This window comes from Coenobita brevimanus, chromosome 23 (genome assembly GCF_032717465.1).
Source record: "Coenobita brevimanus isolate Jiangsu-jjx chromosome 23, ASM3271746v2, whole genome shotgun sequence".
Lineage (NCBI taxonomy): Eukaryota > Metazoa > Arthropoda > Malacostraca > Decapoda > Coenobitidae > Coenobita > Coenobita brevimanus.
Genome location: NC_136976.1, coordinates 65,366,595 through 65,438,683, shown reverse-complemented (window position 1 = coordinate 65,438,683; position 72,089 = coordinate 65,366,595). Strand labels below are relative to the sequence as shown.

The 72,089-nt window shown below is 42.2% G+C and overlaps 1 protein-coding gene across 1 annotated transcript; it reads left to right on the top strand.

The window, feature by feature from the left end:
• Window positions 1–32,572: 32,572 nt before the first annotated feature.
• LOC145392875 (serine/threonine-protein kinase Sgk2-like) lies at window positions 32,573–67,155 on the top strand. Its single transcript, XM_080267158.1, has 13 exons — window positions 32,573–33,088; window positions 57,295–57,390; window positions 57,626–57,729; window positions 59,125–59,271; window positions 60,672–60,782; window positions 61,425–61,530; window positions 61,986–62,153; window positions 63,029–63,127; window positions 64,502–64,672; window positions 65,079–65,252; window positions 66,195–66,335; window positions 66,590–66,712; window positions 67,114–67,155. Exons 1-13 carry the CDS (start codon window positions 32,573–32,575, stop codon window positions 67,153–67,155), a joined length of 1,998 nt encoding a protein of 665 aa, XP_080123284.1.
• The last annotated feature ends 4,934 nt before the right edge of the window (window positions 67,156–72,089 follow it).

Sequence of the window (72,089 nt, the reverse complement as noted above, 5' to 3'; positions counted from 1 at the left end):
TTTATTTGTCTTTTGCTCCGACTACTGAACAGATTAAATGGCGACAACCGACCTTTTTTTTTTCTTAAATAAAGGCCTTTACAGTAGGACTGAATAGGTTAATGAAGGCAATGTCCAACTCCTCCAGCTTGAAGACTCTCTTTCTGTCTCTCTCAAAGTGTAGAGGGAATAAGAAAACATCAAACAATATTGTACGTCACGGGAATCAAGGGGTTCAAATGCATTCCAGAATCAAAAGGTCTTATTATAAGTGGCATCGGAGGGTTCGTGGCACCATTCCCTAAGCGATTTATTTTGTATATTGCTCTTACCATTCTCTTGTATGTTATTTATATCGTTTTATTAAGGACACAGTTTGCATCAGCGACCTACTAAAGGAAACTGAAGTGCAATGTGTAGAATAAGCCGCAAAGGAATAGACGTTACAATGTCTCCTGTGCCACTAATAATACGGGCTTTACTCTGATGCACATCATTGTTCCATCGTGTTGGCTGGGGTGATCACTGGAAAAAGAGCACTCAGCTTCATTAGGACACGCTCTGAGCGAGACGCATCTCACTGACATACCTAATGTACGTGACAGTAGGACAAGAAAAGCCCAGAATTAAGAAAATAATAATAATAATAATAATAATAATAATAATAATAAAATAAAAAAGTTGTCTTCTGTTAACTTTTATGCCAATGTACAGGACAGGACAACAAGCACCAGACATCGATTCTGGCCTTACCCATTTAACCTAGACCTATAACCCATTGTTCTGGAAACAGGATGTATACGTTTACCAATGGCTAATCTTAAACCCTTCCACCATGCCTGACCCAGACTGAATCAAAACCATTTGAGTTAAAGGGCCAAATCTTTAACATGCCCTGTGACTTCTACCTCTGACCGGAACTGTTCTGAAAATCCAATTACCTCATTCATTCCTGTCCTTCAACCCTTCCACGAAGTCTTGTAAAAATCGTATCAATCTGAGATGACTTTGCCCTTGACTTTTATGACCCTTTTCAACCAATAATCAATTACCTGTTCCTCTAATGATACTCAAAAACTGCGCCAAATTTGGTGCAATTCCACCCCATAGATTTTCCACAACCTTATTAACAGGCAGGATGACAGTGGAAAACAAACCGAAAAAGCACGTAAGTCCCTGGCGTTTTCGCACGCGGGTCTAAATACAAGAAAACATAGAAGTACTGTGTAACAATTAGGCTAGCACCATAGTGTTCAGTGAAAAATGTCCCACATTCCTATGGAGTTATCGACCAATCTTCAAAATTCTAGGCTCCATGCTAGTCTACTTTTTTTTTTTTTTTAATGAAAGAGGAAGAAAAAATAAATAAATCGTTGTCGCAGCACGTATGGGGTAGAGTCGTTCCGCTGACTGTCAAATTATGAAAGGGATGCAGTGTGTCATATTATGCATGTCCATATAGTCTTCCATCTAGCTGCTTCCTTCATCGTCAGTTTGTGGTTATTGTTGTTGTTGTTGTTATCATTATTACCGTATATTATTATCACTATCATCACCCGCCTCTTTTGTCCCTGGCTGTACATTTCCTTGCTCAACCCCGTACCTGTACGTCCACAAAGCCCCCTGCCACGTGCTCAGCCAGTGATCAGGCTCATTGTTGATTAGGTGTTTGCGAGGCGGTGTTATCGTGCCAGCAACACAACTGCCTAGGGTGTGGGTGTTACGAGACCACCGTGACTGAGCATAACAATAACGCTACACACTCGACCACACTCACTTGTCACGGCCTGGTACCAGATCTTACGCTAATCTGTACCTTATTACACCACACCAGACATTACGCCAGGCGCCACACCACACACTATAATTATCACAGAGGAGAATATATAGTAAACATTTCTTGCATAATACTACGCTTCACCACACCACACCAGGCTACACTTCAAAACATTACATTACACTTCATTACACTACACTACACAACTCTGCAGTATATCACAGTCACTCGTCACAGCCTGGTACCAATTCTTACGCTGATCTGCACCTAATTATTTCATACCAGACATTACACCACCCACCATATCACACAATGCAGATATCGTACCACAAAAGAGGCCACAGGGTAAACATCTCAATACACCACAACCGCACCCAACCACAAACTATATGTACCACACACGATGTTATAGAGTAAGCAGCTCCCAAACCACACTCCACCATACTGCAGCGCACAACACATCACATTTGTCACACCTTGGTACACCAATTCCTGCATTAGTCTCTATTGCATCACACCAGACATTACAGCAGATGCCACACCACACACTGCTATCCACCACATTCATCAGTAACTCTTACACTACATCATACTACATCATACTACATCACACACACTTGTCCAAGACTGATACCACTCTAACAACGATCTATGCAAAATCACAACACACAAGACATCTGACATACCGTAACCTTATACACCACACCACACCACAAACACGAGAAATACATATCCATATGCCACACCACACCACACACACATCTCACGGCCTGGTACAGTTCCAAGCTTCTGTACATAATCTCGATCTTATTACACCACACCTGACTTTCGTTACGGCACATCAGAAGTTACGTTCCACCACACACTACATTACAAACCATACCGCACATCGCAGTTCAGACTCGACTATACGCTCAATCGTAACTTGCTATACACGCTATAAAACAAACCTCCAGTACTGTGATGAGTCGTCGGTCGTAGCAGAAAATAAACCACATACACAACTGGCAAGAGCTACGTAAACCCACCCTCGGCTGCTGGGGTACTGAGTGCTTTCAAATTAACATACGATTTTGTCCAATTGAGAACATTCCTACTAAAAGCTTAAAATATGAAAAAAAAAAAAAAAAAAATCTCGAGTAACCTTTTCTCTGCTATGGGTACACCAAGAAACTGCATTAATGTTAACGCCAAGCTTTTTTTTTTTTTTTTTTTTTTTTTTTTTTTTAGCTGGGGAAATTCTGGCAGCCACACAATGCACAGTCCACAATGTCTGGGTTTGTGCCTAGGCTAACACACACATACACACACACACACACACACACACACACACACACACCATCATATCATACTCCCCCCACAAAACCTACACCAGATACCATACCTGCACTAGACACAGACCTCACACCACACAACACATCACATACCAGTCACCAAACGCTACATAAAAGAGAAAGGACAGCACAACACATGACACCACACTAAGACAGACATCACACCATACATTACATACAACACCACACACCAGAACACACTAACACAGACATCACACCATACACTACATACAACACCACACACCAGAACACACTAAAACAGACATCACACCATACACTACATACAACACCACACACCAGAACACACTAAAACAGACATCACACCATACACTACATACAACACCACACACCAGAACACACTAAAACAGACATCACACCATACACTACATACAACACCACACACCAGAACACACTAAAACAGACATCACACCATACATTACATACAACACCACACACCAGAACACACTAAAACAGACATCACACCATACACTACATACAACACCACACACCAGAACACACTAAAACAGACATCACACCATACACTACATACAACACCACACACCAGAACACACTAAAACAGACATCACACCATACACTACATACAACACCACACACCAGAACACACTAACACAGACATCACACCATACACTACATACAACACCACACACCAGAACACACTAAAACAGACATCACACCATACATTACATACAACACCACACACCAGAATACACTGCACACTACACCACATAAAGTACACAATACATCCACTTAACCACACTCCAGCACAATAATACACCAACGTCAAACTGCACTATACATACCAAACACCATACTACACACACACACACACACACACACACACACACACACACACCATACTACACCATATTACATGCACTTGATACAACACTGCACCATATAATATTAATGCACCGTACAAAAAACAACACACTACCGTACACCACATAAGCACCGCACATTACACCAAAGAAGCACCACACACCACACAAAACACATAACACCAAGCATCACATACTACACTACACACATCACCTATATTTCACCGTGCACCAATCTCACACACACACACACACACACACACACACACACACACACACACACACACACACACACACACACACACACACAAAACATCACACTACATCACAACACCACACCACACACTTCACCATACCACACACTACACCACACCACACCACCACACAACACCCCACACAGTAGCCCGTAGCCAATTTAACAAATGCTACAGGCTCGGCGCTTATGGGGGGAGTGGAGCCATACCCTAGAGACTTTATATTACAAATTTCAACACGAATTTTACCAAAGAAAAATACACAGAACTATACAGATAATTAAAATACACAGAAATACACAGATAACTAAAATACACAGAAATACACAGATAACTAAAATACACAGAACTATACAGATAATTAAAATACACAGAAATATAGTTAATTCAAATACACAGGACTCTACTTAAAATACACAAACTATACATAACTAGAGAGGCACCCAGTGGAGTGCGTCTCTCTGACAAGGGCAACGTAATTTCCAAACCACTCTTCATAATGGGTTAGGTTTTCTCATCACTGATTAGGGTTTCACAAAAAAATGTTTTCCGGATCCAGAATCTGTAATACATTCCGGATCGGTCCCAAATGTTAAACGACTGTTCCCTGGGTCATGGGTTATCTATCCATCCATATACAGTACCTAGGCTGCTTTCCCCACCAGGATGGGGTGTAGCCGAGACGGGACGACACACTACCAATTTACACACACACACACACGCACACACACATTTACTCGCATCGTAGCCCCAAGGGGAGGTAAGGGTGTCATAAATGCATCATACTAGATGGTGTACTTCCTGGCGCTAACAAGGTGATTGGAGTGAATGGCTGCCTTGTTAACTGTTGTACACAGATCATTAAAATACACAGAACTAAACAGATAAATAAAATACCGTACACAGAACTATACAGATAATTACAATAGCTACTTGGTCTAAATAAATAAAAAAATCGAATTATTTCATTACTCAGGATGTTTAAGCCTTTTAGCCCGATGCTGTATTTTGTGCTCTATTCTTGCTGCCTCCAGACGATTTTCCTTGGCTTGGGAGAAGTTTTTTCGTGCTGCAGGGGGTTGATATAGCCTTCACTGACACCTTAAATACATCAGATCTTCCCTAAACTGAATCTAGTCGTCTGGAGGTAGCAAGAATAGAACAGAAAGAAAAAGTCATTTGAATAAAGGAAAATAAAAGCGTCTGGAATTCTGTTCTTAAACCTAAACCCTTCACTACGACAGGCGGTTCCAAAGATGAATAAAATCGTCTGACGGGAGACATCATATGTACAGGGTGATCAAAAAGCCCCTGTACACTTGAACATTATGCTGTGCTACCGGTAAGTGAAAACAGAAGAAAAAATATATCCAGAATTTATTTTAAACCAAAATATAATTCTAACATTTTTCACAGAAACAACAAATTTAACTTTATCTAACCATATAAAATGCCTATATTTAATTATTATAGCAATTAGTATTATAAACCATATTCCTGTCTAGCAATATAAAAGTGCACATGGTCTTTTTGATAACCCTTTATAACAACCACGTCACCGTACAGGGGGGGTGAATGAAAAGTTATAACTCTATCATCCTTAAGCTGAATAATATCGTCGGCCATTGTCAACATTAAAAAAGAGGGGGTTCTGCTGAATAAAATAGTCTGCCTGAAAAAAAGAAATGAAGTCATGAAGAGGTGTTAAGGACTTCACTGGCGATAAGAAGAGGAAGCAGTTATAAAGGTTTCCAGATAAAGGTTTCTGATAAGGCTGCTTACACACACACACACACACACACACACACACACACACACACACACACACACACACACACACTTGCTCTTCCTGTGCTATAAAATTTGAAACAGAAGGAATTATTCTGAAAAACTCTACTGTGCTCTGTCAGTAACCTTATTAACTCCTCATCATCGGGAAAATTCTAGTACTGTAACCCAGCTAACGGCAGACGATTTTGAGTGAGCCACGAGAATCTTACTCTTAATATACGATTTTTAAACGTGAAATGAGTCGACCACCTCAAATGACATATTACATAACGAGGTAGACAGTCTTTTTATGATACTGACTTCCGTGAATCCCTATCTTCAGCCTGGACGGTTTTCCAGAAGATGATTTTCTTAAAACTAACAAAGATAAACTGACAGTGGCATTTCCCCGTAAAAATCTACATCACAAGTGCACTGGATAACTTGTACTATGTAACAGGCATATCATAATCTTTATGTTACATCCTGTAAATTTCATATACCAGGTATCTAGTAAAAATGACTCAGAATAAACAGTCGTAAATAGCAGGATGTAGGCCTATTGACAATGAAGAAATTCTGGACTATGATAAACCATTCATTAGTAACTGCGAATGGAACCTTTAAAACCGACTGGGTGGAAAGCAGATTCGGAGGTGATGGCAGGGGTCAGGCAATGCTTGGCGATCAATCTGTTTGGAATGTTACAGTGACGCGTGACCCTTACTGACCGTCAATTAATTTCTGACACCAGTGTAGCAGGCGATAACTACTTGACTTGTCCTGTACCCCTGGTGCTGTAAACATATCAGCCGCACGGAGCATCGATGAGAAATATGGACTGACTGGAGGTGTGTTTCAGCAACACAAAGCAGGCCAGCATACCAATGGTGTAGCCAGGTCTGATGGGATGGGGATGGGGGGGCAAGATGGGGCCATGCCCTATTTTGGGGGCTTAATGCTACATACTGTCCAAACATTAATTATGGGAGGACAGTATGGGGCCGAGGTTCTGACGAGGGAGGGGGGCCCCTCCCAGTAGCTATGCCACTGCAGCATACCCTCTATCATTTTTCTCTACAGTAACCGTCTACACCAAACTACATGCATGTTCACATCACACTTAAAAAAAAAAAAAAACGCGTCTTGACATTGCCTTGGCGTCTAGGGGGCTTTCCCCCTCCTTCGTGTACAATTAGTAATCCAGTCATACTGGCAGCGTCGAAGCGAGTTCAGCAAAAAATGATTCGGCAACGTCGACCCTTCGCTCGGGAACAGATGGAACAATTCGGCTAATCACCCCCCCAAAAAAAAAAAAAATAATAATAATCAGAAAAGCCGTGTTTTGACATTAAACCATCCTATACCTAACCAACTTAGGCCTAACTTAACGTTAACCTACCATAATACCTTATTTGTTTGGGGGGATGACCAAGGTGCGACGTACCAAGTCTTTTCTCGAGGCACCAGATCACACACTGACAATGACTGGATGACCAATCATACCCGGGAAAAAAAAAAAAAAAAAATCGCGTCCGGGAGAGTAGGGTGCTTATACTGTAAATGTCCCTGTAGCGTACCCCTCCATGTATTCATGCTATTCTTATCAATTCCTTTACTCACCGGCAGTCACCAGGCGGCCTCGTCACATCGTCCCTGACGCAGACAGGGTTAACCACCTATAAGATTCTTGGTATGAAAGATTAAGCCTGATTCAGCTCCCCGACTAGGCGGGATTAGCCGTCTAATACATCCTTACAAGCACAAAGGTAAAGCCTGATTAGTCCTGTGGGCCAACTCTGGTGGTTGGGTAATTAAGCTCAATATAAGCACAGGGACCCACACCAAGTCAGCTTACGGTACTTCACAATCACACACGCACACTGGTATTCGCCCATCACAGCACTACCTACCCTGTACCATACTGCTCGTTGTAACTTATCATCATTATATAGACACTACTGCCCCAGTACTGAGTGTTTAAGTTGTCCTGTGTGGTAGGACCAGTAGAAGTATCAGGTGCACCCCCACCAATAACCCTTCACTATTTTTCTCGTACATCTTAGCATTTCTTCTACTATACTTACGTATATATCTCCCAATTACTTAACTCCTCCCACACCTTTCTTAGTACCTTCTACTCCCAAAACCCAGAGTGATCACAATATTTTTAATGTAATTTTCCTATACTTTACTCTCCCCAACGAGCCATCCATCCTCTCGCAGTGATCACGTGAGAAGTCCTGAACTACTCTGACACTTTCAATTAGTTTTGTGTGTGTGTGTGTGTGTGTGTGTGTGTGTGTGTGTGTGTGTGTGTGTGTGTGTGTTCGCAGTCTTTCTAACTTCATCCCTCTTGAACACCATCATTCTTCCTCTATACATCACATTTTCCTCACTGAGACTAAGCTGTCTGTGGCAACTGCAAACCCTTCCCTGTACCCTCCTACTTCATACTCATTCAAAAGCCAAAGAGCGTTGTGTGTACGTACGCAAAAACCTATCTTCCTCTCATGTTCCTGAATCTGAATTCTCTAAATTCTCTGCACTGTGGCATAGGCTCATTCGCCGACTAAATATATCTTTGTATTCTACTGATAGCCAAAATGGAGTGAATAATGTCATTGCATTGAAGGGGTTCCTGTATCCATTGTACCACCACCAACACCAACAACCATCCAAACACTGTACGTAAGCGGTTTATATTGGCATACAGGAGTCAGTGCCGGATGTCACCAACACCAGCAGTTTGTTGGTTACTAGGCAATAGGGAAAATAACGAGCCCATATAATGTTTAGTTCAAAAAGTTGGCATATGTCTGGCTGATTTTTTAAGGGGAAGTTAGATTCATTCTCTCTCTCTCTCTCTCTCTCTCTCTCTCTCTCTCTCTCTCTCTCTCTCTCTCTCTCTCACCACTTCCTTTTTAATTCTACATTCCCATCGGGGCGCCTATCTTAACCCTTTCATGTGACACCTACTGCATTCTCTGTTCTTCTCTGAGTACTCCTAACTTTAGTTCCTGATTCATAAGGCTGGACAGAAAGGCAATGTTGGTTGTTGGCAGCTTTCTCTTCCTTGTCACTCACTGTCCGCATTTTTTTTTTTTTTTTTCTCTAAACTGGGCAAAACACTAAACGTTACTTTTCCTGTGCCAAAAGGAATCAAATACCGGAAGTCTGCAATCATACTCCCTTCAAGAGCGTCAAACAAATGACAAAGATAAAGAATCGTTTATTTCGAGTTGCTTATCCAGTGTGTTCTTCAGTCCGGAACAAAATTTTCCTATTCCACTGCGTCTACTTTTTACTACGGCATGTCCGCCACTTTCTTCTCTGACATCATATCAGAGACTCATCTAATCGGTACATAAATACAGCTATTAAGTTTCGATCTGGCTAAGAATATTAGCCAGCAAAGTGAGAAGCGATATTTTGTTCGAACTTTGTCCCCTACTGTACTTACTGGTCCTGATGTGGCGAACAGAACTACTGCAGGTACAAATCAGAACAAAGGATTTGGGCCTATTTATACAACACTAGTACGTCAACGGCATAGGGTAAAACTACAGAAGGGGTGGAGATAAAATGCCTGTCTATGGCAAAGTGATGGTACATAATGATACTGTAAATATAAGAGTTCGTTGCCTGATACTGAGAACAAAGAGACGCATAGACTGGTGGGAGGGGATATACAGGATAAAGAAAACGATCACGACTTAGTGGGGAACGCGAGGTAGAACTACGATATCTGCCGCTTGTTGACTCCCGCATGTATGCATATAACACGTATTATGAGCGTATGTGAACGTTTGTATGCATAAGTACTGTGTTGAATATGTACGTTTTTCTGCTGTATTTGTGTACTTTTTCAAGTAGTATTATTTCCTTACTGTGTTTTGTAACTGGAATCTCCATTATCATTTGTGCTCACGTATGCGTCACTGCATGCCTTTGCTCTTATGTACCCTTCTTGTTTCGCCTTCAGCAACGTTCATCAGTGTTGGGACTTGTACTCAACGCAAAGTAAAGATTTAAAAACAATAAGAATTTCTGTCATAACTGGGATAAAACTAGCACTTTATTCAATGTTGGTTGATCTTCCTCGGCTACATCGTCCCCCTTAGAGTTCTTAGGTTGAAGGAAGGAAATAAAGATGGACAATAAAGCTCCGGATCGATTCAGAGGCAACTTCTATGAACTGATAAACTGTTCCAGTGTGTTGTTATACCCGTGTGCTGTCATATCTTGCTTCTACCACACCTTTATTCAGTTTAGGAGAAGCTTTTTGAAATGAAGTTGTTAGAGACTGAATTTACCTCTTCCTACTTGGGGGTCTTCTAAGCTGAAAGATGTGTCTGGTATTGGCAATATTAAATTAAATGTGAAGTTTTTATTCAGACATTATTTTACTGTCGGGGTTAAAATCTACTCTTCATTACTCCCTTCTTTGAAGACTCCCTTCTTTATTAGCGGTCTCTCTTAAGCTGAATAAAATCAACCGGTAGTAGAAAAAATAAATTAATAAATACCTCTGTACTGAAGGGGTTACATTTCTACCAACCTGCTGAAGTTAAACGGACTGGAGCACAACTACAACACAGCGCTGGGGTAAGCGTATACGCTGTAAGGAAGCTTGTTGTAGGGAGGCTTGTTAGGTAGTTGCTGTACAAGTTAAAGGTGGGGTAGCAAGAAATGGGTGGGATGCGAGGAGTGGGGTATGGGCAGGACGGGTGATGACGGTGGTGGGTAGTGCAGCTGCGAGGGAGACGATGGTGTTGTAGGAGAGGTGGCGCTGATGTTGGGGGTGGTATGAAATGGCAGGGGTGGGTGGTGAAGAGGTGGGTTGGTGGGACGGGGTGGGAGTGATATAACAAGTGAAAATGAGTACTGTCTGTTGGTCAGCATAGGTATGGCGATGGTTTATTTCACACCTTCCTCCAAACGCTTTACTCTCATATACCTTCCTTCCCATGACACAGGTAAAACGTATGACATTGTACAGAGGTGAGCAATCCACTGATACCGTGTTTTTTTTTTTTTTTCAATGCTTGTCACCTACTTTCAAACCAATTTTATTTAGCTTAGGAAAGGCAACTCGTGAATTTGGGGTACGCAAGGTTAAAATTAATTGTTTGAAAATTCTACCCTAAGGTAAATAGTCTTGAGGCAGCGAGAATAAAACATGTCATCGGAGTGAAGAGTTAAATATATTATGCAACGTCAAGAGTGTAACGGACTCTACGATAACGGAATTTTTACGCAACACTTTTACTGTGGACTATGACGTTGACGGTGACGCTGGTGTACACGTCACGCCATGGTGAAGAGTGACGTCAAGAAAGGAAGTGACACCACAGAAGAGTGACGGGCGACATTAACTACTTAACTATCATGGTTTATCTTATCCTTCCTAACAGGACATTTTATCCAGCTGGGGGGAGATTTCTCATAATGTGAGAACAATCAGCTCTATTAATACCGCCACATGATTCCATTTTCCATGACTATGACCAAAGACACTAGAATATTCTGAATATGATGAAAATCTTGAAAGAGGGAATGCGCTCTATTGGCAAAGGTATGCGCGCTCTGATGCTTGTCTTACATGATACATTGCAACGAATACACAGAACCGGGTCAGTGAGCAAGAAACAGTACGAACAACAAAGAAGTCCTAAACTGCGGCTGGAACAAATCTAAGTGCTGAAAATAAATAAATAAATAAATAAATAAATCGGTAGTTAGCTAACAAGGAGCTTCCAGAGACTGCAGTGCCAGCCCCCAACAACTTGTGTGACTTTGTATTGTAGCCATTACACCCACTGTTCTTAAATTATAATTAATTCGTCGTTACCTGACCACCAGTACTCGTACTTCCTCAAAGTTTGGTCCAAATCGGATCAAAACTGTTCGAGTTGACCCTGCCTGTGGCCTTGACCTTTGACCTGTTCTCAAAATCCAACCTCCTCCTCTTTGGCTGGCTGCACCCCTTCAACATAGTGTGGTCCGAATCCAACTGAACTTGTCCGATTTAAAGAATCAAACTTTTGACCTTGGCTGACCATTAACTTTCACATAACTGGGTTTAAATGGAATGCAACTTGTCTGAATTACAGGGTCGAAACTCTGATCATGACCTCCAACCTTGGCCTTGGACTGTTTTAAAAAATACAGTCGCTTCATCCTTGTCTTACTCTCAACCCTTCCACCAAGTCTGGTCTAGAGTGGACTAAAACTTTAAACTGACCTTGCCGTGTGACCTTGACCTTTGACATACTGTTCTAAAAAAAAAAACAGGAGTAAACCTCCAGGAAGACCCTTAACTTTTCCACCAAGTTTGGTCAGTCATATAAAAGCTTATGAGTTATTTGTGTGTGTGTGTGTGTGTGTGTGTGTGTGTGTGAGAGAGAGAGAGAGAGAGAGAGAGAGAGAGAGAGAGAGAGAGAGAGAGAGAGAGAGAGAGAGAGAGAGAGAGAGAGAGAGAGAGAGAGAGACGCATGCAACCACAACCAGTACGGTACCCTTCCATGCATTTTCGCACGCGCAGGTGCAATTAACTGACAGCTAAACGACAGAAGTCTTAAAACACCAAAACAAAATTAATCCAAAATCTAAATGCTTTACCACGAGAGGTCTCCCCTACCAGTGAAGCGTCTGGTGATGGCTGACAATGAAACACGACGCTAAATTACTCAATAACCTTGGTTCAACGAAATAAAGGAGGCCAAATTACTTAACAAGCTATGTTTCTGAGACTGTTTTTCATCCTTTCATTACAAGAGGTCTCTAGAGATTAACCGATTACCCATTCAGTCCGGTGGCGCACTTATTACTTCCAGACGATTTTATTCAGCTAAGGAGACCATACAAAGGTTAATGAAGAGAAGTGAAGAGGTTAAGGAAGGCTATATCCAACTCGTATAACCCGAAACGTCTCCAAACTGAAATTTGGGAAGTACTCTGATTAAAAAGGAAATAGGTCATCGTAGCGTTGGGGAAAAAATCGTCTGGCGGAATATGAATATGAAAAAGAAGTCTGTTGTGAAGCAGCTGAATAACAACAATAAAGGACTAGCATCTAAAACCCCAGCAACTAATGAACCGCTTACATACCAGTACAAAAAAAAAGTTTATCCTAAGTAGATAAAAACAAACCCACAAAAACCAAATCTAAACAAATCACCACAACACAAAAATGCCACCACGAAATAATCCCATTCGCTAAAGCAGAATATCACAGACTGGAACCAATTGCAGTTCAGTATATAACTCAATCCATGGAAAAATATACACAAACACAACCTAACATAAAATAGCACAAATATTCCCAAAAATAAGCACCCAGAAAAAACAAAAATCCCAGCCGTAAGAGTACAAGAATCTCGCACACTGATAATGAAATTGCGCTGCCCCAAGCTTGCACTAGCAGGCTACACGACGGTTGCACAGAAGACCCTAACAACATTTAGTCGGCAATTGCAAACTTTTAGAATGTCCTCTCGGGAATATTTTGAAAGTTTTCTTGTCGGTGAAGAGAGCCGACCCCTCACTGGGAGAGCCAAGCCTACCTTCCTTCCTTCACGGTACGCAGATGCAACCTACAGTACTATGTGTATGTGAGTGAGAGAGGGAACTAGTTTGTATCGCGCAATTACTTTATTAATAATTTTGGTGCTTAACATATGTGAGGAACTAGTTGGTATTGCGCATTTATATTGCTCTTTCTTGTTTTATTTTTATGTGGGAGTAGGAATTTTAGCCAGGAATTTACTTGCATTAATTTCGGTCTTTACCCCATGTGAGGGAACTAATTAAAAACGCTAATTTATTTTCATTCTGGTGTATAGCCTATGAGTAACTGGTCAGAATTGTGCCTTTTACTAATTTTTTGCGTTTTACAGTGTTTAGCCTATATAAGGGATGTAATTTGTAATGAGTAGCCTATTTATTTCTACTTATTTAATAGTTTCCCCATGTGAAGAAAAAAGTTTGTAATGTGTATTTATTTTTATGCATTCTGGCGTTTAAGGGCACATGAAGGAAATAAATCGGCCACCTAACTTGTCGTGGATTTTCGCCTTTTTTCCTGCTTATTTCCCGTAGCTGAGTGACAGAATTATACAATACTACGACTCTGCATGCTTTCCACAGGATTTCTTCGTGACTAATACCATATTCTGGTGTTTAGCTTTTTGTGACAGTTAAACATTCAAGATTGAGAAATGGCAATTTTAACCCCCAAGTTGAGGTGCTCATAGCATAGTTTGTACTGCGCATTATTTCAAACTCGTTTCGGTGTTTAAACCTTTCGCTTTAATCATGCTTATTTTCACGGTCACTTGACTCCAGACGCTTTTATGCTAGCCTAAGAATCGATACTAATCTCTACAATGCTCCTACTGGGATGGTAAAAAGGTCTTCGATTCGAGTTAACTCTGAATAATGAGAGAAACCCTACGTAAACAATGGACTAAGGCCGAGGCTGCTAATCTGTATCACGTTCCACCCCCCGATTCCTATGTTAAAACACTTCTTGTAATAGTAGCCTACCTACTCGGCATGGTTCAGTGGTGTATGTGAGATGAGATTTTTTTTTTTTCTTTTACTTTCTTTTCCTATTCCTTTTTATTTATTTATTTATTTTTTTTGTCGGGTGTTTTTCAGTCGATTTTTTTTGGACAGATTATAGTAGTTAAAATTATGTTACATGTTACTAACGGAAACTCGGTCAAAATTAAGATTACCGACAATACATCCTGAAAAAATAATAATAATAATAATAATATGCAAAACAAGTCGCCAAAATGAAGGTATGAGAGAGGCTCCTAAGTTCACGAGATTTGGCCCTAGGTTTGAACAAAGCACTACCGGTACTTGAATATTTCATCTCAATACGTTAAATGAAGTTTGCTAATTATCAAAACAAAATAAAACAGAAAATATATAGCTGATGATGTAAAAATATTCCTAGTAATGTAAACATCTGCGGTACGTTAGTAAACACGACTCTCTTTTCTCCTGATCGTTATTTCCATACCGTTTTTGGACACAGTCTCCTATGTCACATTCTCCGCTGAAGAAAATTGTGTCGTTGGCTGAATAGGGCAATAAAGCTGCACTCACCACAAATGACATAATGGCACCGTACTATATAATTCGTTCACATTAGCTTGACCCAAATTTTCGTTCTTTTGTAACTTAATTCACGCAACTCAACGGCAGAAAAGGAAATGGCTGTGGCCCGGCATCACTTTCACAGCATTTCCTCGTGACGAATGGCATATTCTTGTGTTAATCTATTGCTACAAGTCATCATTTACGACAGATATGGCAATTTTTGGCCAAGTTAAAGTGAAATGAGTACCGTATAGCAGCGACCAATATTAACATCCTCAGGTTCCATTTCTCACTCTCGGTTAAAAATAATCGTCTGGTGTTAGCTGGAAGAGAAGACCGGTGCTAGAGTTGCCACGACAATGAGAGGGTTAATAGTACCAGTTTTAGTCCCTTCAGGTTCCCATGACTCACTCTTGGCTGCATAAGGTCATCTGGGGTTAACATGAATCAAGCAATAACCAGACAAGACGCGACCATGGCACAGTAAGCATGCACTGATAATATTGACGATATTATTTCATCTCATATATGGTTTGGGATATCTGAGCTCCATTAGTGCACTTGTAGATTATATGACCGTTTGTCTTTTTATTATTATTTTTTTTTTTCTTGAATATACCGTAGAAATCAACAAAACGATATATACTCTAATTTTGTACCTACGTTAATATACAGAAATGTCTCTCTCACTGATTGTGCGCTGTTGAAGTGAATACCTTGGAATAAAACATAACAGTGCAATACAGGGTAACTGGAAACTACATGTCACGAGATTACGCTGCTGTAGGTGCTGCGTTATCTGATCAGAGCTGTTACCTTGAGATGCTACGGTGGTCAGCAGGTGTCTCCCTTATCACCGTACCCATCTACTTATCAAGACGCTGAGTGCCCTGAAGGAAAAAGTGGCAGTGTTTTCGGCCACATTATTAACTCTATAAGTCCTAGGTTTTTTCTCTCGACTGAATACAATCCCGACGTTAAAGTATAATGGCGAAGTGTACTTATACTATACAAAGGGTTATTCGGTATTTTTTATTTACTTATTAATTTATTTGAAGACTGAACGATATCATTCTCTTCCGTTAAACGCGATCTTATGGTGTTAGTTTCAATCAAATACCCGAGTGCACCAAACAGAAAAAAAATGAAACTGTGTGTGTGTGTGTGTGTGTGTGTGTGTGTGTGTGTGTGTGTGTGTGTGTGTGTGTGTGTGTGTGTGTGTGAACGTGTATGCATACCCCAAATTTCTGACCGTCATTTATATAAACACCTGTGATTGTTAGATGTGATCAGCCTGCATATCCCATCAGAGTGAAGTGTGCAACGATACCAAAAAAAAAAAAAAGTCAGACATATTCTATCAGACATATTCTACCATCAACAAACGCTTCGGAATTTACTGTAAAAAAAAAAAGGGGGAGGATCCTGTCCACCTCTTCCCGCCCTAAGTTATGATAAAGCCACCCTTGGAATCCCGGCACAAGTTTCCATAAGAGTAAACAGGTGTATTTATGGGTAACTAATTAATTGGCAGGTGTATTGCCACTAATCAATTAAATGGTGGTATACTTATGAATCCACCAGTATTGTATGTAATTCCCCTTCAATACTAAATGAGTCTCTTAAACTCAACATTATTATTTAACTGCATCTAACAGACTAAAACACACACACACACACACACACACACACACACACACACACACACACCACCTGACTGAAAAAGGTAAAACTTTGCCCTTTCTCATCTGAACAAAATCGCCTGGTGTTAATCTGACTGAAATACCAGTTCCACTAAGAAACCTTCACCTGGTATTTACTGAGATTTTCACTGCCATACTCTCTGCCCTCTAACTTGGCTCAGATTTTTTTTTTTTTTAACCTTTTGCAGCTTATTTCAAGTTGTTAAATGGGAGAAATAGACAATACTATGCCTCAATACCCTTTCCATAGCACTTCTTCATGACCAGCTGCGGATTGTACTGATATTCTCTTGTAACAACTCTTTCAACTGAACAAAATCGTCTGGTGTAAGTACGAATAAAACTACCCAAATGCATAACAAAACAGCAACAGGGTTATCTCCATCAATCCAAAAACTTAATCTATCAAGGCAGATCAAGGCAGGCTGAAAAATCGCACAGAAAAGGAGACAGAGAGACAGAAATAAACAGACAGAATAACAGACTGAGATAAAAAAATAAAATAAAATAAATAAACGCAGATACAATGCAGAAAGTGATCCGCAGATAGAGTGACAGATAAACCTAGACAGCAAATCACAGACAGATAGACAGGCAAAAAAAGAAAAAAAAAAGACAGCAGACCATACCACTACCTTGTTACCAGGGGAGCTCTCTCTCTCTCTAATTATCGTATCGTATCTATTCATCTGCCTATCTATATCTTCCAACCTATTTGTATCTATCTACCTAATCTATCTATCTAGCTATATCTTCCTACCGATTAGTATCTATCCATCTAATGTCTATCTACCCATCTATCTGGCTGGCTGGATGGCTATCTTTTAGGGTATGGTAAAATAGATTAACCTCTCTCTCTCTCTCTCTCTCAAAAAGTGTAGCCGTTATCGCCCTGTCTTACCACCTTATCTCCATATCAAATCCACATCACGTGAACCTTGAGTAACATCCTTCCTTATCAAGAGCCCCATCACGTGACCGCCAACCCATTACCATCAACAGTATCACCCGAACAAACACATGGATAAAAATAGAAACTCGACTGGGCAATTACCAACAGGATGAGGGCAATGATTTTTAACCCCTTCAGCCCGTGGTCGTCAGGTTGGCTTCATTCTTGCTCCTGGTAGACGATTTTCTTGAGCTCAGTGGTAGTCTCCTCGTAGCTAAGGGGTTGATGGAGGCTGTAACCAACCCCTCCCATCGTCAAACACTCTCCTGAACTACAACAAATAGTCTGAGTATGGCAAGGATAAACCAGATAAAACGTCATTGGATTGAAAGGGTTCGGGAAAATGCGGTTACCTATCACATCTGAGAACAACAGCGTGCACAGTGCAACACCCGCGCCCATCAGTCTGACCTTGTCCTGTGACCGGGACCTCTCACCAATTATTCTCAAAGTCTCTTTGTCCTTATCTGACCCTCAACGCTTGAGCCTAGTTTGGTCCAAATCGGACGCAAACTGAGTTGTTCGTGCTTTGTGACCTTGACCTCTGACCCACCGTACTCTAATCACTTCATCCTTGTCTTAACCATGACGCTTCCACCAAAGTTGGCCCAAATCAGAGTAAAACTGAATTATACTGTTCGTGCACACACACACACACACACACACACACACACACACACATATATATATATATATATATATATATATATATATATATACACACACACACACACATAAACAAACGACCTTTCCAATACAGACTGGGCAATAATTCTTCAACTACTGAGCCTGAAGACCTCTTTTTCCCTTTAGGCTGTCCTTACTACCTCCAGGCGATTTTATTCTGTTTGTAGATTACCGGAATGGCAGGAGCTAGATATAGGTTTTATTATGCCGTACACTAAAAAAGGTCCTTCCTAAGTTTAATAAAAATCCCTAAGTTTAATAAAAATCCCTCTGAGACAGGAATAACAACGTCCTCGAGTAAATGGGGTTAATCTGGGGGATGAAGGAAGACTACATAGAAGAGTGCAGGGTGGTGCTTGCATAAAGTGGAGAAATATAAAGCTATGTACTCACACAAAGTCACTAGGCATGTGTGTGTAGGCTGAGACAGGAATAACAACGTCCTCGAGTAAATGGGGTTAATCTGGGGGATGAAGGAAGACTACATAGAAGAGTGCAGGGTGGTGCTTGCATAAAGTGGAGAAATATAAAGCTATGTACTTACACAGACACTAGGCATGTGTGTGTAGGCTATGTGTATGTATGCGAGATAAGGGTACCATCTATTTCATTATAATTACTAACCATACCGGGATATCGGGGTTCATGGCATTTAATCACACAACTGCTGCTGTTGTGTAGTTTATGTAACAGAACTATGAAAAATACATAAAAACACGAAATACACACATATATGTACAATTACCAGTATGTAAACCTATCAAACGTACGAAACAAAAACTTCGATATGTATGGCACAAATTTCCATGATTCCATCTATCCATCTATATCTGTCTGTATAGTTATAGATAGACAGGGACATATACTTGCAATCAGCAGCATCTCTTACAAGCATTTACAAAACTGCACAAATATATACAGCAATGATCAGTATATAATAATGCACATTAAACACAAAATTATCAGCATACAAAACCAAGTCGCCGCTGTAATTTCACAAAACTGCAACAGCCTCATTAGGTCTGACGCCACACAATCATTTTTCAGGCCATATCTACCTAATTTGCCCCGCTTATTATATACGTGTTTGAGCACAAAGTTGACATAATCAGGCCTGGATTAAGATATGGATCAGGGCTTATATAGTTAATGATGCCGCCTCACCAACGGCACACTCTACACGCTTTTTTTTTTTTTTTTTACCTCAGTCAGGAATGGTGTTAGAAATGCCGTATTCTAGGTGGTGTAGGAGGCTTCGTAACACATCTTCCTAATTATTTTTCATTATTATATCATTTTTTATCCATTTGTACGTTACTGGGGAAAACTCTCGATACCGGTATTTGAAAAATTAAATTTACATCAAGCTGTAATATGCACAGTAAATCGCTACGAAAAAGGCGCTGCGAAACCTGCAATGCCGTGAAGAATACATAGGCAACAGTACGACCCAGGCTCGTATTCTCGTAAAATGAAGAAGCTCACTAACACCTCTTCCTAAACGATTTATTTTGCCTGTTAAGAACTTACTGCCCTCCTCTATGCTACAATCCTTCAAACATCACCATACTCAGCATAAATAACGTACAAAAGGATACTAATCAGTCACATCCAAAAATAAATCGCTACGGAAGAGGTGTTGGGGGGCCTCCTTACCTGAAGAGAACACGGATCACAGCCTCTCACGACCTCCCTGCCACATACAGCTGTCAACAAAGGCCTTTACTTCGCCGCGTGTTTCAGCGTCTCATGAAAAGGGACGACTTTGGACGAGAAACTATTAAAACTTATCTGGTATATATTATTTTGATCTGCTATAAATTGTTCTGCTCAAAAACTCAAATTTCGGTCTATTACACAGGCCTATGGAAGAAGACAAAAAACATGGTGAAAAAAGAGCAATCATGAGCATCACCTGGAAATTACCTGTAAAGCCTGGATATACACAGCTCAAAAACCTATCAACTTCGCCCTATAGAACACTTTTTATTTTTATTTATTTATTTATTTTTTATCATGAGGCGGCACTGTTCTAATGTGTGGGGATTTTGGACCTAAGATTATAAAAGGAAAGAAGCAATAAAATGCTTTTGTTAATATTTCTGGAATGCTTAGTACAGAATCAAAACTACAGTAGGTATATTTACGTATCCGAACGCGCGCGCGCACACACACATACTCTCTCTCTCTCTCTCTCTCTCTTGGTGCACTTTTCTTCCTGTATACTTGCGAGGTACACGTATAGACATTGTTCATCGTTGCTCATGTACTTTTACTCAGCACATTATACTCAATCAGTGCCTTGTAAAGTATCCTGAACAGTACAGCAAACAACGTACAGTAAAACTCTTATCCTCTGGTCAGACTCTCGGACGAAGTTGGTTTTCTCTGTCCCTGTTTACTCGGCAGAACATTTTGAGAAGGGACTTAGCCAAAATTAACTCTCTGACATAAGGACCTACATGTGGTCGATAGGCATTAACCTAAGCTTTTTCTTCAGAACTCAAATACGATATAAACTGTTTTAGTTGACTTTCCCCCAGTGACCTTGACCTCTGATCTTGCCCAATTACCTTGACTAACTGGCAAAATCTAAGCTCTATCCTTGATTTAATCTGGACGCTTCAACGGTTTAGTTTACATCGGATAAAAATTGTTTACGTTGAGCATCATGTGACCTTGACCTTTGACCTATTGGTCTAAAGAACAAGAGATCAACCCATTGGGTGAACCTTAACAATTCTACAAAGTTTGATCCAGGTCATACCAAAAGTGTTTCAGTTATATGTTCACACCGTCACAAACGGTCGAAAGTTGATCTTGCCCCATGACACTGGCCTTTGTTCTTTTCAGAATCCCTTCGATCTTGCCTTACCTTTAACCCTTCCACCAAGTTTTGTTCAAATCAGATAAAAATAGCTAACCTTTCCCTGTGACCTTGGTATCTGACCTTTCCCTGTGACCTTGACCTTCGATTGATGGGTCTCAAAATCGAACCCTTATCATCGACCACTCCACAAAGTTTCGTCGAAATCGGATGACAGCTGGTGAAGCTGACTGCCATGTTACTCTGACCTTTGACCTGTTTTATATATATATATATATATATATATATATATATATATATATATATATATATATATACTTTTTTTTTTTAATAAAGATTTTACTCCTTGGCCGACCTCCAAGATTTCCACCAAGTTTGGTTATAATAAGATCAAAACTTCGAGTTATTTTGCCAACAAATCCACCCACGGACTGAACTCTGACCTTGACCTTTGACTTCATTTTTGCCTTGCCATCAACCCTTTGTCCACAATTTGACCGAAATTGGATAAAAACTGTATAAACTGGATTTGCCAGGCCAACGTCAAACGTAGCCGCGTGACCTTGACCTCTGACCTATTGTTATCTCAATAAAGTTAATATACGGCTTGTCCCTCCACCCTCCCACCAAGTTGAGTTAAAATCGGGTAAAAACTATTTATTTTGTCACACACACACACACACACACACACACACACTCTCTCTCTCTCTCTCTCTCTCTCTCTCTCTCTCTCTCTCTCACCGGGTGTAATAAAGTGAACGAGGGTATGTTGTGATGCAAACACCGCTCCACAAATTACCCGGGCAAATGTTACATGCCGGCCAGCCTATTCCAATAATCTTTCATGGCGGGAGATTAGATACAGCCAGCAAATGATTTGGGTCATTTTAGGCTAACATGAGTCAAAGGTCAAGGCTACAGGGGTCAATCGAAACGTTACAAAATAATGGAGAATTCTTGTGGCATAGCTAGTCCTGTTTAAATTATTTTCACATATATTTTGGAGCGAAGGAACTGGTTTCGTACGTACTGAAACATTTATACTTATCAGTATTTCCAACTTATTTAATATTACTGCTACTGACCATGCTACCTGTAGCATGCTTTCCACCTGAGACATCATTTTCAGGCCAATCTTGCTTCTACAAAACGACTGTACTGAGATTAGAACACCTTAGTATTGTACGGTAGTTATTAATGATTGCATCTAACTCCTCCACTTTGAAAAGTCTCTCCTAAGCTGAGAAAAATTATTTAAAGGTAGCAGAAATGGAATTAAATACAATTCACTTGCCTACTCTGTATAAGCAACGTTAAGCTATTTAGCTGATCTACTGTAGGCTACATAAAAAAATCTATCCAGTTTCCAAAACCATGACACACTACGCTAAATGACCTGAATAAGGACCAAAATAAATTCGCTTAATAGCAGCATGCGGGGTTTTATCGATAACTAAAAATAAACACATAAACAATGGGGATGTGTCGATAGGGAAGAGAATGTAAACATTACTTAATCGGCCAGGGTTAACGTCCCCGCCAAACTATCAAGTTTTCTCACTCTAGAAAGAACGAGAGAGGGAAGATTCTGCACTCTTCTTCCCGTGTACTCCCTGCAACTTTCATGGTTACGAATGGAAAATCATCGTGTCGTTAAGATATGAATCTTATCATGGAACTTTTTTTTTTTTTTTTTTTTTTTTTGCAGGGAAGACTAGGAGAGTCCAATGTCTTTCGTTGTATCTTATTCCTCCTTCATAAACAAATACCTGTATGTGTTACGAGAGGGAAATTATTCACTGTAAAATCGTGTCCACGTTTACACCACAAAATTAGCGTGCATCACTATGTTTTCAAGCGGCAGAGATACTTTACCTATTGATTTCTTTTTTGGATGCGGAGGCATCTCTAGGAGGGGCCCTGCCTGTCTTCTTCTCACTGACGATTTTCGTATAAGGTACTTCACTCCCATACTTTAATTACTTCAGCGAATCCATATATTAGGACTCCTAACCTCCTGTTTCACAATACGTAGATCTGACCGACTTAAACGATTTTATTTTTCTTAGGACCATTGTTTCGTTATTCCTGCAATTACTATACTTTAATATTCTTGTGTATGTTACCATGTATGACGATAATGAAAAGACTAACAAATGCAAGAGAATGTTAAGGTGTATTATGCAAAATAACAGTGCTACCAAGGCTGCCGCGGCAACTATAATACAGGCCCAAGACAAAAACCAACACATAATTTAGAAATACATGACTTACACCAAACCAAGGCATAATTCACAATACAGCTTTTAGACCAAACCAAAGCATAAGTTGACCTTACCTGGACATATTTCGAACTAATTTTGGATAGTTCACGACGGGTTAAACGCTGGTACGCTTCCGGGCAGGTTTTAAGACACCACATTCACGAAGTTAAGCCTACCCGACAGCAATAAATGGGAAACTAACTGGGAAACCAACATTAACCGAAACAAATATGAACCATGGTGGAAATATTCGTGATTTAAGTTACACTGTCTGATATAATCTGTGCTTACTTTCTCCATATCATCATGTTCAGGTCACGGAAGGGTTTTCAAACTGAAGGGGTTAGGTTAGGTATATAAACTACCCTCTTCACTAAGACACACCCTAAGCTGACTTCAGCCGTCTGGAGGTAGCATGGATAGACTAAAAAAAAAAAAAAAAAAAGCCATTGATCTGAAGGGATTACTAAATTTAAAAAAAAAAAAAAAAAAACTGCAGTAGACTGTAGACCAGGGGTGGCCAACCAGCGGCCGGACTAATATTTCCAAGCGACTTCCTCAATGAGCCAGTGACTATGCATTACTCATCATTTTTCAGATAACTATGCATTATTCATTTATTTTTCAGATATTGGAATCCTGTCTTTCCTGTAATAATGTGTAACGCTTCGCACATCCTTTTCGCTACAACCTGTGAAGCTAGGACCCAGCTTCAGCAGCCTTGTTAACAGGCGAACGCTGTGATAATTCGTTACCTAAATTGCGCTGTCTCGCCAAAATTTATACTGCTAGTGCGGTCAGTAGGTTTTTGCCTGGTTTATGGTTCAGCACTTCGTTGAAACGATGGAGCATCCCTGCTGTAGAGCACCATGCGAGAGGATAACGTATATAACTCGGAAATATTTGAAGAAAGCGTTAACACAACCACCACCCACACACCATGTTAGAAAACTGCATAGTGCATACGTACTTACGTAGGGAAGAATGTACAGTTGCCATGTCCAAATTTACAAATAATGCTAAACTTTTAAAATCGCTAGAATATTGTCGGACACAAAAATATTTATAAACTGCTCGGAAAAGCACAAAAATCTATTAAACATGGCTACACACCTCTGAAAATGTATAAAATGCTGCTTAAAAAAAAAAAAAATCGAAAATCACAGCATCTCTCTAAATACAGTACGTGACTGACAGAATATCGCTAGATTTCTCCTCGCTAAACGTTTAAAAACTGTTGCTAAATGGAAGTAAGAGTAGCCATCCTAAATCGAACGGGGAAAAAAAACACTAAATTGGCAACTTAGAAATGGCCGGCTGATTTTACAGTTTATTAATTTTTGTTCATGGCATTTCTGGTCCTTCCTGAAAATATCGCTAAACATCATATTATACTAGATTTCTTTATATCGAACGGTGTACAATCCTAAGCAGTATTTCGTAAGCAAAAGATTGTAATACACCGACCCGCCAGAAACCCGAGGCCTTGACAGTGCGCTGATTCACAGACATAAGCAGGAGCTACACCCTCTCCTAACTCATATTTTATTTATTTATTTATTTACTTATTTATCGGAGAAAGAACAAAGTCACAGTTTCGCCCTTTGTCCTTCCCTCAAAATATAGTCCATGATAAATTACCTCTCGTTAGATTTACTGAGTTACGAGTGGCAATTAATTTGTAAGTTTGTATCTCAGGGCCGTATTCTAGGATGACACAATGGGCTTCGTGGCACCTGTTCCTTTGCGATTTATTTTTCATATTACACCTCAACATTACTTCGTATGTTGTTAACAGTAGTTTGTTTTAATAACGGCACAAGTTGCATCAGTAACATACTGACCATGAGTATAGTGAAATGTGCAAAATAAATAGCTAAGAAAGAGGTGTTACGAAATCAACAATGCCACTTGGAGTACGACCCTCAATTTCTTTTGACTGGTGCGGATATACCGTAGTTACTGCACATGTAGCATTAACCACTACAGTCCGATAACGTATTATTCATTCTGTTCTTTCTACTGTCTCACCATTTGATCCGTTTTGGAAAGTCTTCGAGCTACATGGATTTACATACAGCCTCATTAACCCCTCCCCTGTGACCTGCTGCCCCTTTGTGTGTGGAAGCAGCAAGGATGTTACAAAAATGTCACCTGATTCAGGGATGTTTGCCAGTGTGTAGATGAACCCTATCAACTTAATAATTACCGTTTATTTCAGTACTCCAGTACGAAAAAAAAAAAAAAAATGGTTCTGAACGGTAGTCGATATAGTATGTTTCCAAAAACATGGATTATAGAGAGAGGTGAAACAGTGTCTTATTCCTACCGTGGGGAAAAAATGGTTGCCATGCTTGGTGAATGCCCTTTTCATTATTGTCACTAACAGTGGACAAAAAAAAAAAAAAGTTGAGTTATACTGTATCATGTTTTTAAGTTCTCCCAAAAATTCTATAGTTTTAATTAAAGTGCCCTGTATAAACAGTGGCACAGGTAACACTCAGGCTCCTGTACCTAGTTCTGAGTTGAATGAAATCGTGTGGCGCTGGCCGGAAGAGAATACTAGAAATGTCCCGACTAAGTACTAACTTTCCCAGGCTCCTATACGTCATTCTCACCAGAATAAAATTGTCTGGCGTTGGCGGAAATGGAATATTTCAGTCCTCCCGATCATGAAGGGGCTAACACATTCTGTCTGTAAGCTTCTTTGATCAATTTCCCACATGGACCTGTTTTCCCCATGACCCTATTTTCCCTCATTACCCTAATTTTCCTGAAGCCTATATTTAACATGGACCCATTTTCTCTCATGAACATATTTTACCCTTGGACCTATTTTTTCCCTATATATCTTTTTTCTCTTTGGACCTACTTTCCCCATGGAACTTTTCTGCCATGGACTTACTTTCCCACTGACCTGTTTTCCTCCCATGAATCTATTTTGACCCCATGAGAAAACACCGAACTATCATATGGACAGATTTCCTCCCATGGACCTCTTTCCCCCAAGGACCTATTTGTAACCACTGGACCTTGTTTTCACTTACATTAATTTCGTCCAAGGACCTCTTCCCCCATGGACATTTTTTTCTCACATGGCCCAACCAATGGACCTACTTTCTCCCATCCATCCACCCACCCACCAACCCACACACCTACCCACTTACTCTATGGTTTGTATAGTAGCATGATCATTACGAAAGTCTCTCTCTCTCTCTCTCTCTCTCTGATAAAGTGAAGCCAGCAGTGGTTGAAATGGCTACAACAAAACATAATGTTAAAGGTCCGACGAATGCAAAATGCGACTCACCATATCAGTTCACCAAATTACCTTCTGTCAAGCACCCCGTCACAAAGGCATCCGAACGTGATATATATGTGTGTGTGTGTGTGTGTGTGTGTGTGTGTGTGTGTGTGTAGAAAATGATAGCGCCCTGCAGACTGCCTTCCCTGTCATCGTATTCCCGGTCTTGCAGTCATATCACCACCTGAAGTCAGTGTTATCGGAGTAATCTGCGATAAGGAAATTATCTCGGCGCGGTGAATGTAGCGCAGCCGCCATTGGCACTGAGAACAGTCCCTTCGCAGTGGGTGTGTTCTGTCTTGACCTGGGCATCTTAAGCCTTTTTCCTACCTTGTCCTGTCCTGCCCTGCCCTGTCGTCCTCGTCTTCGTCCTGCCCTTCGCCCAGCCCTTCCCGTTATTGGTCTGCCCTGCCCTGCCCTACCGCCGCCGCTGCCACCACCACCACCACCAGCAGAGGGCGTGTTGCGGCTTCACCTGCTTGCTGTGCCGCTGTGTCGACTCTCTCACGCCCACTGTCCTGCCCGCCCTCACCTCCACAGAGCACACTTCCAGGCTGGCATCTGCGGGGTGAGTGGAACGTGTTCAGTGTGTGATTTGTGATGTGTGATGTGGTATGGTGTGGTTGTAGTTTGTTGTTGTTGTTATTGTGTGTGTGTGTGTGTGTGTGTGTGTGTGTGTGTGTGTGTGTGTGTGTTTTGTGTTGTGTTGTGTTGTGTTGTGTTGTGTTGTGTTGTGTTGTGTTGTGTTGTGGTGTGTTGTGTTGTGTTGTGTTGTGTTGTGTTGTGTTGTGTTGTGTTGTGTTGTGTTGTGTTGTGTTGTGTTGTGTTGTGTTGTGGTGTGGTGTGGTGTGGTGTGGTGTGGTGTGGTGTGGTGTGGTGTGGTGTGGTGTGGTGTGGTGTGGTGTGGTGTGGTGTGGTGTGGTGTGGTGTGGTGTGGTGTGGTGTGGTGTGGTGTGGTGTGGTGTGGTGTGGTGTGGTGTGGTGTGGTGTGGTGTGGTGTGGTGTGGTGTAACGTTAGTGTGTAATGTGTACTGCAGTGTGTGTTGTGTTGTCTTGTCTTGTGTGATTTAATGTGGTATGGTGTGGTGTGGTGTGGTTTGATATCGATGTGTCGTGGTTGTTTGGTGTAATATTAATGTATGGTGTGGTGAGATGTGGTGTAATATCAGTATGTGGTGGTGCGTGGTGTGGTGTATGAAGCGATGTAGTGTTGTGTGCTACAAATCAATATGTAGTGAGTGATGTGTGGTGTGTGATGTGTGGTGTGGTGTGTTGTTGCTTAACCCCAACCTGCCTGGCCGAGCAAACCCAGCGACCGCAGTCAAGAACTTGTCCCTGTGCGGTGGTCCCATAGATTCCTTACACCGTTGATGGTGTTTCTGCGGCTTAGAGTGACATGTGCCTTGCAGTGCTCCATTACTGTGTGTTATGCTGTGTGGGCCTATTGTACAGGTGGGGTACGTGTCATGTGCTTCTACACAATGCGAATCTACACTGGTAGCTGAAGAGGCTGAGTGATGTCCTAATCAAAGCCTTGCTGGGTGAAGCCGTATCAACTGTTTTTAAGGATATGTCTTGTGGGTCAATGTCGGGAAAGGGGACTGTACTATAGTGCTAACTGAGGTGATGTACAGTATAGCCCTGCGCATGAAGTATGCAGGTGTTTCTTCATTGTTAGTGTAAGAATGTGTAATGTTGTGTGGAGTTGATACTGTTGCTTAACCCCGGTCTGCCTGACTAAACAGACCCGTCAACCACAGGTAAGCAGCAGCTTCTGTGGGGCCATCCTACAGGTACTATTATGTGCATATACCATGTAGCGATCCGGTGCCTCCTTGTAGTAGATACTGCTTCGCCAGGGTCAGACCAGGTCCCTCCCTCGGCGAATGCAGGAATCGTGGTGTGATGCTCTGTGGCATATTATTATATCATATGATGTGGTGTCGTGTCGTGTACTGTGGAATGTTGTAATGTAGTGTGGTGTGGTGTGGTGTGGTTATTGTATGGTTTGGTGTGGTGTGGTGTGGTGTGTTGTGGTTATTGTGTGGTTTGGTGTGGTGTGGTGTAGTATCTTGTCGTACGTTGTGGTGTGGTGTACTGTGGTGTGGTGTGCTGTGATGTGTGGTGAAGTATCAGTGTGTATATTGGTGTAGTGTACTGTGATGTGTGGTGCAATATCAATGTGTGTTGTGGTGTGGTGTGCTGTGATGTGTGGTGCAATATCACTGTGGGTTGTGGTGTGGTGTGCTGTGATGTGTGGTGCAATATCACTGTGGGTTGTGGTGTGGTGTGCTGTGATGTGTGGTGCAATATCACTGTGGGTTGTGGTGTGGTGTGCTGTGATGTGTGGTGCATTATCAATGTGCGTTATGGTATTCGTGATATAGTGATATGTGACATTGTTTGTGGTGTACCCTAAGAGTGTGATACGACATTAGTGGGCGTAGTGCTGTGTGGCATGATATGTGATGTACTATTAGTGTGTCATGTATGGTACCGTTCATAATATACTGTGTTACTGGCGTGTGGTATGCTGTATGCTGGGCGGGTGGGTTGTTATGTCAATACACCAGTACAGGATGTCCTTGTTATACCTCGCCTTTTTAGTAATGCCCATTTTATATCCTAAGGCTGAGAACTGCATTATCCTTCATGTTCACAGACTACTTCAGTATCGCTCTTTTTTTTTTTTAACTAGTCCTTGATGCCAAAAAGAGCTTAGGACAAAATAATAGACGGAACAGTAAAAATGGTAACTATAATGATAATGATAATAATAATAATAATAATAATAATAATAATAATAAAGAGATTACAAGTGCAAGAAGCTGTGGGATATAAAAACTTGTTGCTTGGGTAAATACTGTGCTGTTTTGTGTATACATGACTGTGACAACGAGCTTCCAAATGCAGAACATCATGAAGACCTATACAACAATCTTATGCCTGGAGTGGGTTAGGCTTCGGATGAACTAATAAAGCAAGAGTCCGAATTCACTAAGGCTTTGAAGACATCGTGGCACATCTTCCTTAGCGAATGACCGTACGCTGTATATGGCATGTTATTAATCTTCACGTGTCTTAATAACGTAAAATATGCTGATATTAAAAGGACACAAATAAATACCGTTATACAGAATGCTAGTAAACAGTAATGCGTGCTATGGAAAATGAATCGCTAAGAATGAGGTGTTACGAATCTCCCTTACCAGTGAGGATACGGCCCATAATGTCAGTAATCGCACCATATACACGTGAGCTCCACCAATCCCCACTAATCCCCACCATCCGTCTTTGTTTTCTCTGTCCGTCACCTTCCCAGCCCCCCATGTATAATCTCCCAGTCCCTCCACCACCACCAGCCTACATGCGGACACAACACTCGGACCTGGGCTTAACTAGCGCTTACAACTGCTACACATTTATCTTAGAGCCGAATATGTGATAAAGAAAACAACTACAGTATAACACACACACACACACACACACACACACACACACACACACACACATTCTCTCTCTCTCTCTCTCTCTCTCTCTCTCTCTCTCTCTCTCTCTCCAGAGCTCCTCACGCTAGAAATTAGGGTAAGTAATATGTACAAAAAAACAGTACATATCATTGCTTAAGTACAGTAATTATTGTGTTGCATTACGTTACTTAGTGATCGTACCAGAATGATACCTGTGTTGTACTGGTGTGTGTGTGTGTGTGTGTGTGTGTGTGTGTGTGTGTGTGTGTGTGTGTGTGGTCATATTTCAAAGTAAACATTAATAGCAAAGATTAAAGGAAAGTAAACATCAACAGAACTATTGGCCTGTGAATATCAGTTTCAAAAGGACAGGACTGACTAAAGTATTATACGCCAAGGACGGCAAAGCAGGAAGAGATACTGACGACCACGCAGCATAAAACACTACAATGGATGATTCAGGGGAGGAGTGGGTGGAAAACATATGCTATACTGTCTTAAAACCTGTAAAGAAGAATAATGTCAGGTTAACACAAGGTTTATAATGATGCTGCACTCTGGTTGTATTATCCATGAACTACACAGGAGAATATACGTCACAGAAGCGTATTATTCATCAGTGAACATTTTTACCTAGAGATTAGAAGTCAAATATTTATCCATCGCGACCTTTAAACTTAGTATTGTATTAAGGTCTACTACACTATTAGATAATTTGTTCCATATGTTTACAAGTCAAACGAAGAAATCATTTGCTTTATCTGACTAAAAACTTTGCACACCATATTTTCATGTCCTCTGAATATTATCTTTTTCTACCCACATTACACCCCTTCATAATCTGCGCTTAGTTAATCTGAATATTCATTTTTTCCAATTTTCCTCGAACGTTCTCTTCAGTCTTCTATTGGAATCATTGTTAACAAAATTCGCTGTGTTACCTCGAGCTTCACAATATAATTTTTGAAATATAGTGATTGGAAAATAATGGATACAGTACCATAAGTGTGCGCGTAAAACAATGCTGGTGCGTGGTGTGATGTGCAGTATGGTGTGTGATGTAGGGTATGGTGTGTGTGTAATACTATCGTGCGTGGTAAAGTGTCTGTTGTGTAATATTAGTGGCAGTATGGTGTTTGGTGTAATAAAATACTTCTGTGTGTTGTGTAGGTTTGAGTGTTATGTATTTTATGGTGTGTGAGTGTAACTGTAACATGCTTGGTAGGCTACAGTGCGTGTGATGTAATATTACTATGTGGTTAATGTTGGAGTGTGGTATGGTGCATGGTATACTGGTAGGACGTATGTCTGAAGGCGGGTGTGAGGTAGCATTCAGTCACCTCTACAGTGTGAGAAAAATGAGGAATATGAGATAAGGAGGTGCAATGAGTAATGTGGTGTGTGAGGTTTGGTAAGGGGTGTGTGAGGAATGAAAGTGTTTGTGGTGTGAGTGTGTGTGAAGGTGTGTGTGTGTGTGTGTGTGTGTTTTCATCCTCCTGTAACAGTGCCTGGACCAGCGAAACTCAACCCCCTTGTCACGGCATGGCACTGTGACGTCATCAGTCCCTGGTGCTCATAATGGCTGCACTAAAGCACCATAAAAACACACACTAACGGTCACTCTTATCACCAGTTCACGCTAAATCCAGCCAAACTACACGATATGACAATCACACTCAAGTATTTAATGGAAAACCAGATTTAGAGAGAGCATCCTATATAGCCCTGATGCTCTATGACCCCAGTCGAACCGTTCTATTCTGAAACTTTGACCAATGGTTGTGAAAATGTGGTATTGGTTTGTTTTGCAGGGTAGTGGGGGTACTGGTTGGTGGTGGTGGCGGTCGCACTGGCCTGATAACCCTTATCAACATGAGTTCGGGCTTTCCCTTGTGCCTGGTGCTGGTGTGATCAGTCGTACGGCAGCCTCGCACAGGGACTCACTCGCACACTCACTCTCACCGACACCTCACTCCGGATACTTCCCAGTGGACACTCTGTAGTGATACAGGCGATACCTTAAGTGTGGACTAAAATTTAATTAGTGGATGGGTAAAGAAGGCCTGTCATATCTGTGAATCATTCTTATGCCAGTAAAATCATGGGAAAGAGTTAAGGCATTTGATAAACACGATAAACACGTAGGCTTCGGTAACAGTGAAGCAACACTGGTACTGCGACACCAAGAAACTTCAAGTGTAGCGTCGACCCAGCAACTGTACTTGTGGTGTGTGTGATGGTGATGGGTGACCTTCCCAAAGCCCGGTGACCCCTGACCTCAGCCAGCACAGCACGATGACCTGTATCTGTGAGCCAGCCTGGCGTGCCCTTTGCGCCCTGAAGGATGCCGTCACACGTCCCTGCACCTCCAGAGATGACGACCAGCCCCTCGCCGAGTCCTCCAACCACTCCAATGTCTCCAACAGCTCAAATCTAATGCTGGATGACGCAGTGATCGAGGTGGACCTTGGCCTGAGCAACGCCGGGTTTGAGAATGACTCGTTCACCACTGCCTTGGAGGGGTCCGGGACATGGAAACCGGTCCTGCGACTGCACGGTGATCCAGTTGATCCACACACAGACAGCGGCCACTGGACCAACCAGAGTGGCTTCACAGAGATCGACCTCGGCGACGGCGCGCGAGAGGATATGGTTGACGGTGGCAGCGTGCCCCTTTCTGATGCGCGGCAGACGGACTCCCGCAGCACCACGCGGGAATCCGGACTGGGGCGGTCTCTCAACGATAGCAACGGGTCCTCATCGCCAGAACCCGCCGTCAGCGTCTCCTTCAGGCCACCACCCAACCCCGGCGTGAGTAGCACCGTCACCTTCACCGCCACAGGTCCGGGCATAGGTTACCTGTAAGTCCGTGCCATGCCCATCTCTCATACCCCATCATCTGTGTGGGGAATATGGTCTTACTCTCGTCTGTTTAGGAAGCTCATTGGCACCTTTCTTTCACCAGTAATTCCTGCATACAGTGTGTCAACATTGTCTTCTATGTCAGTGTGCGTAATCTATATCGGTAATGAAAAGAGACGAATAACGCCGATGAGCAAAATCAGTCGAAAAGAAATAGGTGCTACCCAGCCTCCTAACCTCACGGAATGCTGTCCGCTGGTGCAACAAAACAGGTGACATGCCTTTTAACCTTACATTAACATTTTACTTCCTTCAATGCGATTTTTTTTCTAATTTATTTTTGCCAACTCCAAACGATTTTTTTGTCTCAACCTGGGTGAGATCTTTTCGTACCAGAGGTCAGTGAAGGCTATATCTATCCCTTCTATTTGAAAAATTCTCTCGAACTAATATATATATATATATATATATATATATATATATATATATATATATATATATATATATATATATATATATATAAAACAAAGAAACAGGAAGTCACCGTAGTGAAGGGGTCTAGTGAAGGGCGAACTACGCCATATTATATAATCATTCTCCAATCCACCATTTCCTTTTAAGTTCCCCTTCAGTTCCATGAAGTAATTTAAAGTTCGTGTTATGCTAGCTCTTGGTGAATTAATTTCAGTTTCAGAAAAGCTTTTCGAACGGGAGGGACTAGATACAGCCTTCACCAGTCCCTTCAGTACGAGGGGGTCTTTCTTTAGTTGAATAAAACCGTCTGAAGCAGCAAGAATAAGCTAAAACGTCATCACTGTGAAGGGAATACAGGGCACAGTACTGTGAAGCCTGAGTAGAATATTACGTAACTGCGGTACAGAATATTACGTAACTGCGGCACTGAGACGGCCAGTATAACGGACACATTACCAGATTTGAATATGAGCGCTGGACATTTATTACAGAATGAGTCAGTCAGAGTCTTGGTTATGATCATGTAGGTCTCTCTGTGTCCAGTGCCCCAAGTAGTAAGATTCGTTTTAACTTCCATTTCGCTTTTGATGCACTCATTTAAACTTCTTCAGTTTTCATTTTTGATATGCGTGCAGCTATCCTTTGAAATTCCTGTAAGTAACTATTTTTGGAGGGCACTAGGAAAAAAAAAAATCGTGGCTAAATTAAACTGATATCAAGGTTAGGGACGAAGTAGTACGTCTTTCATTGTTGGGTTAAGTTGACTGTGTTTAGTTTGGGAGATACATCCATTGTATTTCCCTGCTCAGAGGTTTGGCACGAAGGACGCTAAAGTCAGAGCCGAAGAAGGTCAAGTCGACTGGTATACTAAGCTTAGATTCGAGGGACGCCATCAGATAACTTCGTCAAATTTCTGGTTTTTCCTAACCAATGAAGGTCAGCATTGAACAAAGCATACCAGAATTGCCCTTGAAAACATGTGCTTGTAGGCAACACGATGCGTAGTTAAAACGAATCTTTACTCCTTCACCGTGGCCAGCAATCTCCTTTAGCTAATTATACTTCTTTGTATGAGGTGTTCAAGGTTAAAATACAGACGATGTTATACTGATATTAATATAGTGATAGTTTCTTGACCAAACATGTACTTTCTTTTACATTCAACCTTAATATGGTTTTAAAAAAAATGACGTTCGGGTGTCTTAACATGATTTTTTTTGTATATACAACAGTGAATGGCGTGTATACACATAATTTTCTACCCAAGAAAATAATCTTCATTTATACTTGTCCTTGAGGACCTAATTATTCCATAAACTTGTCACTCTGTAGAGAACCATAATACGTCGTTCTTTTCATACACGTTTAGCTGTGGCCATGTTCTGAAATGCATCCTCCCCCCTCCCCCCCAGTCTCTCTCTCTCTCTCTCTCTCTCTCTCTCTCTCTCTCATCATCATCATCATCATCATAAGATACGAGTATAAATAACGAAACTTTTCTTTATTTCGTACTTTCTCTTTTTTCCCCTCGGTGGACCAGACCAGACTAGTTCTTACTGGTTAGTGGTGGAGGGTTGGGGGAGGGGGTCAGTCTCCTCTGCAACAACACGAGTGAATGGAGGCGTGACCCGTGTGTGCAGGCCACTCTGATGATAGTTCTCCTGTTTTGTGTTCTGTCCCTTTGCTGATGAGAATAGTGTGAATGGGATGATGATGATGATGATGATGATGATGATGAGGGGTACAGTACGGCCATTCTTTAAAATTGAGATGATGGAGGTGTATGCAAAGCCCTAATATCTGACGGTTAATGAGAGAGCAAATACGAGCATCAGATGTGGTCAGACTGTACGCCACTTTGCAATACGAGCGGTCAGCAGTGAGGATGATCAGACAAACATTCATCTTTCACCAAATTGTCAGAAATTCGGGGCCTTAACTGCACTTTCGCAATATCCGCCGTGAGAATGTACCTACTTTCAACATGGGTTCCACAAAATGCTTTATCGGAATTTTTGGTTCATGCCTACGTCCTAACTTTGCCTATCATAAGAATACAGAAAAATGGGATACACCTTGGCCATCTCCTTTATAAAATTTATCATCACGTAATCTTTAAATCTGTGGACCCTGGTACACATTTACGATCTGTCAGAAATACGGGACTTGCCAACACCACCCTCTTCGCGATGTCACATACAGGGGGCTTGCCAACACCTGCGAGATCTGTCAGAAACTGGGGTATTACTTTATCCGCGATCCCTGTCATATGGATACCGGTGCACAGCCAGGGAAGCAAATATTTTCCCAGTTTTGCGTGCAGATTATTGAAAACTGGCGAAGCATAATGAAAGCGTCAAGTGAGCTAATGGGTGTTTCTGTAAGTTCGTTTTTTTCCGTTATGTGTTCACCAAACTTGAGGAAGACAACACCTTTCCTTGCACGTAACGGCACTGTGGCCTTGTTTCGTTAATCTGGCCTATATACGAGTACTATCACACTAGTACATGTCATCACTCACACGTTCCCCAATCTCCACGTATCACAATCCGCCACACGGCCTCTCCACATACATTGTCTAGCTTCTCGGTCAGGGACATTTTTACTGAGCTGGACCTATGCACCACCTCCTCAACCCCAGATGGCTCTCTCATGTACCTCTTCTCGTCAGTTTATTTCACTGTACGATGGGGCTGAATATGTGGAGAGGGCATTGGAATGAAGTAGATGTGCACAATACTTTTCTTTGTTATTTATCTTTATTTATTTATTAGTCTTTCATCAGCTTATTTCAGTACATGAAGGGTTTGAAATTGTGGAGAGGGGATTGTATTAAAGTAGATTTACACCATGTATCTTTATTATTTATTTATTTATTTATTTATTAGTACTATTTTTTGTTAAAGGAGGAGAGGGAAGGTAGAACAAAAAAGAGACAATAAGACATAGTAACAAAATGTGAGAAAAAATAATCCAATTGACACCCGCAAAAAGAAAAAGAAACAGAAAAATAAAAGTCAAATTTAAATCTATTGATGCACGCAGGATCAAGGTAGACAATCAGTTTATTCCAAGTCCCAATCTTCCCCTAGAACACGATCCGCAACACCCTGCTCATATCCTCCAGCTAAAAATAGTGCGTACTGCGAACCATGCGTCCTTAACCTAACGTAGTCCTTCCTCCCACTCACTACACGACGCAGTAACATAGCAGCCTGACTCAGACAATGGGGGGAGCTTGGGAGGGAGGGGAAGGGGATGTAGGAGGGGAGAACTACACAGAAATGTAAGTATGTATGTAAGCAGATACACAGATAGGTAAACGATTAGGAAGGTAAGTAGGCAGATTGATGGCGAAGGCGGGGAGAACCACACAGAAAGATAGTTACATAGGTAAGTCGATACACAAATAGGTAAGCAGGTAGGAAGGTAAGTAGATAGATAAATAGATACACATGTGGGAAGGCGGGTAGCGAGGGAGATGGATTCATAAATATAAGACAGTCAGGTAGATAGACGGTGTGATATCGATAATTTTCATCTGTTGGCAGTGAATCTTGCAAAGTATTGACAGGGAACAGTAAGATTTCCGAAGTCTTAAGTATAACAATGACATGGCTGAAGAAGTTTTATTTGTTTTTATGTGTATGAGTGGGGTGAAATAGGTAGATGTGGGGGCGGTGTGAGGCTGGATACACGTAGGAGAATGTGGGTGAAATAGGTGGATGTTGGGATGGTGTGGAAGTGTTGCATCAGAAGTGTGTTGGTGCTGGTGTCCTGCAGGAAGGGATGGGGAAGAGGAGTGTTGGTGGGGTAGGGATGGGAGGAGGGTAGATAGCCTTGCAAATGACGCAACTCAAGCCACAGCGTCGTCACAGCCCTAGGCACTATTAGTAAACAGACTGAACAACTTCCGCCAGTGTGATGCGCATGTCACCCACGGAGCCGCGACAAGCACATTACTGCTGAGGTTGGTTTACAGCACAGGGATGACCTGGCAGTGCTTGGGATCACCCTGCAATACAAACTACTCTACTTAACGATGATCACAACCGGAAGAAGTATACTCACAGATTGCAATGTTTATTTTTTTTTTTCACAGATGATAAAGCAGTTTCGGACTGTTTAGGGTCCTCTCCAGGCATGAATGGGAGTGGGACATTGTGTAGGTAAGTAGGTAGGTAGGTAGGTAGGTTGGCGAGCAGGTAAGACGGGTGGGGAAGGGGATGGGAGGAAAGGAAGCAGCTGAGTTAGGCACTGGAATGGATGGCGGTATACGTCTCCCACTGCTTCACTCCACGGCACTGTAAAATCAAGACGCAGATGATTACAAAGGTTTGGCAGGCGACAGAGGCAGCATACTGGTGAAAGCTTGCCAGTGTATCTTTACCACAGGACCTTCAGACACATCACTACCATCAGTCATCACTCCAATCACTTACCACTCTCATCATCATCATCATCATCATCATCATCATCATACTGTATTTGTTTTCCACTGTACTCCATCCAATCTAAGTTAACCTAAAATTGCCATCTCTCCACCTTGAATGCTGAGCTGTTGAAAGAAGTTAGCGTTAGGATATGATGCTAGTCACGAAGAAGTGAAACAAAAAGGAAGTAGGGCCGTAGTATTTTACCTTAACCACTGAACCACAGAAAAAAAAAAAAAAAGTGCAAAGGGACAAAAATTTCCGCGACGTTAAGCCCTTGAATCAGGTGACATACAGTATACATCTGATTTAGTTTTGCCAACTCAGGACGACTTCAATCAGCTCAGGGTTTGATAAGAGCCTCTCCTGAGTTGAATGAAATCGTCTGGAAGCTGCAGGAACGAACGGAATAATAAGTCGCAGGATGAAAGGAAATAAGGTGAACGAACTCTTAATATATGGAACGGTGAGATCACATTATCAAAACTATTACAAACCTACCGACAAAGACAAGATCTTCTGACATAGTTGTGTATCGTCTTGGGATTTCCACGGCCTGTGATTTCGTCGGGTTCATACTTGTCTTATCGCAGGACAAAGATAGCCATCAATAAAGCCGTCCCAGAGATAATAACAAAAAAGTTTCATCGATAACCCATAAATATTTAAAGGAGAGTCATAGGTAAAGTTCCCGCGGCTTATCCGATGTGCCGTCGTGACCCTGAAGGCCGGCCAGGTGACAGGCCCATCAGGTACGACGACACGTAACCCACAGATGGACAGTCTTTCCTTTCTTTTTTTCTCCCTTTTTTTTTTTTTTTTTTTTTTGTGACTGTGGCTAGTGGTTCGCAGAAATTATGACACTATTACGTCCAGCAGTATCTTGCTATCATACATTCCGTGGTGTGTTTAAATGGAGGAATTATAGCAAATGTGTCACCCTATTAGCCCGTTACGACCCATCGTCTTCACTCGAAGAAGGGTTTAGGCATTTTCTGAGTTAATCAATGGAAGGTGAGGATCACAAAAGTTTGGATTTATAAGCTTCGCGAGTGTAAGTAGGCGGGCGGAGATCCATATTTCATTTCTAGGTACGAAAACACCAGAGTACGAAAACCCTGTCCAAAAACGTCTCGTGGGCGACTCAGGAATCAAACCCGGACCCTCTTAGTTGTGGGCTGAGTGTTCGTTGTGCCGAGTGTCCTTCCGACTGCACCAAACAAATTTTCGCTAAATGAAATCATTTCTTAACTCGAATGAAATATTAGCTCAGTTAAAATAAAACCGTTTAAGACAAAAAACAAGAGCACTGTTTTATCCCAAATAAATTCAATTCAGCATTCTGACGACATTCAGCTGAGCTCAGCTTTAAACACACACTCTCCGAACCTGACTAAAGCAAAACGCTGAATATCAGTAATGATGTGAAGAGAATAAAAAATCACAGAACTTATTGTGTTAACCATTTCAGTGATATGGCCGAACTTGAAGACTATTATCTTTAAGATAATGCAAGACTGTTCTGGTCAGCTGAGGGAAATCCTAGGAGGCAAATGGTTTAAAGCTACCTCCATCAGTCCTTTCCTGTTGGGAAGGCACTTAAGTATCTTATTCATGCAAACACCAGAAGATTTTGCCGAGCTGAGAGAAATCCTGCCACTTAAAGAGTGAACTTTATCACTACGGAAGGCCTTCCCTAAGCTGAATAAAATCTCCTGACCGTAGCAAGATTAAGATGAATGGCGCTGTTATACTGTAAGGGAAATTAACCATCACAACGAAATTTCTCCCCTAAGCTGAATAAAATCATCTGGCGTCAGCTCGAATACAATGGAATAGAATACTAGAGTTGTCCCACCATTGAAAGGTTAATGGTCTCAGTACTAACACTCTCAGGCTCCAATGACTCACTCTCAATTGAATAAAATCATCTGTCGTTTGAGGGATTACCAGAATTGCACTAATCACGAAAAATTAAATACCACAGTAACCAAAATTCCCGGCTGAATTGGCAACCTCGTATTACACAAGAACAGCGCTGCCAACGATAGCCTATCTGGTTATATCTCGCGTCCATAAGTGTTACAACATTAAATACATAAACAAGTGATTGTTGTCCAACGGTGAGGGGAGGGGTGTTTGACACACACACACACACACACACACACACACACACACACACACACACACGATCGGAACTGCGGGAGAGATTGCCCATGACCACCATATACTCAAATGGACTCTGCTGCCACCATAACCAACACCATTATCACCATCACCACTACCAGCACCATATTACCACCATCACTCACCAACATCATCCCAACTACCACTGCAATCACCACCATCACCACCACCACCACCACCACCACCATCATCACCCTCCTTACCCCAACCACCACCACCATCATCACCCTCATTAACCCTACCACCACCACCACTACCACCACCACCATGACTATCACCAACACCACCATCATCAATACAATACCACCATCATTACCTTCACTACCACCACCACCATCTCCACTCCTTACACCAAACATTAGCACAACAACCACCTTCACTCCCTCTGCCACCATCACTACCACAACACCCTCACCAGCACCACTATCACATTACCAGGAACAGCCTCGCCCCACCTCAAATGACACGGCCCAATTACTATCCTTTCCCAATACAACACTCTGTACTTTCTCCCAACTTCCCCTGCTGACCCTCCCCATCGCTATCAACTCCCACTTCCCCACCAACCCTCTCATCTCCCCTATCCCCGCTTGCTCACCCCGTCCCTGCTTCTCCTCTCAGTGCACTACCACACTATTGTACCGTACTTTCTTCCTTACAGTCTATCCTGCCAACCCCCACTTCCCCACACTAACTCTGATCCCTCTGCCCACAACGTGAAGGGTGAAGTCCTACTGGGTTACGAGGAGGGTGAGACAGATACATGGCGAAGCAGAAGACAGAGGTATTGGACTTTGGTATGGTGTAATCAGGTGGATAAGACAGATACAAGGCACAGAAGGTGAAATAGAAGATAATAAAAGCTGATGTTGGCATGGAGGACGTGTAGTTATGTGACTGGTACTGATAGACGTTACCTTGTGAGACTATTTTCACCTACGAACGCCATGGCTGTCAGTGGGAGTCGAATTCACGCCAGCGGTTCTACCTAACGTGAGACCATTATGAGAACCGACCACGCTACTGAGTCGTCCATCCACACGCCCCTCCAAAGTTTAAATTTATAAGGGACTATATTCAGTTTGCAGGATAAACAAATCTTCCTCACAGGTCAGTATAATCAGAAATCGCCTTTACTTCGATTTTTTCTTTTTCTTTTCCCCACAGCGATATTCACCCTGCATTGGCTGTGAAGTGGTAGGTGTGTATGAGTGACGACAAATGCATCAACAAGCAGTCGTATACACAGATACACAGTTTAGATTCAGGAAATGCAGTGAACATTGGCCCAGTATCTTATCCCGGGAATCCCAACTTGACCCAAGGACGTATTGCGACCACTGATCTCACTACACTAAACTTCACAACACCACACTACACTACACTACACTAAACTACACCACACTACACTACACTATATTACAGTCCAACTGCGTTACACTGTGCTAAACTACACAACACTACACTACCTCACAATATAGTAAAGTCCATCCTCCCGACATGGTACACCTATGCTGGACATTAAACTGGGGAAGCCGGTGGTGTATGGGTTCGAACGTTTGGCTTGCAACCTTAAGAAACCGTGTTCACTTTTCGGGATGGTCAGATTCCTGGACAATCTTTGTGTTTACCTTGTCCCTGTCCACCAAGCACTGCAAACGTGGACTGTTACTGATGGTATTCTAGGAGGTGATTCTGTCTTAGCAAAAACTGAATGTATGTATCGATGTCCCTCGTACAGTCGCTAGAGATTAATCATAAGCTCCTTTTTTTTTTTTTTTTTTTTTTTGGGGGGGGGGGGTGTCTATCATGGGGTTAGGAGACTCACGAGCATCTCTCCCTTAGTCTTTATTATGTCTATGACACCTTCATTGAAAATATTTTGTTTTCCTGTTTCCTCTTGATGTCCTCCTTTTTTACCAGCAGTCGTTCCCATGACCTCTCGCCCTTATTTCTGGTCCGAATGACCTGAAAATATCTATACAGGCACTGTACCTATGCCTAGTATCTTAAGACACCCTTCTCAAATTATCGATTACGACCTTCAAAATGATATAACCCAAAAGGTGTAAAGTGACGTTTGAATCATCAAACGCCCAAACAACTATCCCTGGACGGTAAAGACGAGTGTTTTATTTGAGTTCGTATGCGGTTGTGGTGCAGGACAAAGTGGATTCGAATGTGCCTTCTAGCCTGTTTGTACTGTGATTATTTTTATATTAATTACAAACATAACCAAATACATAACTTTCATTTAAGAGTCAAATTTTGGGAAATGGCGTGGATCTTTACGGAAATATTGCATATCTAGTTACTAATCTCTTATATCTCATTTACTGTATATCTTAACAAATTTGACAGTCTGCATAATTAAAACACAAAAGAAATATTCACCTGCCCCTGTGCAAATTCAAGAGGGAAAAGTTCTAAGCATGTAGTATGTCCCTCAAGAATACAAGCCAATGTTTGTATGTTTAATTTTTAGTGGCGATGGCTTTTCCTAACTCTTTCACTTTTAGGTCTCTCTGCTATGGTAAATAATATCGTCCTCGTACATCGTCGTGCTGAAGTGGTTAAAATAAGAGAGAGAGAGAGAGAGAGAGAGAGAGAGAGAGAGAGAGAGAGAGAGAGAGAGAGAGAGAGAGAGAGAGAGAATTACATGAAATCGCTCGGATGTACCCAGAATGAATACTGAGGTCATCGTACTGAAGAGAAAAATCATATCAATCACATACATCATTGCTAAATAAAATCGTTCGGAGGTAGTTAAAAAAAAAATGACAAAAATAAATAAATACATAAATAAAAATAAGTGTTGTCGTAGTGAAAGGGTGTCAGGTGTGGGTCAGGCTGCTACGAACAAAGCACACGCCCCGTTCCCCTCAGACCTCACCTGGCCAGAGTCGAGAGTTACTTATTACTGGTACCTTACACGTGCGCACCCCCTCACGTGACCCCCCCTCCCATATACCCCCTTCCTCTCTAGCTCACTCCCCTTTCCCCTCACACACACACCCCTACCCCCATCACATATATCCTTCCCGTTCTCCCACATCCCTTTCCCTCTCTCTCTCTCCCCTCCCGCCTGCACTTTACATCTGAAGTATTTACATTACTTCCCTGTTACTCATACACTTTCCCCTTCCTTCCCCCTCCCCCTCACGTGATCTCCCCCCCATTCCCCTCACCTAACCCCCTTCACTCCCACCCCCTTCACATCTCAAGTACCTCTATCATCTCCCCTTCCCCCCTCCCCCTATCTCAAGCCTATAGTACCCCTGAGCACCTATCCCCTCCCTCCTCCTTACTCCCTCCCTCCCCTCCACACCACATCAGTAATACCCCCGGCACCTCTCTCTCTCTCTCTCTCTCACCATACCAGATAACCACCGGCACTGTCTTATCTTAATGCACCTCACAAGCCTGCATCACCATGACTTGCCCCGTCACCACTTCACTCAGCAAACGTCTTCTGTTACATATTCCTGATACCACCGGACGATTTTATTCAATTTAGGAGGGCTTTTCGAACTGTGAAGCTGCCGGCCCATTATGGCCAGGGTTCGAATCCTGGTGCGGGTGGGGGGCGTCACTCGGCTCAAGTGTCCATCCACCCTTTGTGGGTTGGTTGGTAAAATAAGTACCTACAGTAGGGTAACACCCAAGGGAGGTAACTCTGGTAACCTGAATGATGCAATGGGCGAATAATCCGCCACAGGCTCAAAGGCCTATGTTACCAAGATAAGTACCGCGGCTAAACCTGTCATAGTGTCTGCCCCCAAATTTACCTTTACTTCATTGCCTCCCAACTCCCCTTCTTTCCCCAGCCTACCACTTCACCCCCTCCTCCCGCACCACCCTTACCTCCTCTTTTCCTTTCCTGCCCCTGTTCACCCTGCAGTACAAACGGGAACCTGGATATAACATCGACCGTTGCGCGTCGTATTCAAGGGAAGACTGACAGCAAAAATTGTTGCCCTTAATGACACGTGTAGTCGCTTGGCATTAACCAAAGCCTACTCCTCCTCCTTCTTCCTTTTCTTCCTCGTCTTCTTCCTCTTCTTTTGCCTTCCTTCCTCCCCACCTCCTTCCTTCCTCTCCCCTCCCACCTCACCCCCCCCATAACAAGGCATCAGCAGTTCTAGGAAGCTATCTTATCATTCTCGTTGTTTTCCTGCACCCTAAGAGGTTGATATCGACGGTTGCCTTGTAGGAATTTAATACTTGGTCATCACTGCATCCGCTCCTTCTGTCTTCTTCGTTTTGATCTACAGTTGGCTATTATGATATTGTCTGGTTGAAAGTGAATCTTCCTCCTCCTCCTTCTCCTTCTCCTCCCCTCCTGCTCCTCCTCTTCCTCCTCTCCTTCCTTCTTCAACTCAGGCCACTGTACTGTAATATGTTGGGAATATAATAAACAATCACAGGTATAGTAGTTTTCATTGTCCCTTTAATTGCCGTATAATTAAACCATTCAGTACAATGACGTCTTTATTATTATTATTATCTATCTATCTATTGCCAGCCGCCATACTTCCGTAAGGGGTGGCCATTTGACTATGAGTTATTTGTTTTACGGGGAGGGGCACCAACCTTCCACCAACCCACTTGCTGACACGTAGGGAGCACGTTATATGGTTACCACCAGCGTTGTAAATGGTTTCTTGGGTTACAGGAAACCATTTGGCTTGTCACTCAATGTAAAGCCACCTGCAAGGGAAAGAAAAGCAATAAGAAGTGACAGGAAAGATGGGAGAAATAGGATGAGAGGAGGACAGGCACAGAAAAAGAATGATACAGGCTAAGGAAGAAGTAGGCAGCACTACATCGTGAGTGGATGATGGTCGCCACCACCTACCACTAATTATTATTATTATTATTATTATTATTATTATTATTATTATCATTATTATTATTATTACCTCCAGACGATTTTCCTCTTCTAACAAAAAACTGTACTGAAAAAATAAAGACTGTCTCCTGTAAGCTGAATAAAAGTGTCTGAAGATAGCAAAAACAAAGCAGAAAAAAAAATATAAGACGTCCTCGTACTGAAGGGGCTAATGGTGATATACTGTGCAGGTAATGTGGATGGGAAGATAATTATGGCTTGATGAATTACCTTGTGTGTGTGTGTGTGTGTGTGTGTGTGTGTGTGTGTGTGTGTGTGTCTATCGCTCTGACCCTCACCTTGTAACCCTTCACCACCCCTCCCCCCCACTTCCCTCCATCCATCCAGCTCTTTCTCCTCCATTCTTTTTTCTCTTCTACTCCCTTTCCTTCTCCTACCTTCCCATCCCTTCCTTACGATTCCCTTCCCTTTCCTTTCCTTGTCTTCTCTTTTTCCTTCCCTTCCCTTTCTTTTTCCTCTCTGCCTCTCCCTGCCTTAGCACCTCAACACATATTTATGCATCACTGGAATCACCCCCCCCCAAAAAAAAAAAAAAAAAAAAAATGTCGTGAGTTACGTAACAAAGGAGACAAAATTAACAAACAGGGAATAGCATAGTTGTGGTTTAGTATTACAGACCGGCCAGGGAGTGTAAAATTTTCAGATACAACACTTTTGTTTTTTGTAATATCTTTTTTTGTAGCTGTGGCGGTGGTGGCACGGTGTAAGTGGTCATGGTGTTAGTGGTGGGGGAATGAGTGTGTTGTTGGTGTGGCGGTGGTGTGAGTCAGTGTGCGGTGATAGCGTGTGTCGTGGTGGGAGTGAGTGTGCTGTGGTGGGAGTAAGCGAATGTGTTGTGGTGGGCGTGAGGGAGTGTTGTGATGGTAGAATGAGTGTGTTGAGATGGGGTTGAGGTTTCAGTGTATTTTGTAGTGGTGGTGGGTGTGAGCTTGTGTTGTATGGTGGTGTGGGATTCAGTGTGTGGTGTTGGCTGGTGGTGTTTGAGCCCTTGGTGGATGGAACTGGAGAGTGACAGTGGCGATAGGAGTGAGTGTACTGCTGCAGTGATGATGGTGTAAGTCAGTGTGGCGGTGGGAATGAGTGGTGGTGGCGGCGGTGCTGGTGTGAATAAGTGCTGGAAGTGAAGTGTGTTGTGGTGGGAGTGAGTCTACTGTGGTGGGAGTTAGTGTGTGTGCTCGTGGTGGGAGTGAGTGTGAAATCTGACACCTGTAACCTCCCACACCTGACTCACCTGGGAACTAACAGCGGCCGTGGTGTGCCCTGCTCCCGTCATTGTGGGGTACAGTCAGATGCCCTTGTGAAATGTGGGACAGAGTTGATTGCCCTTGTAGATGTGGACAGAGTTGATTGCCCTTGTAGATGTGGACAGAGTTGATTGCCCTTGTAGATGTGGACAGAGTTGATTGCCCTTGTACAGGTGGACAGAGTTGATTGCCATTTTAAATGTGGACAGACTTGAATGTGAACAGATTGATGTGAATGGACTCTAATGTGAACAGACTTGATTGTGGCCAGACCCGAATGTGGCTAAACTTAAATGTGGATGGACTTTAATGGCAAGACTTCAGTGTGGACAAAGTTGAATGCGGATAGTGTTGAACAGGAGCAGATTTTAACATCTTTGCAGAGTGCGTCCAGAAGTCACTACCCGTGCATAATATCGTCAGACTTCAATGTGAGCAGATTTAAATACCGCAGTTCAATGTGCCCAGATCATTGCTGGATATGGCATTTAAATACCCTTGAACAATATGACCAAATTTATTATACTCTTGTTGAATATGGCTTGATTTGTACGTTATAACCAGGTATCTATAACTCCGTACAATATGGCCGGAACTGAACACTACCTGAACACCCCTTTCCCATGTTTCCTGTGTTTCGCCTTATCTTTCCCCGTCAAGCATGATATTTTAGATACGCACAGTTATCTAAGTCACGGCCATAAGACCATGACGTCAAGAGCAAGATCACCGTGGATTAGCAGGTGTCAGGAAGTTACAGGTGTGAGTAAAAATGACAAGAAAAAAAAATTGGCCCCTCAACAACGAAGAAACTTTAATCATGCTATTTCCTGACGAATATATTTTGCTTTGAATTTTTCAGACTGGAGGAGTTACGTATCGCCTTCATCAACCTCCCCTTCATTGCGAGGACATTTTTTTATATATATTTGCCATCCCCAGGCAATTTTACTATGCTTAGTGGAGATTTGTCGAGCCGGAGGAGTTATATATTACTTTCATTGACCCCTTTTGTACGAGATGCTTTTCCTAACCTGAATAAACTCGTCTGTAAATTAGAATAAATATAAATAAGACATCATCGCTGAGCAGTAATAAATAAAATAAAAAAAATGAAACGCCACTCAAATCCTCATTAACTGAGAAAATATAGTAATCTTACTCAAGCGCGGTATTCACATCACGCTTACGATCCACTGCCTCTCGTAACTAAGATTGATTTCTGCAAATGGAACGAGAAATATGGAACACTGTTGCATTCTCTCTTCCTTGTCCATCCTTCAAAAGAAACCCTTACTTAGGACAATATTTTGATTGCAAGTTTGTCTGTGAAATCTGAGCCCATAACAGCAGAGACGAAGAAAAAACTAAACACCACAATGCATTTTTTTTTTTTTCACAGTTCGGCCTCCATTCCTCCCCACTTAACATTCTACTCAGCAATTCTGACTTCGTATGGCTCCACGTTTGGGTCTACGACTAAACTTTCGAAAGATCCACAAAAGCAGTAAAGGAGGAGGAGGGACAAAATATCAGTTATCTCTGTATCTTTTTTTTCAATTCATACACTTTTCATTTCGTAAAAGTGAATCTAGAGATCAAGCATTAAAAAAAAAAAAAAAAAAAAAAAACAGCGTCGAGCCAAAACTAAACTTGTAACAGAAAAAAAAAAAAAAAAAAAAAGCCGTGGAGCAACGATGGCAACTCCTATCAGTATTTTCTGTTCTCACTTCATACACATCGATTACGGAAACCGCATTTGGGGATCAGTGTCAGGGGGTTCCAGGTTCGAACCTAAAAATAAACCTGCTGACGTCACAAACCCACACCGCCACAGAGAAACGATAATTATATCTCATATCTTTCGTTTATCCATTTTCTCTTTCGCAACATTTTATTTGGCTATCAGGCGTTGGGAAAAACCACTATTGAGTCTAAAATTCAGCTTACTAAAACCACGAACACTTCAGAACAATACAGAAAGGAAATTGTAATTCATATATGCGTTTTCATTCTAGCCCAACCAAGTTCCATTTCACAACACTGTATTTGACTGTCAGGTGTTCAGAAAATCCACATTCAGATCTAAAATTAAGCTTATAAACGCCAAGAAAGGTCCAGAATAAGAGAGAAACATCATTGTCCCCACACAGCAACGACCTCCCACGACCTCCCCCATCCACTCCAGCACCCCTTAGGCCACTTTCGTAACCTTGTACTGTACAGTACATGGTTCTGGGACTATCAATTCACTCCCGGCCACGCGACTTCAGCAAACGATAACAAAAACTGAGAGAGAGAGAGAGAGAGAGAGAGAGAGAGAGAGAGAGAGAGAGAGAGAGAGAGAGAGAGAGAATATACCCTTGTTAATAAAATACAGTGCTGATGTCAAACTTTTCCATTCTTTAGGCCCTATCCGTAATTTTTCGTGTGTTTTGTCATTCCACTCAGCCTGGCCTAACATACGAGCGACGGGGTTTAGATTTTACAGCTGTTGATCCCAGAGTAATGCTAAAGTCGTGAAAGATATCCTCTAATTGACTATGTAAATGCCAAGACTTTTCCTCTAAGGCATTCAGAACCATTATATAGTAGCTGTAATATAAGAGGGTTGTAGTGCTGAGAAGGAAGAAGACTTGGGATCAACGCCTATCGACTACACAGTCATTCAGGCAAATTTTTATTTTTTTATTTATTTTAAGGCAGTCCTCTACATTACGACCCGCGATGGCCGATGTTACACCCAGGTCCCTATTTGTACTGCTGGGTAAACAGGGGCACGAGGGAGAAACCAACTTTTTCTATAAGTCTGACCGGCCCAAGAAACTGAAGGTGTACAACTGAGGCGTGCATTAGTCATCTCTGTTGGCGTTCTTCACGAGACGGCACTTACACGGCTGAGTGGCCTTACCTACACTCACTCCGATAACACAATCAACAGATAACCCAATACGTAAAAAAAAAAAAAAAAAAAAAAAAAAAAAAAAGCAGACCGTATTCATAAACTTTCTTAAGCCTCGCCACTTCCACCCGAGGACATGCTTTGCCCTTGATACTGGCGCAGGAGAGGGACGCCTTCTTGTGGTGGCACCGATGTCACTGGGTGGCCTAACTGCCTGGTTATACACAGGTCCATCAGCTACTTCCCTATCCCCCTTAAGGACGATGTTGGACCACGAGAAGGGCATCTTCAGCCTGCAGTCCACTGGGTTCACGTTTCAGATGTATTGTACTTAGGGTTACAACAACAACAACTATTACTACTACTACTACCATCCTTGTTACTACCACACGATATTACTGAACTTAGAGGTGCTGTAGCTAACCTCTCCAGTTCGAAAAGCCTAAGGTGATTATTTAAAGATAAAGAATATATCATGGGACTGAAGGGGTTAAGGTGCACCAAAGCCTGTTTATACTCTTCACTCTCAGCCCCCAAACACTGCTCCACCAAACTATAATGAGGGTCCGGCATGAAAATATACGATATATATATATATATATATATATATATATATATATATATATATATATATATGATGTTTGGAGATAGGGTGACTTCATTAAAACAAAAAATATGAACCCAACCAGTGGAGAACATTCTATTACACTATTCCAGCTCACACTAGATCATACCCAACACTGAGTAGTTCATAAAAGCCTGGGAAAATTAAGAAACTTTTTGAATACGGTGCCCGATAACGACGATAGGGAGAAGATAATTAATTCGCATTTATTTATTTATCATTATGCATTTGTTTATTATTTGTTTATTTACTGCAGATCCAGCAATATAACAAGCGTACTGTAGGCAGGCTCTGATAGGACTAGGAAACAGAGAACGGCTACAGACTAGATACTCGAACTGTTTTAAGGAGTGACTACTAGGGAAAGGACAGTAAGTTGTACTATAAAGATTTTAAATTAAAAAGGGATACAATAATACATGACGGGATGTAAAGAAGAACGAAATTGGTGTGAGAAATTGTTGCTTACTCTTGAAAGGTATGAGAAATGATGGATGGAGCTGATGGACAGGAATTTAAACTCGAAAGAATGGTACTTGTAGTTTAAGTTGGTATGAATGCAGATAAATACTGAACGTTGTAACTTGTAAGTGGCATTAATTTAAAGACTAAGTTAGGTTTTGCCCCTTAAATCCTGGGAGTCGGAAAGTTAATGACGAGGTGGATCTGGTTCACTATCACACTGGTAAACGAATCCCGGCTGGGGCAGGGAACAGTTTAAGGATTTGAATTTCATTAAATCAGGCTTTACTGATCTACCAGAAGTCCCGCCGACATGTCGTAAAAATACCCCCGCTAATACCAATACACCAGTCCTGTATGAGACAGCCCTAGCATGTATTCAATATGGACGGTGGGTGTTAGCGCCGAAGTGGTGACATGTAGAGGTGTATGGTATGTAGGAGGACTGCTGGGCCTTGATAGCAGGCTGTGAAGCCTATGCCCAGAGTCGGACACATAAAAAAAAAAAATTAACCTATTCTGGCGTTAGTACCCTTTTGGTTCTCAGAATATCTTGCACTCCTTGCCAGAAACGAGTTTTTAGAATTCACACCACACATAAGATGGCACAGTGGCACAGTAATTTTAGAAGGTAGTTTAACTGATTTAAAAGTACAGACAATCACGGAGTCGCACCCTGTGGCTAAAAATTTTAATTGAACAACTTTGCTCCTGCACTAAGTGGCGTGTTTCGCATCCCCAAGTCACGTTTCGCACTCTCAGTGGATGTACAGACCCTATGTTAAGAACTACTGCATTAACAAAAGCCACATCAAAACTGAGGTAGTCCTTTTGCGTCAATCAGTAAACAAGACACAAGATCATTAAGGAAGTTACAGGCGAAGAAAGAATAAAGCGAGTTTGGCTGCAGGTACCCGGGTAGATAAAACAAAATAGTATGATTAGATAACGATTACAGTCATCATCGTCGTCGTCATCATCATCATCATCATCATCACCCCATTTTCTCACTTATACATGGGGTAGGGTGGATCCAGAAACAAAGAAACCACAAAAGCAGAACTAATAAGAGTGTCATAACAAAAGGCTGCTCTGGAAAAATCGCTTGAGAATTAACATCACTTTGAAATTTAACATCACTTTCGTCATAATCCGATTCTTACTCATATCTAGGGTATGGACAGAGGCGTGAGAAACCAGCAAATCAGAACAGCTACCAACAGAGTGATATAACAACAGGAAATACTCGAGAAGGTGAATTAGCGATTGAAATGCATCACCATTACTATAATCCCGTATCGCACTCAAACAAGGAATCGGTGGAATCCGGAAAAAAAAGATATATGAGAGAGAGAGAGAGAGAGAGAGAGAGCAATAAAGTTTCATAACGATAGATTACCGGTACTCAAAAGTATAACATAGCGATCATGATTCCAGCAGTAGCCTATCATAAATAGGTGAAAAATAGATATTAACTTTGGTCTAAAAAAAAAAAAAAAAAAAAAAAGGCTTAAAATTTAAGTCGTTGAGAGTGAAGACAAAACCCAAATTTCTGACGGATATTTATGGAACGTGTGTGGATATTAAGTGTGATTAGCCTGCATCCCACATTGCCTCGTGGAAGTAGCAATGAAGTACAAAGGCCAGACTCGTTGTATCTACATTTGTTAGTACATCTAGCACGCAACTGGAGGAACCCGAGTTCAATTATCAGACCGGTCAGACTGGTAGACTCAGTATATTTCCCCCTTGTCCCTGTTCAACCAGCAAGACAGGACTTGGAAGTAGAGCGACTACAATACTGCAGGTCGTCTTGTAGGGGAGGATCGGGACGTAACCTCAGCAGCTCTCGTGCAGATGATAAGCATACATCTGAGCCTTCTTATCTCCGTCACGTGCTTCTCACTTATCTTTAAAAATTAGAGGATTTTCTTCCCCTTAGCGATATAAGGTTTAGGTAATCTCCCCCTCGTGTACCCTTACACAACCTATAAGGATCGGAGGGCACACCTGGCCATGTCACGGTGCGGTAACACTAATTAACATGCCGAAAAACACATTACATTACAATGTCCCTACTGAATCCTTCCCTCCAGTGCTGGAGAGGGACGCCTTCGAACGGTGGCACTGACATGACTGCCTGGTCATGCAAACGTCTCTCAACTCCCTCCCTCTCCTCTGAAAGAGGGATGATGGACCGCAGGAGAACAACTTCAGCCTGCAGTCTACTGGGACCACATTCTGATGAACCTGGGGCTACAACAGTTACTATGCCAGAACTCTTCTCCAATTACTACCCCAGCAACAATCCTATCCTTACACTACACCTTTTTTTACCCTACCCCACTTACCCAACCCTACCCTACTCCAAGAACAGCCCTAATCTTACACTGCACAACCTAACCTACCTTACTTTACCCAACCCATCCTTCCCTACCTAACCCTACCCTACCTAACCTTACCTGCCCTGTTACCCACCTTTATTCCGACTCCTAAACCAACCTTTTCCTAACCCCCTGCGTCATTCTTTACCAAACTCTTTACCTTCGCTACCTTACCCAACTCTTAACTCTACCCTACCATACCCAACCCCTAACACTACCCTACTCTACCCTACCCTACCTAACCCGTACCCTACCCTACCCTACCCAACCCCTAACTCTACCCTACCCAGCCGCTATCACACAATAATCGCCGACAGACAGTGCGGTAGTCAATTCATTATAAGAGATAGAGGAGAGGCGGCTCAGACTTACATATCCCCCTCCACTGATACCGATGCGATTATACAAGACATAGGAAGAAGGGGTGTTAGGTAAAGCGGTATTGTCGCTAACACTTCCTTGAATATTGTGTGTGTGTGTGTGTGTGTGTGTGTGTGTGTGTAAGTATGAGCTAGTATGAGTCCACTTAAGGATGAGGATAAATGTATGTAAGTATGAGGGTGTACAGGCAGGGACCAAAGTTCTCCTACTATTCCACTGCGTCTACTTTACACTTGGGCATGTCCATCACTTTTCTCCCTGACGCATCATAACACAGAACATCATCAGGACAGGAAAATATATCAATCATCTATCTGCTCTGGAATATTAGACAGCAGAGGGAGGTGAGAAGCAGAAGAGGCGAAATATTAACCGAATTTTCATCTCCAAGGGTCAACAGAAAGGTATGCAATTGACGAAGAGGCATGAGAGGAATGTAAGGAATGTAGATAAACGTGTGGATGGTGGGTAGGAGAGGGGTGCGAGGGGTAAGGGGGGTTGGAGAAGGGGTGAGTGGGAGGAGGTGGGGTCAGCACTATCACATACAGTACCCCCTCCACCCTGCCCCCTACTGCCACGAGATGAGATACGAAGAGGACCCCCCGCGAACAAACTTAACTCCCCTACTCGGCAGACTCAGATAAGTGGCTGGTGGTTGAGCTGTTTGATGTTGATGATTATAAATGATAGTGGTGGTGGTGGTGGTGGTGGTGATGACGATGATCATGAAGAAAGTTATGGTGATGGCGATCGTGACAGGGACAGTGATAATGAACGTGATGGTGGTGATAGTTTTAGTGCCGTTGCTGCTGATAATAATGTCACTACTGATGCTCTTTGACTCCCCACGTTGCCTTTATCACATCCCGTATCTGTATCAACTGCTCCGCCCTCCTGCACTTCAATGGCATTTATTTTTGTTTCACATCCTAACTGTCTCTTAGTCTATTGAATCAGAGCCGTGTTTTTTTATTTTTTTTATTTTTTTTGTTTCTCTTGCTACCTCCAGACGATTTTCTTAACATTGGAAATAACATCTATAGTGAAAGGGTTAGAAAGTCTCCACTAACACTTTTACAACCTGATATCTCACCTTAAGCGGATAAATCGTCTGAACATAGGCTGTATACTTAATAATACATCTTTGGACTGAAGGGGTTGTATTTCTGCCATTTTTTTTATTTAACCCCTTTGTGCCCAGCGTAATGCACTACAGACAGCGTTCCCCATTTTGGAGAGTTAAATAAAGGGCGAACCCTAAATTTTGTAAATACGCGTTTCGAGACGATTAGCCAGTAGGCGAAGGGCGGTACGCTACGAAACTATTATTCTTTCACGACGACGAAGTTTTTGTGTTTTGCTCTCTCACACTGTTTGGAGGAAACTTCGAAATGGAAAAGTTTGATGGTAACCTTAATTGACAGTTTCAGTTAAAGAGTCAAATAAAATCTTTGTATGCAATAGTCTGGTGGCAATACTGTTCGGTCGATCAAACTAGTACCAGTGCAATCTGAACACGAAACAATCTGACACCACTGACGATGTTTACTCCAAGATGGTCGCTGGTCTCACCCTACGCTGGAACCCTAGCTTTCATGAGGTGCCATATTTCGATTGTATGGAACATTTCGTGTCTTAGGCATCGTAAGTGTGTTGTTATTCCCTTCACTTGTATTTCTAACTCCTCTAAGTCAGGGAATTCCTTCGAAGGGTGTAAGAAATACAGCGTTTGTGAAAATGAAAATGGGGATTTATCACACTCTAGGATATGTATCAAATGATATATCAACATCGAAACTACAAATGGCGGTCTGTACTCTATGATTTTTTCCCTGTCCCGAAACGTACTCCTCAGCGATATGTCCAAGGTCGATACTGTTACTATTGCACACTGATGAAATGTCGAATATAACGCAGTCTACGCCAGCAACCATATTTTTTGGCGTGGATATAACCTTATAAAATATATAAGAGAATACATATTGATTACCTCCGCTGAAAGAACTCAGAACGCCGCTACTTTTTTTTTTTTTTTTTTTTTTTTCCGCCACACCAGCGCATACTAACCTCCTCAAGATATCAGTTGTTGCTACTCAATAGTGCAAGAAACCATCGAACCCATTTTGCGCAATACTTTTTTTGGGTCCACTGTACGCTGAATAAAATGAAAAAAAGGCATTACCGCACTTCAACTGTTAACAAGATCTCTATATCACGTCTTTATTTGGCATCCCATACAAAGGAAATCGAAATTAAGTGTTAAAATCTGCATCATCAACCAAAATAAATAAACAAATAAATAAAAATGATTCTATAAATGAAATCAGACACCGGAAGCTAACTAACCGATCGTCACACTTATTAATAATCATCATACAACAAATCACCAAACTAAAAAAAAAGAAATGAAATCAGATAAATTTTTGGAAAGTGAAAAGTGCATGAGGTTAAATAACAAGCGGACTCTTGTGTCGGACTGTCGACTGGTAACTGGCAGTATTAACATTAAGTCCACACGGGTGATGCAACACTGGTCACTGGGCCCTCAGCAACAGCCACACTCACCCCTTATCAACGAGGATTTTTTTTTTTAAAGAGATATCGTGGGTGAGGGGGTGGGCGGGAATAAACAACAACATCTCTAATAATAACAACAAACTGAGAGCCACGTACAGATACCCGTATAGCCTAAGGCGGACCACCATTTTAGAGCAAAGGGATGTTTTAGGCTACTGTTGATTTTCAGCATATCGGGTTTTAAGTGAGGCCCTCTCCCATACCCCAGAAGGTCTGCAAATGAATAAATAAATACATAACCACATAATTTTCTTTTATCCATACATTTTTCACCGATTATGAAATTACCTACTAGCACGGACAGGCCACTTGATTAGCCTACCCAGGAGCTGCCAAATATTAGTGGATAAGTAGAGGTACATTTACAGGGTGGATTTTTATTCTTATTTTACCCGAGAGTTTTAGGCCGGGGATTTATTATTTTTACCGACATTTTTACACAACCGCGTTATGGTAGTAAAATAAGTTGTGATGATGCTTTTATACACTTATGTCAACTGTAATATAAACAATCAATCAATCAATCATTTCCTGTGGCACCCTCGGGGATGCATAGGGCCTCGATGAACTCACACCACCACATCCTATCTTGTGCTAACTCCTCAAGATCTCCCCAACACTCATCTCCAGCTTCCCGTCTCATTGTCCTCACCCACGTCTCTTTTGGCCTTCCTCTACCTCTCCTACCAAGTGCCACCCACCCTGGTGTACCTCGAACTATTCCCTGTCTCCTATACACATGTCCTAGCCACTTCCATCGTGAGAATCTAACATATTCATCGATCGGCTGCACTCCCGTTATTTCTCTAATTCTACTGTTTGGTATCCTTTCCCACCACTTAACTCCTAATATTCTTCTAAGTGCTTTGTTTTCAAACCAAGAATTTATTTTCCATAGTCACTGTGCTATACCAAGACTCGTGTCCATAAATTAAGATACTCCTAACCATTACCTTATAAAGTTTGATTTTTGTATGCACAGAGAAATTGTTATTATTCCAAATATTTTTAAGCATTCCCATTGCCTGATTAGCCTTCTTTAACCTTTCCTCGAATTCAAAGTTCAAAGAACCATCCTTGGCTAAATAAGTACCTAAATATTTAAACCTATCAACTTGCTTTACAACCATACCTCCAATTACACATTCCTGCTCATTTTCCATATTCATATTGATTATTTCAGTTTTTCCACAATTAATAACCAAACCCACCTTGCGACCTTCACTCACCAAACAGTCCAACACTCTCTGCATCTCTTCTGGCCCATCAGAAAATCAGAAAATAATAAAACAAAAAGGGAACAAGTTTTGCTGCCATCGTTCAGTGCTGGATCCGCCCCTGCTGGCCTTTCACACACCCTTGCCCATTACGTATAAAATTAGTGATGACCTGTTTGCCCCTTCCCACAAACACCTGGTGACTTTGTTTGCCCCTTCCCACACACACCTGGTGACCTTGTTTGCCCCTTCCCACACACACCTAGTGACCTTGTTTGCCCCTTCCCACAAACACCTGGTGACCTTGTTTGCCCCTTCCCACACACACCTGCTGACCTTGTTTGTCCTTTTCCACAGACGTACAAGGTGGTGGTGTCGGACGAGGTCAGGTGCTGGTTTGTGCTGAGGAGATACCCGGAGTTCAGAAATTTGCACACCATTATTGTTAGCAGGGTAAGTGTGTGTGTGTGTGTGTGTGTGTGTGTGTGTGTGTGTGTGTGTGTGTGTGTGTGTGTGTGTGTGTGTGTGTTTTATTGAACTGTCTGAATTAATTGTAACATTAGACACGCGATCAGATACCAACTCTCTCTCTCTCTCTCTCTTGTTTACGAAAGAGAGAGAGAGAGAGAGAGAGACAGACAGACAGACAGACAAACAGACACTAACCAATCTGGTGTGTTCTTGTCAGGTACGGGATGCGAACCTTGACCTGCCCCCCGAAGCCACCGCCGACCGCTACAGCCTCAACGCCTTTGTACAGAGCGTCATGGCCGACCCCAGAATCGTCACCATGTAAGTACCTAGGAGATGGGAGAGGAGGACAGCAGGATAAGAGATGCAGGGAAACATTATTAGCATCATTATCTTATGTTCATCATTATCATCAGCATCATCGTCATCATTATTATAACTATTTTTACCATCGACATCATTAACCAACATTATTGCCATTATTATCACACCATCACCATTGTTGTCAGCAATATCATGCATTCGTAAGAGGGAAGAGATATTTTGCCGAATAACGTTCACTGGGCATTATTTTCTTGTAATTACTCTCTCAAGATGTAGGTCCCAAGGCTAGGGTACCGTAGTCCAGTACAAGTATGGCACATGACCAGAGTACTTCCCATGATTGCATTACATGATAAAAGAAAAAAATGTCTTGAGTCACCTGTGGGATGGAACTCTGACCTTTATTTATATATTTTATTTAATACTTCGGTTAGTATGAAAAGAAGAGATTTGGCCACGACGGTACAATAGGTGAAACATAAACTAGTGCTTTCAGTGTCTGCGTCTGCTGGACCCTCAGAAAAACATAATTAATGAATGAATACTCATGAAATGCTTGGTAATCCCAGGCTTGCACAAGGCGGTGACGCTCAGAAACTCACCGGCTTGTGGAGGAGACATGAATTCCAAGAAATATTTGAAAAACCTAAATATATACTTTGAAAATTGTTCGTCTGTGCGTCCTGGAGCAAAACTGAGGGTCACCAGCCCCCTTCCAATTCCCATCCATCAGATTTCAACCTCCCAAAGGTTAAATACAAATTCTTAGAAGGTCAAAACTTATCTAACGTCACGACAGAGAATGAGTCCCGTGGTACAACAACGTAGGTTCGCGTGTGGTGCTGGGTGCCTGGCTGCTGATATCCATTTTGTATGCCAGTTTTGCAGTGTTCGTTAAGTTTTGTCTCCCCAGAGGGATCATTTTTTCATATTTATTATTTACTCTAACCTAACCTAACCAAACCTAACAAATTAACGTGACAAGTAAACAAACCTAACCTGATACTAACAAACCCTAACCGAGACTTTCCTGTACAAGAAAAAGTGCAATAATGGCTGACAGAAGGGAAACCAGCTGCCTGACTGGATGATGTGAGATAATTAGATTCTCAGTGACACAGCAACTTATTTACTAAGTAACTCAATGGCAGGCGTTTCTAGACCCGGCCGGGTGAGGCAAAGAGTGCTATAGTTGCATTTTGTAATCTACATATGATGTTCTTAGTGCTGAAGTAAAGTGTTGCTTTGCTGCCTTATTTCCATATCTCCGGCAAACTAGGATGTGTACGTATTCATTTTTCTGTGTACTTATTAAGAACTTCTAATCTAAGCTCAAAACTTGACCGACTAAATTAAGTAAGACCATTCTGACCCTCATTCCTCATCAAACAGGGGTGAGGTGCGGGAGTTCCTGCAGCTGGACCGGTTCCGCAGTTCCAGCAGTAGTAGCAGCAGCGATTCCAGCGTCACACCCTCCTCGCCCTCCGTTATACTCGACCCACGTTTCCTCATGCCGCCAGGAGCACCGGCACCAGCAAGGTAACTTATGTTTGCCCATCTGTATGTATGTATGTCCATCTGTCTGCTGTATTTAGATGTTTCTCTGGGTATTTGTTTACTGATCCATTCTGACTATCATTATGGTGGGGAAAAAAAAATCGGACTGTAAAATAGAAGCACACTATCCACAAAACACCCATGACAATAAACTGTAATCTCGTATGCATGGAAAACTTCGGAGCACCTCTTCCTTTGTGATATTAATTGCATTTTAAACATGGAAACTGTCTTGCATGTCACTTATATCTTTTAAATGTGGACATACAGCAATATCTTTTGAATACCGACATACTGTGCATTAGCAACATACAAGTGGATATTACAGTGCCACAAGCAAAGAAGATGCAACAAGATATCTACGCCAAGTACGAATACAGTGTACCAGTAGCGTACCAGTATATGTATCCAGGCTATCCTTACTTATTCATCTATTTATCAAGGCGGTAACTGAATCGGACCCACGATCGAATCCCGGCTGGGGCAGGGAACAGTTTAAGGATTTGAATTTCATATAAGCAGACTTTACTGATTTACCAGAAGACCTGCCGACATGTAAAAATACCCCGGCTAATACCAGTACACCAGTCCTGCAGTCCTGTATGAGACAGCCCTAGCATGTACTCAATATGGATGGTGGGTGCTGGCGCCGAGGTGGTGACATGTGGAGGTGTATAGGAGGACTACTGGGCCTTGAGAAAGGTCCTGAAGCTTTTGCCCAGAGTCGGACACATAAAAAAAAAAAAAAAAATCGCCGGCTAACTCTGGCCGAACGCCACTGGACAATCAAGCCCAATACAAGCACAGAGGCCTACACGAGGTCAGCTCACTTTACAGGCAGCCAAACACCCACACACCCACCCACCCACACACACACACACACACACACACACACACACACACACACACACACACACACACACACACACACACACACACACACACACACACACACACACACACACACACTGGTACTCGTCTGTCACTGCACTGCCTATCCTGTACCATGCTGCTTGTTGCAACTTATTATTATCGAAACTACTGCTCCTGTACTGAGTGTTTATGCTGTCATGTGTAGCTGAACCTGTAAAATTATCAGCAACAACGGCCGAAAGACAACATAAATCCACCAGCGACACAAAGCCACATAATGCAAACATCATCCACACATAAAACCAGAGAATGCAAACACCAGCCACACATTAAGCCACAAAATACAAACACCGGCCACACATAATGGAAATGAAAGCAAACACCAACTACACACAGTCACAGAATACATACATCATCCACACATAAAGCCAGAGAATGCAAACACCAGGCAGCACATAAAGCCACACCAGCCACATATAAAGCCAGCCTCTACTTCTCTCCCTGTGCAGAAAACCGATGCCTGCCTCCGCCCAGACCGAGGACCATCACGGCACCAGCAGCTCAGACCGCCCCGACTACGACACCCAGCAGAGCATTGACCTAGGATGCACCAGGAAGTCGTGAGTGTGTGTGTGTGTGTGTGTGTGTGTGTGTGTGTGTGTGTGTGTGTGTGTGTGTGTGTGTGTGTGTGTGTTTGTGTGTGTGTGTGTGTGTGGTTGTAATAAATGATAATCCTGTAATAACTTTGATACAATGACGACTCTTTACTTATATCCAGAACCCCAAACGGAGGATTTTATGCAACTCAGAAAAGAATTCCCCACTTATTAAAGCATTTTCATAATCACCAAGTCTCTCTCTCTCTCTGTCTCTCTGTCTGTCTGTCTCTCTCTCTCATAATCCTTCCATTTATTTGAACATTCTGTAAACTCAGCCTATACCATCTATGTATCTATCTATTTATCTATCTGCTTCTACTTCCGCGTCCACACCAAATGCTTGCTGGTGGAGGGGGAGGGGGAGTTCTGCACCACTGTAACCCGCTGAAGTTCACGCCCGCACCCGCCCGCGTCCAGTGAGGCCAGTTGTGTGTGGGCTACAGGGATGCAGAACTCCCATCCACACCCGCCCGCGCCAGCAAACATTGATGTGGACGCAGCGTACGGTGAATAAAATTGTTTGGGGATATTAAAAAAAAAAAAAAAATGTATAGCCTGTTATGTGATCGGACTGAAAAGGTTAATAAGTGTTCCTTCCCCCAGCTTGTCACCGTCGGACTTTGAGTTCCTGAGTGTGATCGGGAAAGGCAGCTTTGGCCGTGTGATGCTGGCCAAGTACCGCGAGGACAACAAGGTCTACGCCGTCAAGGTTGGTGCCCATAAAGTACAAGAAAGTAAAAAAAAATAATAATAACAATAAAATAAAAGTACAGTACAATAGCCCATGTTCCTTGTTGGCAAAGAATTCGTATCACTTACCACTCCGTATCGATCTGTTGTACTTGTATATTAGCCTCCATCTTAACACCCACTGACTCCTATGACTATCTCAGCGCGAGAAAATAATGTCAGTGAAAATACAGTCCAGTACATGGTATCAGAACACAGAACTGGATAATGCATGTATACATACGTCAGATGACATATAGATAAAGATATACAGTAGATATAAATAGACGTACACAGACAAATGTATATAGATATAAATTATAGGAAGCTGTTATGTGTGTGGCATAATTAAGTATATTAATCCCAGCCTGCAATATCTGACAATAATCTTAATACATCGTCATCTACAAACTAAATAAATGGATAACACGACAGATGCTGAACAAGAAGCTGATCGTGCGGAGGAATGAGACTGCGCACGTGCTGAGCGAAAGGTCGGTGCTGATCAAGATGCTGAACCACCCCTACCTGGTGCAACTCCACTTCGCCTTCACCACCGCACACAAGATATTCTTCGTGCTGGACTACGTTAATGGCGGCGAGGTGAGGTGATCAGACAGCAGTTCAGCCACAAAATTATAAAGACAATAAACAGGGAAATGAGATTATCAAACGGACGACACTAAAATAAATCAGACAAATAATAATAAGCACAATAACCAGAGACGTGAGGTTGAATGATCTGCAGGGCCGCAATAAAACACAGCAGATCAGACACATAAAGACAACACCAAAACATTTAAGTAGCCAGACAACAACACATTTCAGACACGATATGATATGGTGCATGATAAATGGGAAAATGAATTGATTAAAAGACCACACCAAACTACAGTATACTGCTCAGCCACAAAAAAGGAAAAGATACGTGAGGTGGAATGATCTAATATGCCGAACCAAAGCAGATGAGCCACAAAACGATCAAGATATTATATGGGGAGATTAGGAATTGAAGAATGAGGAAGACAGCAATATAAAGCAGCCACATGAGTGTTAGAATAACAAACGGTAAAGTTATCCCCAGCACTGACGGATATTTCATTGGGTGTTGGTACCGTCTGTTCATAGCCTGGCAATTGTTCCCACCTTGTCGGATGTACTGGTGGCATGCATCAAAGACTTCGACACATACAAATATAGACATTACAATACTTCGACTTTCACACGCACCATTTTTCCTACACACATCCCTTCCCATCCCAACATCGCTGTCATGTGGAAGGGTTAAATTCTGGTCAACACTATCCCTCACAGGAGAAACTTTGGCCCTGTAATGGACTGATATAGACAGAGATAAGGAGATGATTAGATGGACTGCACCAAAACAGTTCAAGCACATAGCTATAGATATAATAGGAACATACCCACACATCTTGAAACTGATTTACCGTAAGTGTAATGCTTGTGTTCCCCTCCAGCTGTTCTTCCACCTACAACGTGAACGAGTGTTCTCCGAAGCAAGGGCCAGGTTCTATGCGGCGGAAATGAGTTGTGCTCTCTCCTACATGCACAGTCAGGTGAGTCATTACGAACCACTTCTTTGTCTTATGTAATGGCCATTGTGTGTAAGTGACAGAACGCAACATATCAGTCCTTCCCCGCCACTCCCCTGCGTTGTATGCAGAAACCATTGCGTGTGACTGACAAAGGAAGCAACAAAATGGATGTAGAGTTTGCCGCTAGATCGGAAGGAAGAAGTTGTACAAAGAAGACTCATTTGGAAAAGAAGAGAATTTTAGAAGTCTTGGAGCTCAGTCCTAACCTGTGATGGCAGCATTTTATGGACAGAGACAATCACCGCCACATGTAGTATAAGTGTAACAGACACAGACTGCGACATTTATGCATCATATTACAGGTCATTTGGAAGAGTACATATCACAGGGTTTCCTTAAAAAGTTAATGTTTCATCAGTATCTTCCTTCTGTCAATCAGTCATTTCTAAAAGTGAACATTATGTGCGGATATCTGTCAAATGAAGGCTGGTTAACCATTACCTGTCACTTACTAAAAGGAAAAATGCTCTGACAGAAAGAACACTAGTCTGAACCCTGGGGCTGCTTTAATTTAAACAGGTAACATTAAGTCGCTGCCACTCTGCTCACCGCTAGTTAGAAAAGTTTTCACCAAGCCATCCTCAGTGACATTACACACTAACTTCAGTACAGACATAAAACGTAAAAAATATAACACAACATTATGCTCACACAATTGTAACAACGAAGAACTCTCGAATATTGGGCCAGTTGGCGACATTACTGCAATGGCTACTTTAGTGTTATTTACATTGCATTGGCAGGGTCAGGTTAGAATGCATTAATACCTTCAGCCGCCTCCCATCCCAACCTCCTCAACCTTAGCTCTCCCGGCCCAAAAACACATCCGGCAGCAACAGGGAACAATAAAATAATGGCCCCTAATTATTACGCGTGACATCGCGAAGGGCAAGGCAACACTCCAGTTTTCTACATCACTGTTGAAACCTACGATAGACAATAAAAGACGTTCGACCTTTGCATCTGGCTTCTGATTCTGTTATTGTAGCCTAAAGTGGAATGCAGTCTAACCACTTTCTGTCCTCGCAAAGGTGTTGTGAAATAGGTAGTTATATTAGGGCCTTGCCTACACCTTCGCGTACTAGGTTTTAATAAAGACCGTAAGTTCTTCCCCGCCCGCATCACTCCCGGCCACCCAAAACTAACCTATCCTAACCTAACGTAGACTAAATTATCTTGTTCCTAAATTAACCTATCCTAATCCAACGCAGCCTAAATAAACCTATCTCTTAACCAACATTGCCTAAATAAACCTATCTCTTAACCAACATTGCCTAAATAAACCTATCTCTTAACCAACATAGCCTAACCTAACCTATCTCGGTCCACCCGCAGGGCATCGTATACCGGGATCTAAAGCCTGAGAACATCCTGCTGGACGCTGAGGGCCACATTGTGCTGACGGACTTCGGCCTCTGCAAGGAGGGTCTACTCTCCTCCAACTCCCGCACCGCCACCTTCTGCGGCACTCCTGAGTACCTGGCGCCGGAGATACTCAAGAAGCAGGTGAGGGCAGTGGTAGGAATGGTGAGAGGGGTGCTGTGGCGGTGGAGGTAAGGGAGCCAGTAACGGCAGTGGTAGTGATTGGGGGGTGGGGGTATGATCTATCTTGTGTGGAGGGCTGAGGGAATGTCTGAAAATACGGTAGTTTAGTATAGTCCTGTTCATTTCAGTCTGTACATTCCTGACTTAAAGCACAACGTGGTACAGTCTTACGTAAACTTACATTTTTACTCCGTACAAGTGCTGTATGTCATAAACTCTTGTTTTAATATACCCAGACCTAACATACCCTACATGAACCAAACTTAATGCACCTAAACCTAGCCTAACCCAGCACATCTTAAACCTATTCTAATTCAGCCTCTCCCAACCCAACCACACCTTACATATATGCGTGTGTGTGTTGCAGCCGTACTCCCGTGCCGTGGATTGGTGGACGCTGGGTGCCGTGCTGTACGAGATGCTGTACGGCCTTCCTCCCTACTACTCCCGCGACACCCCAGCCATGTACGACGCCATTCTGCACAAACCACTTAAGTTGAAACACACCATCTCACAGAAGGCCAGGGCCATCCTTCAAGGGGTAAGTCACAATGTTTTCTTAACGATTAATAAAACAATAAGAATGTACAACTGCGAGTTCTGTCGTAGTTAGCAGTGGCGTGGCCAGGTCTCAACTGGGGTTGGGGGGGACAAGTTGGGGCCAAGCCTTGTTCTAGGGGAGGGGAGGGTGCACTGCTATACAGCATGCACAGTTAAATTAGCAAATGGGCGGCGATGGTGGGGGGAGGCAATGGTCTGATTGAGGGACCCGGACCCCTCCACCCAGGCCATCTCGTAGCTACTCCACTGGTCGGTAGGGTAACTAATGACTTTTTAAACATTCGACGGCGATATGGGACTTTGAATTTGATAAACCGTTTGGCATGAGCATGACTTAAGATAATTTAGATTCCTGATGCCGTAAGAGGGTTAATGTATGCTACCCAGTCTTTAACTATATGTATGTAGGCCTGGATGATACAGTAAACTGGTAATACATGGAACGAATTCACAGTTCAAGAGAGTATAACAGCAATTTTTTAGGGGCATGTTAAGGAAGATAAAGCATAATTCTGAGATGTGGCATGTTAATAGCCTATAGCTCGTACTGCTGTTTGCCTAAGTAAGTAAAGAAGTCCATAAGTGAGTGAATGAATGAGTGCCTGGGGGGGGTGAGTGAGTGTATAAGTGTGTCAGTAAGTCTGTAACCCCTGGAACTGGGAAAACGTCCTACTTAGTACAGATATTCTTGTTGCAACCAGACGTGTTTAATAACCTTAGGAAAGGCCTATCGTACTGAAGAAGTCATTAAAGCTATCTCTAAACCCTTTATTTCCTGAGCCTGAAAAAAACTGCCATGAGATAGTAAGCGTATAATAACAAGGACACCATAACATACACACACACCAACCATCCCACACTACAACCTCCCATCCTAACAACCCACACATTACAACCTCTTTCTCCCCCTCTCCCCCCACAGCTGCTGCAGAAGGAGCCCGGAGACCGTCTGGGAGCAGGTATAAGGGACGGGGATGAGGTGAAGGAGCATGACTTCTTCAAGACCATCGACTGGCAGCTGGTGGAGTGCAGGGGACTCACACCGCCATTCGTACCTGTCGTGGTAAGTGTGTGTGTGTGTGTGTGTGTGTGTGTGTGAGAGAGAGAGAGAGAGAGAGAGAGAGAGAGAGAGAGAGAGAGAGAGAGACAGACAGACAGACAGACAGAGAGACAGAGAGAGAGAGAGAGAAATTTGTTAGTCACTTTCACAATACTGAACATAAAAAAGCGTACATACATAAACCCACCGTCATATCCAACCCTAACACATTACCCACAAATTAACCTAACCTGACCTACTCCCACCTGACACAACAGAGGGGCGAGGCAGACACCCGGAACGTAGACCCAATTTTCACGAAGGAGGCGATAACCAGCCACTCCTCCTCGTCCCCCATCGCCCTCTCCGCCTCCGTGCAAGCCGTCGACCACGTGTTCCAGGTAAAGACGCTACCCACTTCGACATGATGACGTCAAGCTTCATTTTATTCTTGCTGGCCCCTAACAATCTTCATAGGCACTGGAGAGAGCAATTGTAGTGAGGGGATTGGCAACATGCTTCATTAACTCATTCACAGCCTGATGCCTCCTCCTCTTAAGATGACAAATCGCCTGACAATCACAAGACTAATGTACAAAATACGTCCTCAGGTTAAATAAGTTGTGTGTTTGCACTTGCTTTTGCTCAGACGTTAATAAACATTTCACAGCCAAACTACATCAACATTAAAAAAAAAAAAAAAAAAAAAAAAAACTAAGATCTTTCTAAAATTATACTGTGTTGTGGAGACTTTTATTTGTCTTTAAAAATATATTAAAATCCTTCATGAATCCTTTTCTAGGGCTTCAGCTACGCCCCGCCCTTGGAGATCGAGGCACAGTGAAGAAAGGAAACACAAGAAAGAGAAAAGAAACGAAAGTGAGAAAGAAAGAAGAAAAATGGGAAAAAGAAGAAGCCCCTCTGGTCTTCCTCGTCCTGTACCTGGCTACTTCCATGGACGAGATGGTGAGAGACGTTCAGTAAGACGGCTTCGTTTATCTTCCTTTTCGTCCCTATTTATTTCTGTGGACGAGACTGTGAGAGGATGTCATAAAAAAAAAAAAAAACTTCTTTTCTTCCCGGTGCTGCTCGTTAGTACGGTTCTTGGTTACTTTTGTGAACGTGACTGTATGAGAAGTCAGCTAACGCGGCTCTTGTTCCTAAAAGTGACTCCCTTGAAAATACGTACAGGTGAAGTTTACAAATACGGCTCCTGATTTTGGATGTCGGTATCTGTATGAAAAGCTCAGTAATATGGCTAGAGTATGAAGCTGTAAGAGAAGTAATACGGTTTCTTATATTCCGTTTACGAGTTAATAAAAATATGCGGTGTCTGAACTTCTGTGTATAAGTTTTATATAAGACGGATTCACACGTACGACACCTGGTTACTTGCGTGGACGGACGTGTAACAAAGGCTCACAAAAGCTGTTCCTGGTCTTCAGTGTACCTTTGTGTTGGTTCGGGTGGTGCATGAAATATACTAAAATATCTACGTTGCACCTTCTAAATATAAAAAGACAAAGTGGTAATTTAGCAGCTATAGTGAAGTATTATTGCAGCGTGGCCAGACGAACACTTTTTAATCACAATGGAACACCAGTGAACACAGTGATATTTAAGAGAAACTGACAATTTAACAACTATGGTGAAAGCCTGATGCAGCTGCAGTACGAAAAGTAAGTGTACGTTGTCCTGGAAACGAGCTGCAATGAACTAACAGTGGACAGTTTGGGTGGGTCAGGTGAAGATGTGTGTAAGCAAAGTTAGGGCCAAAATTTCTCTCACTTCCAATGAGCTAGTCCTCTGTATCAGCAAGGTTGTAAGGCCAAAAATTTTCTTCCCTTCCAGTCAATTAGTCCTCTACCTCTGTCGCCATTACCGAACTGATTTAAGATGTTTGAATTTATTTAAGTGAGAGGGCGGGTGTCAGCAGCTGGCCTGAAGGACACCTGCCACTCCCTCGGCTCATGTGATAATACTGTGCTATTCTGCCCACCAAGGACGGACCGACAGGCAGAGATACAAAAGAACAATAAATAAATAAATAAGTAAAAAGATAGGCCAGCACGTGATGGCAACTTAAAGGGATCATAGGCTGGGAAGTGATGATGATGAATGAGGAAGGGGACGAGGGGGCGGTGGGCAGTGATGGTATGGTGTGGTTGTATGAGATGGGGAGGAGGGGAGAGGGGGAAGTGGAGTGAGGTGTGATGTGAATGAATGAATGTGAAGGGGGGAGTGAGGTGAGGTGAGGTGGTGTCAGAGGGAGAGAAATAAGGTGTGGCGTGGGTATTAGGGGGAAGCAGTGTGAGGTTTGATATGGGTGTGGGTGGATGAGATGTGAATGTGAATGGTGAGAGTGTATGGAAGGGTGAAGTGAGACGTGGTGGGGGTGAATTAGGATGTAGGTGTTGTGTGGGGGTAGCGGTAAGCTAGGGGTGGCATAACCTGGCAGCCCGTGTGTCTGTGATAATTATGCGCCAGGAAGGGGGGTCGGCGCCCCCTGCTGGCTGCTTTAATGTAAGGTGACGGCCGCCATGGTGGTCAGTGGCGCCGATAATAATGATACCCAGAGTTTATATTTTCATGTGTGATCAAGTTTACTGTAGCTCATAAACTGTACATACTGTCACACTCATCCTCAATAAAGTATTTTCAAAGTATTATAGAATGTTTTTTACTACTGGCCCACCTGCCATAATTCTTATAAAGTTCACACACACACACACACACACACACACACACACAAATAACTTTCTCTCAAATTCTAAGGTTCACACACTGTCCGAAAGCAATAAACCCCATCTCTCCCTTCAATTTGTGCCCTATTCGTCCACCCAGTTGGGACGCCTCAAGTCTCACACACACATTCACACACAGTGTCTATTTGATGGTTATATAGCCACCACTCTGTGTAGTAAATGGTTTTCTGAAGTGCGGGAAAGTATTTGAAAATGTTACTCTGTGTACAGTACTTGACCACGGCATCGAGTGAGTTGAGAGGATATATCACACCTACAGCAAACAGAATAGATTAACGCTGTCGAAAGGCTATGATGTAACAGTATACAATAAACAACTATTTACACTGTATGAGATAATCAGTATCATCGTCAGCCTGTCAGCACATTGCTACACAGGCTATTCCACAGGTTCTTCGCTGCGACCTGGTTGTTAGTCTATTTCACCCTACTGGTATATAGCCTTTGTTATTAGTTTCATTCCCTCTTGTTCCTTGCCTGCCCCTCCCCCTTACACCTTAATGTTTCCCCTTCTCCCTGCCCATTGACTAAGTCGCTGGTCTATTGCCTTCAATTCTTCTCTGAGCACTTACTGTTTTTGTTATACGGCTGTTGTTGTAGTTATAGAATTGATTCTTGGGTTAGAAAGGGAAGAACACTGATAATACATCTAACTCTGCTACAAGAAACACTGAATAGTATTCGAATGTTTCAGGAATAGCAGAAAATACGAAACTTCCGTGTGAAGACTATGAAGGTGTTTCTACTGTCAGTTTTATTTAGGTCTGTATTTGCCATTCAGTTAAAACTCCACCATTCTTGAGAACACTGTCATTGACCGTGCTTCGGTGATGGGTACAAAATAACGTAAGAAAAAAAAAAAAAAATACAAGCCAACATATGAATATAGAAAACACAGTTCATAAGGGACATGGTATGATCACTCAGGAAAAAAGGCATAAGCCAAAAAAAAAAAAACAATAAAAAATCAGTGAAGACGGTGAAAATACCTTAAAAAAAAAAAAAATTGCAGGGTGCTTGGGGCTTTTTTCTACTAATCTTCTTACAGTTTGCCCTAAATGTGTTCGTTTTCTCTAGTTACTAGTGGCCACGATCTTATCGGTAACCATTGTAATTTCTCCTAGCTAAGACCATCCTCCATTCCTCTAAGATTTCTAAGACACACATAACACAGCGAACCGCTTTATCTCCTTCATCCGATTACAGATTTTATGTTTCATTCTGGCTACCTCCAAACGAAGTATTCAGCCCAGGAGGGAGACCTCATCAGTTAGCGGGGTCAGATAATTATTATATCCACCACTCTGAATAAAATACTTTGGTAGTAAGTACAGTTACACAAAAGCAAATAAAACAACACAGACCGTTCAGAGAGCGAAACACCAACGCTCTGAAATAGATCACAGGGCCTAAAATTTGACTTTGCCCTCCGACCTTGAGGTTAGACTGACTCTTCTCAAAATCAAAGTCCTTCAACTTCCACTGACGCATCCTTTCTACCAAGATTGGTCCAAACTGGATCAAAATTGTGACCTTGACCTTTGAAATTATTGTTCCTAAAATCCAGTCTCTTCCTTCTTGTCTGGCCTTCAACCTATCCAAGTTTAGCTTAAATCGAATTAAAACTCCGAGTTATAGGGTCAAACTTTTGACCTTGTCCTATGATCTTAATCTTTGATTAGATGGTTTGAGAATCAAATAATGTAATTTTTATCTTAATCTTAACCCTCCCAACGTCTGGTTTCAACTGCATAAAGCTGTTTAAGTTGACCTTGCCACGTGACACTGACTGTGATCTATGGTTTAAATATAAACAACAGGTCAACTGCTGGGAGGATCCTTATCCCCTCCATTAAGTCTACTTCAAATCAGATCAACACTTTAAAAATTTGTTCACAGTCAGACAATAAACAGACAGACCCTCCATCTATTAAAGGCAACGTCTCCAGGCTTCCCGAAATAAATGGATCTTGAATGTGCTCTTTTTTGTTCAATTTTTCTTGGAAAGAGCAACTCTTTCTCAGCCGTTTTATCCATCTGGTCCTTTATCTTTACACAAGATAGTAGCGCGCGTGTGAACCGAGTAGGGTGGTGACTGCCAGGTCAATTTTACGAGGAAAATGAAAAAATATTTCTTGAAACAAACTTAAAGCGTCTACCAAGTCACCTGACACAGACCATTACTGGTCCTGAGTGTTGTTGTTGTTGTTGTTGCTGCTGGTGGTGGTGGTGGTGGTGATGTCCGTCCAGAGTGTGGATGTGGTGACGCCCTTTGGAGCGAAATTTAAAGGTGTATGTCCACTGGCCACATGGTGTCATGCAGTTATGCTCTCAGCAACCAGTCTTACTCCTATTGTCAGAGGTACTCCTTTATTACCTCAATCTTCCTAACAACCATTCTACTAATTCTCAAAAATATAATACAATCAATCACTCAATCAATCATTTCCTGTGGCACCCTCGGGGATGCATAGGGCCTCGATGAACTCACACCACCACATCCTATCTTGTGCTAACTCCTCAAGATCTCCCCAACACTCATCTCCAGCTTCCCGTCTCATTGTCCTCACCCACGTCTCTTTTGGCCTTCCTCTACCTCTCCTACCAAGTGCCACCCACCCTGGTGTACCTCGTACTATTCCCTGTCTCCTATACACATGTCCTAGCCACTTCCATCGTGAGAACCTAACATATTCATCGACCGGCTGCACTCCCGTTATTTCTCTAATTCTACTATTTGGTATCCTTTCCCACCACTTAACTCCTAATATTCTTCTAAGTGCTTTGTTTTCAAACACCAAGAATTTATTTTCCATAGTCACTGTGCTGTACCAAGACTCGTGTCCATAAATTAAGATACTCCTAACCATTACCTTATAAAGTTTCATTTTTGTATGCACAGAAAATTGTTATTATTCCAAATATTTTTAAGCATTCCCATTGCCTGATTAGCCTTCTTTAACCTTTCCTCGAATTCAAAGTTCAAAGAACCATCCTTGGCTAAATAAGTACC

Bases quoted from the DNA above. Each gene is read 5' to 3' on its own strand.
- LOC145392875 (XM_080267158.1), top strand. From the start codon at position 32,573: ATGACCTGTATCTGTGAGCCAGCCTGGCGTGCCCTTTGCGCCCTGAAG. The intron at 60,783-61,424 runs GTGAGTGTGTGT...TCCTTCCCCCAG, and splicing joins CTAGGATGCACCAGGAAGTC to CTTGTCACCGTCGGACTTTG. The intron at 62,154-63,028 runs GTGAGGTGATCA...GTTCCCCTCCAG, and splicing joins ACTACGTTAATGGCGGCGAG to CTGTTCTTCCACCTACAACG.